Below are 57,130 nucleotides of genomic sequence, written 5' to 3' on the forward strand. Positions count from 1 at the left end.
TTACAGATTAACCAGATCAGACCAATTTACCAGATCAAGCATACATTGTCCTTCACCATCACTCACTCCTCTCCTGCCCCCACAGAATTACTGCACGCCCTCACCAGGCTCCACTACTCAGCTTACATTTCACATAATGTGTAATATTTAAGATATCCGTTTGATTTTGTTTTTGTATTTTTCAAAGACATCAGCCATGGCTAATTTAATTTTCAGCTCATGACTGTAAACTCTTCTCACATTGTTGTGACAGTCTCATTATCAGGAGTTTATTGAAATAGATCAAAGTATCCTCTGCAGGCTTTTTATCCTACAGAGAAATGTGTGCCAGACAGGTGGCAGTGGTGGAGGATTTAGATTAAACTGTGTTTTTATGTCTGAGAATCGTAAAAGCTATCTCTAATTATGGAATCTAAACTAATTAAAAAGTTATAAAACACATGTACTTATTATTAATTATATAATAGAATATCATTACATAATAGACCAGCTTAAGTTCAATGAGAAACCAGCCTCTTCACGCAGACCTAGAAAAACTCAAGTCTGGAGTTTGCTTTATTTTATTGTGACAGGCATTAAATACGTAAAATGATTGAAGTTTAATTTCAGAAAACTTTTAAATGTCTGCTGATGCCTCTTCCTATACATGTTGTTAAACGTTTGCCTGGTAGCTGACTCAACATATATTTTTATTTGCCAGCATTTCGGTGTTATAAAATAAGGTAAAGGCTTAGACATAAGGATGCTTGATGGCCTTAGAGGCGAGGAAATTGAACTGTTGAAGCATGTCAGTCCAGTATAGCCAAGAGAAGATTTTTGCACCAGGAGAAAAAAAGCTTAATGTCAATGTAATTTGAAAAATAACAGAAGCAGTGGAGTGAACCTAAACCTCCATAACCCACGGAACTTGACAGAGTATTCAGACACATATTCTTGAAGATTGCAGTGAAATTAAATGAAAGGCAGAGAGGGAGACTCAGACTGAGAGAAGATTGGGATGAATCTCTGCAGTGCCATGTAATAATCGCCCCTTGAGTCACTGGCAATCACTGATTATTCACTATGAAGAGGACAGCACTCTTTCACCGCCATTAAGTCTTTCACATTTCCTCTTCTTTATTTCTCTTTCCTTCTTCCGTTTTCTGTACAATTTACACACGTTGCCCATTTCTCCTGTTCACTTTTCACCCATCAGTCTCTCTCATTCCCTTTGATTTAGAAGAAGCGTAAAATCCTACACTTGTCTAATGAAAGCAAAATTAGTACCATTATTTAATTACGACACATGGCGTGCTCTCTTTGTCCACAGCCATTGTGAAAAGAAGCTGTACGTGTGAAAGCACTATCCTCAAAGGGACAGTGGGCACTCAAAAAATTGTCAGCGTGGGAAGTCGTTGCTAACATACCACAACTGTGCAGTGAGTTGTTGAGAGGTCAAGTCCATTAGTGCACCAGATAAAGAGGTTTGGAGTAGTTTTATACAAAAACAAGCATAGGCTATTGGTAATGACGGAGGAGGACTCTCCGTACACTTAAATTAAAAAATAAGTTGCGGAATAAAGAAATTATTACTATTATATATTATTATAACTGAATATAGTATAGTATATATTATAGAATATACTATAAATTACACGATTAATTGCATTTCCCCAAATAACACTTTATTTCATCATGTCAGTTTTCATGACAGTGGTGTTGTCACCGTCCTCCAGCCTCTCAACCAATCATGCTGGCCTACTCTTCCTACTCAGCCTACTCGAGTTAAAACAAAACACGGGGAAGCAGCATTTTGTTAGCATGCAACACAAACCTGGAATAACCTCCCATTAATTAGACAAGCCCCAACTCTGACCACTTTTAAATGAGCTCTACTCAACATCCAGAGCATAAATGTAGCAGTAAACAAATATCTGCTCTGTAAAATATACAGTTCAGTAATGGCATCCCAAGCAGAGGAACGAGTCACTCTCCCTCTGTGTGTGTTGTAATCTGAGATTCTCCGTTTGTTGTGATAGACGGTCCGGCCGTCCATGCATGTTAGAAAAATGTTCCACGTATTCAGGAACGACCTGTGAGAGCCGTGCTGAAGCAATCCAAGCCCACTTTTTTTCCCGTATTTTGGATACAGCTCCTTTTACAATGCCTACTCTAACTAGTAATGGCTAAACATGATTCAAATTCTTAGTTTAGCTTTTAAATAGCCTTAATTTCAATAGTTTTTTTTATTGTTTCTAATTTAATTGTGCGTCTAAATGTGGAAGGATGTGCTTTTTAAATTTTGTACCTTGTATCACGTTTTTAAATCGTTTACCTTTGCTGGATTTTTTCATTACCCTGTTAAGCACATTGAATTGTCATCGGGTTTGAAATGTGCTTTACAAATGCCTTGCCTTGCTCCCTGCCTCTTACACTAGCAAGCTCAAAAACTGCTACCAGTTTTAGCCAGTTAGCTGCTGTTAGCTAGAGCGGCAACAATGTCAAAGAACCGTAATTCTGAATCAACCCGATGGGCGGATTGAGAAGGCGGTAACAACACCATAGTAATGAAAAGTGACATTGTTAAATAATTGACATGAAATAAAGGTGAAATTGGAGAATAAATAAATAAATAAAAACTGACTTTTGAGAAAAGGACATCTTGAATAAAAATGTCTAATAAAATCAAAATGCTGATACAGTAAAACTCTGAAATGAATGATGAAATAACGTCACATAATAATGACTTAAGTTTTATTTATATCTTGTTTTATTGATACATTTCACATAAGTTTTCATAATTATTTTATTAGTATATTTATTATTGAACACTTTGGGGTTCCATAAACCATGTTAACCATGCACTGCCATGTACTGTACTCTAGCATGACTTTGGTTGAAAATGTCAACACAAATATTTTAGCACCGTATTCAAACGTTAATGAAGCTTGATGCTGTGAATCTAGCGTCGTGTTACTGGTTTCCGCAAGCTGTTGCTTTTGAAATCTCTGTCAGATTCCTGATGTCTTTAATGTCAAACCAAGAAAACAGTACAGATCCTGACAATTTAGCTTACAGATGGATGGAGCAAAATCTGTTTTCTGAATCATTTAAAATGCAGTATAATGAAACAGCTGAGCATGGAAAAACGCGCTGATTATCCACAGCTCATCTTGTCAAATTAAGAAGCCGGCTGGCTCATTTGCATACAGCCTTTAAAAGCTAATTAAGAACTTTTTCTTACTGTTTTCACCTAGTGTTTTTTAACCCGTCAATGACATTGTGCTCATGATCTTTTTTTTTAGAGAAAACCTAATTATGGCAGCTAAAAAATAAAATATGAGTTTTGCTACTTTTTCACAACTTAAAAGTAAGCAGGTTATTTTTTGAAGAATATATATTTGAAGAACAATATTTTTTCCAAAACATTCTTCAGCATCTGTCTTTCTAGGATCCACATTTTTATGCCTTATTATTGAGCTGTAACCTAGAAATTGTCCTTATTTGAGGTAAGCCACCACAGTGCTTCCCTTCATCGTTATTTCTCCCTCAAACTCACACCTGCTGATCACACTTTTCACTGATACTATTGTTCTGATAATCAGACGTGCCCACCGTGGGTGACCTCTCTGCTCGGCCCACAGATGAAGGTAAAGGTGACTCTTCTCTTCAACTTTTCCTGGACATAATTCCCTAAATGTGACCCCAAACCTGTACCCTACTTTCAGTTCCCACTGGTGTGTTCTCTTTTGTTTCCTCTGGCTAAATCATTACTGACATTTCTAGGGCTCAAGGAATGGGCAGACTACTTAAGAGTCTCTTAGTGGTCCAGCTAATATGCAAATAAATCAAAATATATAAATATCTGCTAGCATCAATGGCGTTTTCATAAAATGACCATGTCACACCCCACCAGTTCAGATAAACATTTAAAGATGCCACTGTGTACCATCTGCAGTCAGCTAAAACAAGATGTACTGGCAACACTTTTTGGTTTTATGTTGGTCCAGCATCTAGCATTGCCAATTTGGTTACTCTGTTTTTAAACATTTTTTTCATCAAGATAAAATATGCTGACTGAAAGAACATTGTGCCATTCGGCAAATGAGATTTTAGGATTTGGGTATAACATCTTTAGCTTTAGCCAGAAGAGTGGCCAATCAGATTCCAGGCGCTATCCCTCCTAGACATGTCCCAACAAACAATGTGGTCCAAATATAGGGGAGACGGGTTGGTTGGCTACAGGGGTCGGTTGGGACACAGCTGTTTTCTGGTCCTTTGGAGGTCACAGAAACAAAAATGGAACAACAAAATGTTTGATTTCTTGACCTGCACTCATCTACTGGTGAGGAAAACTTTTCAGTTGTATGGTATGGAAAGTAAAAAAAAAACCTCTTAAAAATGGAGATACTGAAATTGTTTTACTTTTAGTTAATAAACATAGAGATCAGCAACATTTTTGAAATAACAATTGAAAGTCTGTGATGAGTGATAAAGGCTTCTTCAAAGTTGGGTCAGATGTGAGTGGGGTTGGTTTGAACATGTAAGTATTAATGTATGATAATGTATACATTTGGTTGGGGTATTTTAAGGAATTAATAAACAATTTTGAAGTATTAAAATTAATGTTTATATTGTTAGTTAATTATTATTTTGCATGATCAATGGCGACAATAATTAGACATTCCTACTGATGAAATCCTTAAGATTGTTTGTTTTTTAAAAAAAGTAGATATTTGATCTATTATATAGATATTCTAGTACATGTTTTCATGTTTACATCGTTTCTATTGGTTGTAACAATAGCATTTTTCACACTGTGCCCACTTGCACAAATGCAAATCACCTAAATTTTGAAAACGTTTGTTGTTCATTAAAACATATTTGTTCATAGCTGAGACTTTAACCTTTCATTTTCTGCTGGTTACAATATTTTAACATAAATCATGACAGAGTAAGAAGTATGCCAACCAACCCTGGTTTCCCCTACTTTATCGCTGGAACAAAAAAGTATCATAATGCTCAGGTTGTTTACAGAGCATCAGGTCCTTTTGTTGGTTTAGGGTCTTGATGTTATCTGTGTGTGCTAATTGCGACAGTTAAAATTAACAGAGCCTTTCTGATGGTGCTCTGAGCTGCTGTGTTTAGGCTTCCTGCTCACTGAAGCTTTACTCAGAGGTATTAGAGCAATCCAGGCATGAGATTCCTTCAAATCAATATGCTGGATAAGAGCAGATAGTTCAAAGACACAATTTCTCCCCGTTTGCTTTGGCACAGATCAAGGAGGGCATGACAATGTGAATCACTTTCATGCCGCAAAACCCTATTTCCATTTCCCATTTGGCCTCTTATTACTTGTGGCGGTAAAACAGGTTAGTTAAAGGTGCTGGGCATGAGGTGGAGGGGGGGTGAAGACCTATCCCATGAGGATGTCATTTGGCAGGCAGCTCCAGTGTGCATGAGATGAAGGGCGACTACTCTGCTGCACGCACAGACCAGAATAAATGTGTCGGCCAGGCTTGAGAGGAGTTCCTCGAGCAGAAGGAACAGCCCCGCTCTCTGGGGACGGTTGGCAGCACAGGCCCTGGTGCTGCAACACAGCAGGTGAATGCATCCCAGCAGCGCAGTCTAGACTGGCACACCTGCTCTCCTTTCTTACAGAACTAATCCCCATAATCCTTCAACAAACACCTTTTAAAACTTTCAGAGTCACTGCAAAAACTCTCCTCTTAAGAAAAGCAAAATGTTTCCATCAGATGCATTCATTTTAGCGCTACACGCAAAAGAGAGACAGTATACAGTATGTTGTGACAAATGTGTTACACAAGAGTTTCATAGTGTTGGAACAGTGCCATCTACTGACTTGTTCCAGCATTACATGAAGGGGCTGTATATGTGATGCTGTCTGTCCATCAGTGTATTTTGCATTTTTTAATGGGTAAAAAACATTAAAACATGGCAAAATAAAGGTGGCCAACACCATTCAAATTTCCATTATCACTGACAAAAGGTGTGCTTATCAACGGTTTGGTCATCATGTGTAGATGACAGCCTGTCTCATGGCTTGCACCACACATGCTGATATCAACCCTGAATAACGATCTCCTGTCTTTGTCTCTTGTTCTGTTCTCACCTTTCCCTCACCCTCCCACCCCTTACACATTTCCTCTGACACTTGTTCCTGTGGCCAACCTCACCCACCCCCTGCCACCCTGTGTGAACCTGTGCCGTCCTGCACTACCCCGGGCCTGCCCACCTACTGTACCTGTGACCCTGCAGCAGTGAGCGACCTGTCCGTGTCCAGCCTCTTCAGCTTCCTTCTCCTCCTGTTCACTAAAGAGCTACACACATCCATCCATCCCCTTTACTTTATTAGCTTATTTCTCATCTCCAGTGTTTACCAGTGTGTGTGTGCGTGTGTGCGTGTGTGTGTGTGTGCGTGTGCGTGGGTGTGGTTGGGTGTGTGTGGGTGTGGGTGTGGGTGTGGGTGCATGTGGGTGTGGGTGTGGGTGCGTGTATTAGTGTGTGTTTGTGTGTACAAGCATGCATGCACGGTCATGTCTGACTGTAATGGTAAGGGAAGGTGCTGCAGGGGACAGTGCCTAGCCAATTTAAAGACTTTAATTTTTCATGATTCTCCCTTTGATCTCTGAAAACCTCCACACCTCCCAATCCCCCGCCCCTTTTCTGTGTCCCCGTTCTACCTGAAGGCCTTGGGGACCAACAGCACCAGTGGCAGTATTGAGCCATACCTCTCTGGTATCAAAACCGGGATTTTCTCAGGCCGAGTGCCCTCTCCTGCAGCAGCGTTTGCCCCTGGCCTGAGGAAGTACCCCCAGGAGGGGGCTTTGTCCTCCCTGACAGCCTCCTCCAGCCAAGCGAAGGCCCTGCTTGCAAGCCTGTCTGCCTCCGGCCTCAGCGCTGAGGCCCTGCTCCTCTCATCCACCCTCCATCATCGCCGCCTTCTACGTGAGCAGCGAACCTCCTCCTTGCCCCGGCCCGGCAGCCAGTCCTCCCCCTCTACTCCCACTGCTACCTCCCCCTGCTCTTCCTCTTCACCCACCACCCCGACTCCTTCCCTGTCTCCCTCCTCTCCCACCCCTTTGAGTTCCTTTACCCTCTCTTCTGGGGTTCCCAAGCCCCGTGGTTGTAGCCCCAGCCTCAACGGCTGCAAGGACGGCAGCAGCAAGCATGTGAATAAGGACCTCACCCACAGCAACTCTCGGTAATGAACAGGAGGATGAGGACCTGGAAGAATTCAAGCACCATCACATCATGAACCATAACGAAAAAAAACCAACTGAATTCTAGAAAAAACATTTTTTAGTGTATTTATTTTTTCTCTAAGAACTTTTTGGCTTGTGTTTCCCCTCTACTTTTGGCCTCACTCCAGTATGCAGAGTCTTCATATTTTCATGGCAAGAACTACTGTACTTTAAATTGAGTCACAATCTTCTTCTTGGACAAGTCTCCTACTCTGATCCGGTTCCATAGTTCCTCTGCAGTCTTCCCACTCATTCATACTGCCAGATAGAGAGTGCACAAATGGGCCACCCCTCCTACCAACTGCCTGCTGTAAGCTGATGCCGTCTGGATGGATTTACTGACAGTAGCAGTCTCATATATACCCTCACTCAATGGGGTTGTTAGTGGAGTAGACATCATTTCTAGACTGTGACTTTTACCATAGAAAATAGAGCTGCAATAATCACCAAGTGAGGCCAGTAGTTGTGTGTGTTCAAGATAATATTGCTCTCACGTACATCACCCGGCAGAATGTGCTCAGAAAAAAAAATCAAAAATAGATCAAGGTGATGATTGTGGTTTCAAGCTGTTTTGTGTTAAAAGGGCATTTGTGGCTCTTCTTGCATCACGTGTGTTTTTAAACTCTGAACTGGTGCTATATTTTTTCCTCCGTTTGTACACGTTGTGTAAAGAGTTTACATGATTGTCCTCACTCTCTGATCTTTGACCTGCAGTTAGTTGCAAGTGTACATTCCACTGTCTGACTTTGATTTGATGTCAAACTGTTTGAATATTTACATGCATCCCTACAGGAGTAAATCCTTGCACCGAAAAAATTAGGAACAATATAGGGAATTTGACAGTGTATTCACAAAAGCACATTGTAGGGAGCAGTCTTATAACAGCACATTTCTATTCAAAATAGATCCAGGAGATGCAACGGGAGGGAGGTATGCGAATGGTAAATTGTATAGACCTGTTGAATTTCTGTATGTTTAATAACTAGTTAATTAAGACAATCAGGATGTTTCCACAGTAGCATCTTACAGGTTGCTCTGGCATTTAAGCACCTGACATCGCAAACCTACCCAAAGACTCAAGCACACACACACACACACACACACAGACACACACACACACACACACACACACACACAGAGTGATGAATAATGCACACAATCTGTCACACATTCTGCACTTGTAACACCAAGCTGTTTGCAGTAGCACGTAGACTCTGCTGTTTTTTTTTTTTGTTTCTGCAAATCTTGTGTGATGATTCATTTTGAAGTCACATCTGTTGCACCACTGATAAAGAGCACTCTGGTTAGAATATGCCTCATCGACCAGAACACGATTTCACCCTTTAAGGAATCTGATCTACAGAGCGATGGATGAAGTGGTTTCTTTCGGGACACTCGTCTCTTTTTGAACTTCAAAGTTTTTCTGATGGGAAGCAGCTTCCAAAGTCTCTTAATGTAAAACATAATACTTTCTTTGACCAAGAACAAAATGTACCTTTCTCTGTAGTGAACTGATTGCACTTCAGCATCTATGTTTGAAAGATAAAGAAAATTAATCAGCACTTATATTTAGAGACTTAAGATACAGTTTGACCCCTGAATGGCTTGAGATGAGAATATAGAAATTTAAAGGAAGCACAGTTTCTTCTCAACACTTGACCCTTTCCTCTAATTTTGACCTAAAAATGACAAGCACAAAGCTGCAAATGTTCCTTAAGGGAAGGGGAAAAAACCTGCATATTTAAAACACTGTATGTTAGATTACCAATATTGCTGTTGCCTCATTTAATTTTATTACCTGCATGTTGAAACATTTATGAATGTTCGGCCTTTGGTGTGCCTCAGTGACAGTTGAAGTTATCACTATTTATAGCACATCAAAGGCCTGTCAGTGATCCCCTGAGTGTAAACCCCTGCACAAGAATCCATTTTGAAGCGTCCTATCCTGTGTTATTGCCTTAAGGCTGCCCACTGGGTAGGTGATGAGGTTGAATGGACAGAAAGTGATTTTTTTTTTTTTTTTCACTAGAATGGCTGTGTGAAATCAATTCTTTGTGGCATTGAGATTAAAACATGTGCAGAAGGGGATTGTGTCAAAGAGTAGGCAGCTTGAGGAGAGGGGATTAGTTTGGGGGACATGTGTTTGAAGGCTTCTTTAAAAAGGCCGGCATTGACCCGCCTTGTCTCCTTTGAGAGTGCTTGTGATACAAAAAACCCAAAGAGACGAGAGAAAGGGTCTGACAGTGCTGCTCTTTCCCCGCCCCTCGCACTTTGCTTTGTCTTTGGTGTGAGATAAAAACCACTCAGTTGAGGTCATCCTAGGGCAAAGTTTGATGGGTCTCAATATAAACAGTAACAGTGTGTGCAATATGTAATTAGCACTCTTGCAAGTTTGCCAGTGCAGTGCTCTTTGCCTTTGTGAAATTCCTGCCTGTCTGCCTGCAAGGACCTGTTACCATGTTTCCCCCCCAGTGCCTCTAAGACTTTGTTCTTGCCTGAACTCCCCAGTTGATCTTGTATTACAGTATTAGATCAGCAGCAATGACAGAATAACACTTTTACCCAAAGAAGAAACTGTGAGAATTGGCTTGTTCCCATTTTTCGCAGATAAAAAGAAAACAGCACTTGAAATGCAGAGTGTGACAGGTTGCAGCGGTGGCATTTGACTAAACACTCCCAGCGCTCTAACAGTGTGCAAAACTGCAAGCTCACAGCACAGCGAATTAAGCCTCACCCTGGGTGCACTGTGGCTCTGCCAGGCAGGTTCAAGTCCTGGGTTTCATATTGAGGGAAGTCAAATGAAAGAAATTCACTTACTCATGCTGTTCCGCACTCAAATCCATAACTCTCCGAGTTAAAATCGCCACATTCACGTCTGGTGAGCGTTGGTGAGGAAGTATTCACGCTCGGCCGCTTTAAGTAAAGTCTGAGATGAAACCTCCCAGAATTGCGTGACAGTGCTCTCTGGATTTTTTTTTCAAGACAAGTGTTAGTGGGCTGTGATTTCAACAGGGCTGGAGGCTCAGAGGGCATGTCACAGACACTCACAGTGGATGCCCCTGGCAATCAGAAAAACTCATGCAAACTTGAAATCAAACATAGAAGAAATATACATATATAAATATATCTAAGTGAGATGTTTGTGTATGATATTATAATTGTGAAGAAAAGTGTGATATATATAGGCCTAGATTAAATGATATACTGTAAAATGTCATCATCTCTTCAGTTTTATATATTAGTGACCATTTTGTACAGATTTTTCTTTTTTAATTCATTGAGAGAGATATTACATTTCACACTGAGATTATTTATTCATACGCAGAACATTTTTATATTTGTTTAAGAATATCTGTATAGATAACAGTTAGCCTCTGTAATATACGCTGAAGTTCATTTTTAAATTGTCGGGGTTTTCTTTAAGGACACTGAGTTAGATTTAATGTAATTTTGATTTTTGAAAAGCTCGTCCCTAAAAATGCTCGTCCAGCTCGTCTGCACCCTTGCCTCCTTATGTGAAGGGTCACTATTGAGGTACAAGAGGCTGGACCTGTGCCTGTGCTTAGGGGCTTATTTTGCTACTATCTATCTTGTTTTAGGGGGTTGTTTTCTGTACCTGTGGTCTGTTTTTGTTTGTATTTCACCCCATCCTGTATTTGTGATTCAGCTGGTGTTAGTGAGTGGGAGATGGTCAGAAACACAGATATTGTGGTAACTACTGTGAAAGGTCAGTTTATAGGCCCGAGGGCTTCGTATAGAGCCTTGCTGCTTTGACAAAAGTAAGTGACATGGCTTTAATTGTCCCTTTGTGTCACATTTGCATGTGGACAGGAGTTGTAGCAATGTGAATGTCAGTGCAACAGCATTCAGAGACAAGAGGCTCTTAATCATTACAACAGGTGGACGTACATTTTGTTGCTTATTCAGTTGCACCGAGTGGCTTTAACTAGCAGTTAAGCTAAACAACAGAAGTGGTTAAAAAGGGAATTACGTGGAGTTGTGTGAATTAAAAGTTTTATCTCTTCCTTTGCCATTGTATCTTTTTTTTGTAACAAACCTACATTATAGTATGTATATGAGATTTTTACATGAATGTGTGGATGTTCAAAAATCTTGGCATCAAAAGTAGAAAAACAAAATTGACTTGTAAATAGGCTGAGTCATTCCTAGCGAGTTCAACAAATTGTTATGTCCAAAAGAAGATGTTTTATTAATAAACTATGAAGATGGGTACAAAGGTATATACAAAAATAATGCATGTATAGTCTCAAGCAATCGCACGGTGCAGTCGAAAAAAAATATGTTGTCTACGTGTTTTCTCAAAAAAATGAGAATGAGAGAGGAAGTGAAAGGTGGTTCTATGTTAAGAGGTTTACAAACATGAAGAATGATACATTATTATGGTATCTGTGACACAGGCATGTTCAGTCTTACTGTGATGTTATGTGACGATGAGGAGGACGGTAGTGGCCGAAAGTGTTGGACGTCTAGGATTCAGAATGCTTGAATGCACCCCAACCAGAGAAGTCACCAGTGATGGTGTACTCTTTCCACAGTGATTCTCCCATTTGTAGAGTAGTGTGATATAAGAACAAAAATAATACAGAAAATAGATCTATAATATAATGATATATAAATTTAAAAGCCTACTGATACTGGAGATACTAATTTATCAGTGTGGATGCCATGATATTCTGTGAGAAATGTGTGTGTTTTTCCTGTGAGAAGACAGTAGGCTGCCTTCTTTTGTACATAATTTGCTGTGATTGTGTGTCCAATAAAGTGCAGCTCTCTTGTACAGTGGCGATGTCTGATTTTACTTTATAATAACTTGTTTTCGTTGTTTTGACAGGAATTGAGTGCATTGTTTTTAGCAACACAAAATGTCCAACACATATCTTTTTTTCAAATAAAGTCATGATGTTTTTTTATTGCTTAATAGGATACAACACCCCAAATACAGAGCATTCAAAGACATAATTTCGGGGTTTTTTGCAAGATTTGTAATCAAATTAACGGACCGATGCATAAAAAATATCAAATAGTTCCAGCTTCAAATTCTATTTACACAGCAAATTCACACTAAAGCAATGGCAAAAATACACACTGCCATATGGCTTATTATACATTTTAATATACTGTATATGCAGCACATTTTAAAGCATTTTCTTCTGTCTGCATACTTGAGTGGGAATCCAGTTACATTTGTAAAAAGTCATGGATCAGAAGTGGCTCAAGTGTCCTGGCGCTGGGCTGGCCGCCGAACATCCGTCCGCCTGTAGGGTGTGTTCCTCAAGTCTGAAGAAGACCAAAGACAGATATGTAAACATGCAGCAAACTTGATTAAAATATAACCATGTGACTCCTTCAGAAAGCACCGCTCAGTTACCGTACCTGTGATGATGTCCTCCAGGGCGCCGTCCTTCCCTTCACGTACCTGCGGTTTCACCTGCCTCTTCTTTAGCTCTGCTATCAGATCCATCTGGGGCATCTTAGGCATCATGGGCCCCTAGCAAAAGTCAAAAATAAAGCATTGAATGTATACAAAGTCAATTTAGATTTCTTATCCTCTAAGAGTTTGAGTGTCATGGGTTTTAGTCACATATTTGTTTTCAATGATTGTTTAGTTTGCATAGTTGCAAAGTATCTCCAGGAAAATAGCACCTTTAGGGCATGCCCTATCTCACAATGTTATTTCAGTGTAGCATTTTCCAATTATCCCAACGCCACATGAATACAGCACAAATGCCCTATCTCATAATGTGAATGAAAAAAAATGATTGTGTCTATCCGCCCCATTAATCTTGGGGGAGTTTTTCCGTGGCCCAGGCTACACCCTTCCAGGAAGTTTCGTGAAAATCAACAAACAAACAAACCAACAGACAAACCGAGCTGAAAACATGACCTCCTTGGCAGAGGTAATAATAAAACATAATCCATTAAACAAGCCACGGCAGTTAATAAATCTGATGTGTATTGTTTTATGTATTTTTAAGACTTGACCTCAATACGTTACCTTTTGTACACCAGCCTTGTTCGGAGAAGATGAGGGCAATTTTTCCTCACTGCTCTGACTCTCCATTTTCTTTTTCTGCTCAATCTCTTGCTGTGCTGTCTGTGTTCAATTACATGCAAATGGCTTAGCAAGCAATGCATCAATTGTAATGGATGAAAATCAGAAACCCACCACTCTTCCTCACCTTATAGGCCTTTATCAAGCGTCCAAACGTTGGGAAAAACATGGAAGGCTGTGTGGTTTTGGGGTTTTCTCCAAAATACTCCACCACAGATCCATATGCCTCCTGGAGGAGTCAAGATAACAACATAAAACATCTTAAAGCATGTTATAACTTGTTGTGGAGTTGTGTGTACGTTTGATATGAATTGAAGGCTAACCTGTGCTGTCTTGCTGTCTTTGATCAAAGTTTCCAGCTGCTCGCTGTTGGTTTTGATGAATTCCTTCAACACCGGACTGTCATCCTGCACCAGGAATTCCTTTTTGGTCATTTCCATTCCCCGTTCTAACGTCCGGATATCCTGAAGAATACCATCCAGTGATACTGGCAAAGAAACAGAAATAAGTTTAGTACCACTCCAAATTAAAATCACAAGCAACAAAACTGGAAAGCTTGATTGTCTATGTGAACGTACCAAGCGCTGCCTTGTCCACAAAGTGTAGCTCGGTGTGAAAGTTGGCCAGGTCTGCGTATTTTTCCTGGATGATATTGGTGATGAAATGAAGTAGCGTCTGTGAGCGGTCTGTGGACTTGGTCTCCAACAGCTGAAAAGTGAAGATGTTGAAAAATTTGATTTGTTTATTAGTTTTCTTATAAGATGAGTAACTTTTGCTTAACAGCAGCCGCTATGACCACTAGTGACGATTATAGGATAATGGTAACTGGATGGTCGAACTTCTCGCCCTATCTCAAAGGGAGACTCCAGCCACCCCTTGAGAAACCCATTTCAGACACTTGTACCTGCAACCTCGTTCTTTCTGACATTAGCTATTGTTGCCATTTTGCTGCTGGCCATACCAGACCAAGTGAGGCTGTAATAGTGAAAGGCATGAGTCTATTGAATTGAGCACATGTAAAAGGCAGAATTTGTGATTTATTGTCTCATTATATACAAGAAAAGGCTACTTACGAGGTCCAGACTCTGCAGCCGAAAACCGTATGCTGCACCCCTCTTACTGCTGTTCATATAGTTGCCAAAGGCGAGAACAATCTGAGGAGAAATACATGAAACTTTTGTCACACAAAAACCCACATTTGGAAGCTATATCAGAATGTTGTATTCTCTTTTACTTACTTCTAAGATCTTTTTCAGTTTGGTTGAAGACTTGATGGACATGGACGCAGCAATGATGGAGTTCAGTTGCTGTGGATGAAGTGAAAACAAAATCAGGACATCTGTTTAAGTGCAAATCTCTTTCAGTCCAAGTTGCAATGCATTTGACAGACTGACCGGCTGCAGGCGTTTGACAGTGTCCGGGAAGTTGCCCATGAAAGTGAGAGTGTTTATCCGCTGCTTCAGACGAGGAATCTTCCCAAAGTGTAAAATAAATTGATCCTCGTCCGTCAGCTCCTCCAGTGGACGGCCATCCTTCTCATAGTTAACCAGCAGCTTCATCTCAAAATCGGATGGAATAAAAGGGTTGAGTAATTCCAGGAAGTCTATGGACAAAGACTTCTGGTCGTACCTGTGCAAAAGAGTTGTGAAAGTCACACCAGTTAGTGTATGAGAGAGGGAATGGATAGCTCAGAATTGTAAGAAATACAACAGGTTCTCTATGAAGCACATACGTCTCTATGGCAGTGCAGATGCTAGATGGGCTCATCCCCCCCTTGCGTAAAGTGATGGCCAGATTCTTGGCCTTGTTGGGGTCAATCAAGGACGTCTTGCTGGGAGCCTTTTGGACCACCTTCTTCTTGATAGCGGACAGGTCTGTTGGATTACCCTGCGCCTTAGTTTTAAAATGTTCCTCAAACATATCCATGTTCAACTCCTGATGTAGACAGAATAGGAGGCAGAGAAAGAAAGTGGAGAGGGTCATTATTTTAAAAAAGTATTTTTACACTGGCGTTTTATGACAGTGCAAGTGAGGCTGCAGCTTCTTACCTCTAAGACCTGCTCGTCATCCAGTTCGTTGAAGACGGTGCCTGTCACCTGGTTTGGTTTTAAGGCCTGCCAGTTAAACAATGGCATCCTGAACTTGGTCTGAATGGGCTTCTTGCTCTTAAACGCTAAGGGAACAAAAATAAGAGGAATTATCAAACAAATAAGATCTTTACTCTTCCTTTGCTACCAACAGTTTTCAGTACTTTTCAGATACTTCCATCAATCTCCTTACCAGGAGTGTTTGGCGCTCCTGGAGGGGGTGGAGGTCCAGCACCAGGCGGTGGAGGCGATCCAGCACAAGGTGGGGGAGGCGGTGGTGGGGGCCCAACACCAGGTGGGGGAGGAGGGGGTGGGGGTCCAGCACCGGGCAGAGGAGGTGGGGGTGGTGGACCTCCTCCAGGAGGAGGTGGAGGAGGAGGTGGGGGCACAGCACCACAAAATCCTGGTGGAGGTGGAGGTGGAGGAGGAGGAGGAGGCGAGGCAACCCCCCCTGGAGGAGGAGGGGGAGGTGGAGGGGTTGGCGCAGGAGCAGAGGAAGGAAGACTTGATGGTGGGGAAGCAGAATCAGGGACAGAGCATGGCGCACTGGACTGGGCGGCTGAGGCTGGGGCTTGGACATATTCAACTACCGTGACAGGCACGACCTGGATGTCCAGACCTCCGGAGGCACTGCGTCCCAATCGGATCAGCCCCTTATCCTGCAGCTCCTGGATCTTCTGCTCCAGCTCTGAAGACGTTGGAGCTGCGGAGGTGCTCATACGCTCCCTGTCCTTCTCCCTCTCTCTGTCCAGCTCACGCTCCCGTTCCCTCTGCTGCAGGCCACTAACCTGGGAACAGGATTCTCGCAGGCTTTCCTTTTCGACACAAACACAAATATAGAAACAAAGCATATAACACACAATATATCTTCAAGCTTTAGAAGAGATGTAGATTTATTTGACAAGTGTTAAAAGTGCTTGCCACTGGGAGAATGGCACATCTTGCGTGGCTAATTAATCATATCAATTAAACATTGTACATGTCTTGGAGTGGCACTTACTTTGAGCAGCTCGGTCTCCTTGGTGGACTGCATGAGCTGAGTCTCAAGTTCAGATATTCTCTCTGTAGCTTGATCCTCAATCACCTGAAGCCGGGCACTCAGCTGCAACACAGAGAACAGTGCTTTAACATCACAAATTCAAAGGCTCCTTTTTGTTTACTGAGATTCCTATTTTTTATTCTATTTTTAATTTGTGGCTGACCTGTACATTGTGTTCTTGCAGTTCATCCACATGCTCCAGCACCCCTCCTCTGTTCTCAGCATCCTCCAGCAGGGCTCCTACATCTAACACATTGTCCAGGTAGGCCTGAATCTGCACCTGCAGCTTCTCGCTCTCTGTTTGCTTCAGATGCTAACACACAAACACACATAATAATGTTCTATTAAAGTATGACATAGAATAATATGAGGCATGTTTAATGTTATAATTATTTTATGGCATAGAGATTGATTCAGATTAACTTTTGAATGAAGATTTATGGAAGATATTTAAATTAAAGCAGTGTCAGCAAAAGTCTGATGAACAAAAAATGTATTCACCTTATGTTTTAACATTAAATATGGTTGTGAATTGTGTAAAATGTCTATCTCAGTTTCCCAGAGCTCAAGGTAACATTTTCAAATATCTTTTTGTTCGATCAACAGTCCAAAACCCAAAGATATTTAATTTACATATTATATTACAGAGAAAAAGCAGCATTTAAGGAGTCAGCACAACCATTTTTTTTTTGCATTTCTACTTGGAAAGTAAATTTAATGATTATCTCAAAATAGTTGCCAATCATTTTTCTGTTGATCCGCTTATTGATTCATGTCTAATAATTTAATACTACAGTATAATATTAGATGTTTTAAAATATATGGAGAGAATTTCTATTGTCATTGTACAACAAGATTATGATTGCAACCTCCGTATTGATGCTATGAAAATAATTCAAGTTAATGAGGTAGGTAAAAGTAGTAGTAGTAAACAGGTAAAAAATAGCAATAAAGTGACAGTAAAGTTATTACATAAACAGTACACAGTATCCAGCAGTATTCTATGAAAGTAGTGCAAATAATAATAAAGTCAAAAAAAGGCATTAAAGTGACAGTAGTATACATTAATGTGAATTGCAATGGAGAGATATTTCATATATTTATATATTTAATAACTATCAGTGGGAAGCAGATACACAGTTAGAAGACCTTTGAGTTGATATGACAAACTTGCAACTCCAGGAGTTATGGAGCAACATTAGCAGTCGTGCTTCCAATACTGACTCCTTTGAGTTCTGTTTTTGGTCTCTATCAACTCATGAGGAAAATACCTGTTTTTTAGCTGCTAAACTGAGATTTGTATGCATACTAACCTCTAGATACTTGTCTAACCCGTGGTGAGTGAACTCGAACTGGAGATGAACACGGAAGTTCATGTTCTCCACTGAATGGACCACAATGTTGATGAACTGCATGCAAGCCACCTGGAGACAGACACAGTGACTCAAATTAAATGAAATACAATTCGAAAGCCCCGTTATTTGTTCAGCCAGTCAGCCAGTATTTTTGGACCTACCATGAAGTCAATGTTGCTGTCATCATTGATGAAGTACTCCATCAACTTCTCAAAACGGTTCTTTTCTCTGCTCACCTGAGAAAAAAAGTGAATATGCATTTTAATTATTGCCCACATGGGGGCATAAGGGGGGCATCGACGCAAAATTTGTATTTTTCTGATAAGTTCTATTAATTACATGTATTAGCTGATCTCAGCTATACAAACAAGGAATACCGTATGCCTGACCCTTGCACTGTGCTTGCATGTAGAATTACACACATGATTTATCTACATGTGCTAAAAGTATGACCATAGTGCATGTGAGGGGATGGATTGTGTCAGTCACAAGATGAGTAAGCAAAGAGGGGAAGTCTGCAACAGTAGTATGACTTGAACGAGCAATGTCAAATGACACCATGGCAAAACTTATTTTACCTCTTTGAAGTTGTCAAAAGCAGACAGGATGATGTCATGTCCTCCTCTGACAAGACACACCGCAGCCAGCAACTCCAACACAAGGGCTTTGGTCCTGGTGCGGCAGAGAAGGGGTTAGATAAGGATACAGACGGACAGACAGATAGCAAACACTTTGTCTCACACACACTGATGCACTCACCTGGGATTCCTGCTGTTGAGACTGAGGGTGATCTCGTTCACACAGCGTGGGTGAGTCATCACTAAGTTAAATCCAGACTGAAAGCAGAAGAAAGGCATAAACAGCTGGTGTGTAATAAGATGCAATTAAAGAGTTTGTAGCTTTTTCCATAACATTTTAAATCAAACATCTAGTTTGTTTGCAAGTAAAACACAAGTGGAAAAAAATGTTTGATTTATGTCAGCCCACTCGCAAAAAAACTCACTTTCTTTAGAAGTATGGTGTATGACAGCATGTGAAATAAGTGACATTTTACACCATATTTTAAGGCTCTACCTGGTAGTTCATGATGGCTCGCAGGCACATTATGCACACATGTACATCATCTCTCTGGTTGGATGAATGGGACTTCTTATTCATCTTGCTCCCCAGAGTGGAGCTTATTCTGTGGAGGGATAACAAGAGAAGTTACTCTATGTGCAAATGGTTTGTAGTCGAGGCCCAGAACCGCACGGTTGGCCAATTATAACAAGACTTCCAGCACTGTTTTGGACATCCACTGTGTCTGTCTGACAGATGAGATGTGGAATCGGGTGGAAAGGAAAATAAATGTATTCTTTATTTTTCCTCAACAAATGAGCAGTGAAGGATATTAATGAATGACAGTGTGAGAAATGAAGGTATTTCATATAGTTGTTATGTCTCAGATTCAAGAGGAACTGCCGTCGCAATAAAAAGGCCAAAAAAGCAAAGGGAACCACGGTAATACTAACATCCAGGTTGGCCTGCAAAAATATGCCAACCCTATTCACTGCAGCACTGTATTAATAACACAAATGATGATGATTTCGACTTGAATTGCATAAAGAAACAGCACCAGTCTGACCCCAATTCAGCTAAGAAAATGACATGGTGTCTGGTCACCTCTGTGGTAACACCATCACACCACTTCTGTCTTGCGAGATTTTCTATACTATAGTGACTATATGTGCAACTGTATCAACTGAAAGTTCCTCTTTAATAAGAGGTCATGATGAAGGATGCACTTTATGCATATAATCATATTCGTAAAAGATCTCTGGGTCTGGAACTCTGTCTCTCATAGCTGCTGCACCTCAAAATCGTTCACGTCTGGTGCTTCTTACCTTACAGTCAGTGCACGAGCAGCTCTGGTCATCCCATGTGACTGAGAGCCACTGGAGCTTTTGGTCAAGTCTTCCATCGACCTCTCTGCTGGCTTTCCTCTTTCGGACAGGGTGCCACCATTTTCAACACTCTCCACATCAAACCTAAATAGTTTATACAAAATAAACATCTATGGTGTTCAATAGCTCTGTTGTAAGTATGTACAGTTGTCAGTTTCTGAGAGTGTTCACACCCTGCTGGTACTCACGAGGCGTCACTTTGTGCATGGGACAGGTATTCCACGAGAACATCCAAACCTTTGTTCTGCTCGTTGAGAAACTCTTGAGCCCATCTGCAAAATGACCCAGAAATAAAGAACGAGGAATGAAACACTAAAAGAAGAATATTTTGTCATTATAGATTCTGCGCTCAGATTAGCCTTCGTAACTTTAGTAAGAAGAAATAACATAATCTTGCTCTTACATAGAAATGCGAATTCATAAGCACTAAACTGCACTCTGCTTCAATAGTTCTTTAATACACTCAACCTTACTTGGTCAGGTGGCTAATGCTGGCAAGCCTTAGATAGTTATTGTTACTACACTTCAAAATTAATTGTGGCTTGTGGATCCAGTGACTGGTGTTCAGCAAAGGGTTAATTGTTGACTGAAACGGACCGTTAATTATAATAATGACAAAAATAATTGGAAACATTTCTTCAGCATCTATCTTAAATGTACCCTGTGGAGTTCTTCCATATACCAAATTGCTCCACTAGTAGTACTGGAGCAATGTATTTTTGGGTTGTTGTTTTATTTGTAACATCAGGACAGCCTGAGCACATTGAAAACCTAAAAGTGTATGTAAACATAATCTCATCTTACCCTTTTCCCACCACGTATGTACGTGTTTAAATAAAGTGGGAAAACCTGCTAAAAATGGGCGATAGACTATTTTCCCATTGCCAGTAGACCATGCAAGTATCTATTTCTGTTAAGATTTAGGGGCTGTTGTGGCTCAGAGGTAGTGCAGGTCATCCTCCCTTTGAGAGACTGGTGGTTCGATCCCCGGCTCCTCCAGTCCGCGTGTCGAAGTGTCCTTGGGCGAGACACTGAACCCCAAGTTGCGCATGGGTGTGTGAATGTGGTGTGAATGGTTACATTAGATTAGATGGTATGCAGATGTCCACTGCCATCAGTGTGGATGTCTGTGTGAATGGGTGAATTTGACAAGTAGTGTGTAAAAGCGCCTGGAGTAGTCAGAAGACTAGAAAGGCTCAATATAAGTAAGTACATTATCAATTTCCTGCTGTGTCACGTTGAATGTCAAAAAATGCGCCAGGAAACAGGGATATTAAAGAGTATAAAACAGGTGGTTACTTAATCTTTATATCTGTTATTTATTCAATCTCTTTTTCAAACTTGTTGCTGACTAATTTGGAACACTGTTCGAGTGCTGCTTGGGTGGAGACCGAGGGGGTTTGTGACTGAGATGATAGTTACATAGTTGCAGGAGTTACAGGCGGATGTGAAGCCTGTCACTGTATGATGCCGGAAAAGGGGGGGTAACTGGCTGCCGATTGGAGCTGGGGTCAATACACCTGTGCAACTGCAGAGTCATTTGTTTTGGAAATGAATGCCCATTGTAACCTTTCCCACTAAAATATTTTGAAGTTAGTGGGTGTTGGTTTTTTTTGGTTGTCCAGTGGGAAAGTGGCTTTAGTTAATGCTCACCCAATGTGATTGGTGCGAAGGGATATCTCCAAATCTTTAAGGACTTGGGTGGCATCTTGAATCCTTTTCTTCAGCTAAAGAAGCAGAAAATGTGAGATTCAAGAAAACATTGAACAAGGTAGAGAATTAAAGACGAGTCAAATATGAAAGGAAAATGCTTTTACACTGACCCTGCGAGGCACCCCTATTTGATCCTGGTAGAAGCTCTTGATCTTAGTCAGGTAAGTAGACGGTGGGCTCTTCACCTGGAAACGCTCCTGGGGAAGAAGGATTCACTCGTTTTTTTAATAAACCTGAACGATGACTGGACTGGAGACACACTTACCAGTGCACAGCATTTGAAAATCTATTATTGCCTGTGCTAGTTAACACAGTAGACACAAACCGCTCTCTGTTTCCATGCCGACGCCATCAGTTGCCACCACAGAAACTGTGTTGCACGGTTTTCACACTGCACTCTGCTCTTTACCACATATCCCTATTTATGTAGCTCCTTTGTATCAACTCTGTCCCAGTGAAGACACGGGAGGTGTAAAACAGGCTCACCATCAATGAAATAAAAAGTTCTCACCTGGTCACAGACTAATTCCCACTTCTTTTCATTGTCATACTGACTCAACAGCTTCAGTTTGTCTGGAGGCAAGTTCATGTAACTCTGAGAGAGAGAGAGAGAGAGAGAGAGAGAGAGAGAGAGAGAGAGAGAGAGAGAGAGAGAGAGAGAGAGAGAGAGAGAGAGAGAGAGAGAGAGAGAGAGAGAGAGAGAGCATAAGAGAGGTTGCTTCAATTTAGAGAATATAAGAATATGACTCTGGGTAAAAAGAAACCATAATTTCATATTTGTCACTATCTGTTCTTCATTTTAAATGTTGTAATTTCTTAAACTTTCCTGCTTATGCAACAATATTCAAATCAACCAAACCACAAACGCATTTTCTGAAGCTCCTGCCTCCCTGCCGGAAGCCCAGATGACTCAGTGGTTAGGTGTAGGCTTATGTATTGATGGTTGTCAGTGGTTACCATGTACCTCAAAATAAATGTTTTGGTCATAACAAAGAAATTATTGAGCTATCTTAGAGCCTTTGAGGCTTACAATACAACCTTTAAGGACAAAGATGGTGAACCAAGGTACGTATAACATTAAGAAAACGCATACATAGTTTTATTTAATTGTTGGTTTCTTTACTTTTTTTATTTATATGATTATGACCGAAGTCTAAATGAAGACAATAGCTATACAGACTTTCTAACAACACTCAATTGAGCAACAATTGGGATGACTGTGGCTCAGCGGGAGAGTGGGTTGTCCTACATTCAAGAGATTGGCGGTTTGATTCCCACCCCCCTCTGTCCACATGTCAAAGTGTCCTTGAGCAAGACACTGAACCCCGAATTGCTCCCCATGCTGCGCATGGGTGTGTGAATGTGGTGTGAGTGGTTAGATTAGATGGTATGTAGAGGACCACCGCCATCTGTGTGAATGTCTGTGTGAATGGGTGAATCTGAAAAACACTGTGAAAAGCGCCTTGAGTGGTCAGAAGACTAGAAAGGCGCTATATAAGTACAAGTCCATTTACTTAATTTTTTTTATCTTACCACATACTTTTCCTTTACATAACATCACATTTCTATAATCCTCTCAACTGTGTGGAGAATTGTATACACATCAAGGATACCCCACCTCCACAACTCTTTCATGCAAAAGAGTCGACTCGTCCAGCATCTTAGGAGTTAACATGCTGCCCAGAAAGGTGCAGTTTCCCTTTGGGTTAATGCCCTCAACCTACAGTGAAATGTTTGACTCTTGATAAAGTTTCCCCATTCAAATGCCGTAAGAACTGAATGATTTAATGGACCCAAATTTAGTCTCATGAATGATTCACAGCCTAATTGGGGAGTTTGAGTGGGAAAAAAAAGAAATAAATGTTATTAAAGGGCAATTAATTCGAGCAAGAATGGTCTTCAATCACTGTTGTTAAATGCAAATTAAAATAAAAGCATTTAATTACAGTTCAAGTGCTTTCTCTGGTCACCGGTTGAGTGAATGAACATACATTTTTCTTTATGTATTAAGTTCAAGTTTATTTTAAATAAAATTTCCCCTCACATTCACAGCCCTGCTGCAATCTTCAACAGCCCTATAACTGCTTGGGCACATGATCCAAGATGGCGGTGATGAACCGACAGGACTAATCATCTCAGTTGACTGGGTGTTCCTCTTGAATCTTTCAGTATGCACATTAAAACATTGGTTTGAGATTTCTTTTGAGCACCTTGAAAATCCCCAACAAGAAGTGGAAACAGACGGTTGCTTGGCATGGCTTCGTCTTTGCTGGGGTAAGGGAGGGGTCTCATTGTGGTTTTTGCGGTAAAACAAGACTCGCACAAGTGTTTGGGTGTGTGTCCATTTGCATGAACATAAGCGTAAAGTCCTTGAGTTCAGAAATAATACAGTGCACTTCTCATTTCTTTGTTTAGCTAATTATGAAAATATTGCATCCTGAACTCTCATAATAAAGGAAGGTACAGCATTTTGCTGAAAGAGGAAGTGAGGTCATACTTTAATGTAACCCCTGCGAGGGAGGTGTTGGCATGAAACGGCCCAGCCACCGTTTCTGAGCGAGATATGTCACAGGCATTATGAAATGGTTAACAGTGATTGAAGACACACTACATTTTCATGTGTCCTTTGTCAGAAGACGTTTTGTAAACTTACATATAGTCATGCATGAATTTTAACATAAGGTATTTATGTATAATGTATAGAGGCTAAACTATTGTCACTTCTGAACAATACTGAGTCTTGATAAGGCTTTAAAAAATCATAAACTTTGAACTTTTCAGTACTTTTTAGCTAAGTTGGGTCATTTTATGTGATTATTTGGATGAGGTTGGCATCATATGTTTGTTATAATTGTTTAGGCATTAGCAGAGAAAATTTAAAAAGTCTTCAAAACATATTTGACACTTTTTCACAACAAATGCCGCAATTGTCAAAATAATTGCTTTCCTCCATCCTACATTAATAAAGTTTAATTAAACCAATTACAAACAACTAACTCCAAAAGTAAAAAAGATCACTTATGTTCTTTTTTTTCTCTCATTCCTGTGTTTTTTTTCTCGAGTTTTATTGATGGACTTAGTCTCTGTCATAGAAATTTAAAGACAGGATAAATGTTATTATATATATATATATATATATATATATATATAACTATGGGGAAGCCTTAGCTGTAAGCCCTGAGACAAAGTGTTAAGAAGGTTGACAAAGTCTTCAGGAAATGACAAGTGTCAGAATGACATCATAGATTATAGTCTTGATGTCTTCAGTTCACTTTTTATGCTCATTATCATGATTTAGACTAGCCTAAGCAACCAGAATCAGATCTTTGTCTTTTTTTAATAGATTCTATTTTTGTTGTTTTCAATAGCAAAAAGAATCAACAACTTAAGTGCTTAAACTTAATATTATACAATAGATTTTGATGTGTTATTCTTTATGGCGTCTCAAATGCTTCTAGTATTCCTCATGAGGTTTCATGTGTTTGTAAAACTGTTGAAAGAGTTGAGGAACAGTTGCTTTCCGGTCTCTCTCATGTAAATATGTTGCTCAACTTCCCCTTGGGGCCAGTCGCCTAAGCATGCACTAATCACCCTGTTCCTATTCTGAAATTAAAGAAGCACTGGAAACTTATAGATAACATAGTCATTATAAAGCTGACATATCCAGTCTGTATCTAATTAAAATTGTTTTTTGGCAGCATAAATCTGACGCACAGATTACATTTTAAAACAGAACTTGTTTTTTCTTCTTCTGTGACTCTGAATCATATGCACCTGTTTAATTCTCCCAGCCTTTACAGCCTCTTCTATAAAAGCGTCGCTGCCATTGGTAATACACCAAGTGCATAGTCTCTGATTTCTTTCGCAGTGACGGTGTGTGCCGCCGTGTCTCCTGTGTAGCCACTCACCAGCACCATATTGAAGCGCTCCTCCAGCTCTTCCTCTGGGGGCATGGGCAGTTTGGGGGGAGCCGGCTGCTTCTTCTGCAAGGTTGGAGTGGGGTCACTCATTCCTGAAGCTCCTCCGACTGAGTTCCTGGCCTCTCGGCCCTCAGACGGTTCCTGCTCCAAGCTCCCTGCAGCCGCATTCCCCATCACTAATCTCCACAAGTAATCCAGGAGGAAAGCTGTACACAAACTCTTTCTACTGAGAATTCAGTGTATTCCAAAACAGATGGACAAGAACAAGCAGACCTAAATCAAACCAAGTCTTTGGGCCTTCAGGTAGATGAACATTAAGTCTCTGGTCTATTGAATCCGCCTTGGTCCTGAGGACAGGGTGGGAGATGCAAGAAGGTAGTTTGTCCTCATGTCTGTCCTCTCATCAACCTGTCGCTCTCTGTCTAGTACCTTTGAGAATAAGGTAACAAGCCTTTTTGAGGCCTGTTGTGCTCTAAGGAATGACCCACCCCAGTGTCACTCGCTATTTTCTACACTTGTTGACTGAGAACTCCTCTAGTGAAGTAAGTACAGAGGGCTGCGTGTGAGAGGAAGGAGAGGCGAGTGTGACACACGCTGTAACACAGACAGAAACCACAGAAGCTCAAAAGCAGAAGAGCAACTTCCTGTGCATGACAGCAACAGAAGCTGGGTAGGAGGTCAGAGTGGAAGATGAATATGGTAACTGTTAGGCATGTCGTGCTAACAGTAGGCGAATGATGAGTTAGATAAGGTAGCAAAAATGAAATGAAAGTAAGCATGAATATTGTCCCCAAGGTTATGGTAACAAATTCTAATCAAGCAGGTGTAGATTTAAAAAAAAATAAAACACGCAATGGAAACTTTATTTACTTTACTATGAACCTACTTTCATTACACTGAAGCCAATCAATCGTTTGACACTAACATAACTTGCATGGGGTTACATTTGTTTTGGTCATTTTCTTTCACGTGGGGCCAGGTTGATGGAGAAGGCCCTGGCCGCGAAACCCGCAGACTCCTCCCACGTTGAGCTCCTCCCCGGTCTGCGGGTCTGCAATCAAGGGTACATGGGTTGATGTGGAAGTCAGGCTAGAGTGGTCTTGAGTGTGAGTGACAATGTAAAGATGGTTGTTGTCCAACAGCGCCACCCTGTGTTTAAAGCCAACCACTGCATGTATGATTGATGCCTTCTCGGCCTCCTCGGAAATTATTACTTCTAATCCTCGACATCAGAACAATAACGCTTCATAACATTCAATGTTTTAAGTGAGTGCAGCGGACATGGACTCTGAAAAGTAACAAGATCAACAAATAGACCTAGTGCTAAAATTATGTGTTTTTGTTCATTCGCGGACATAAATTAGGTGGCTTAAGGGAAATTACTTCGAAATTAGCCGTAATTCACGGGCACACGAATTATCAACACTTTAAATCGACTAACTGATACAATTGGATATGCGAGAAGTTGTTTTGTATTCATTATTATATTTGGATATTTTGAAAATAGCAGAACAGTTTGGGTTAACCGTTTTTTTAAGAAGAAGAATTAAGAATTACGAGACGCACGCAAAGGCAGCAGAGCTATTGGTTATTTCACGTTCCAAAATGACGGACCCAACAACGTCGCCAGAGGATCACTGGAAAGTAAGTAACTAATGTTAGTTGACCTCAACTTTCTTGATAAACCGACTCGAACACCTGTCGTGTGACAGCAGTGACAAGTAGCAAACATTGTTATGTCTATATGTTGAAGTTTTGCTAATGTTGTTGTGGAGGAGCAGGGCTTTGTTAGCTCAACTGCTAACGTTAGCTGGGTGACGTCAGAGCTAACTGCTAGGTAAGTAAACATAACGTCCCGAAAGGGCTGTTAGTGTTCCTCGTTTGTGCTTAAAATAGATTGGCACCGACCTTAAGTGACATTTCTCTTTTTGCTTTTATTATTTAGTTTTTTTTAAAGCATATATATATATGAAAGTGGCGTGCCTTTCTTTTGAATAACCTGCCTGAATGGTGCAGGAAATATACCAAGTTTGCAGCTCCACCACATATAAATGCAACCTGTCCGATACACTGGTGTGGTATCAGAAAGGTACTCCTAAGTAAAGCTGATCTAACAATAACAAAGTATTACAGAGAGCAACGTCAGTTTTATTCGTGAATCCTCTTTTAATTTGATTCTGTTGTAGGTAGAGTGAAAACTTTATTTTTTTGATTTTAATTGGGATCCCTATTAGTTCTTCCGGGGATCCACACAAATGACAACACAAACCAAACATTAAACATTACATAAACACTATCGTATTGCACATACAATAAATGTATACTATAAAGTAAATAATTTCACATTGTCAATAAAATATATTCCTACTAATACATTCACATTTCCTTCATACCAAACGTTTGAAACAAGTGAACAATGGACTTGTACCAGTGCTAGATACTAGTATCCATAAATTCACAAACACAAATTCATTTTTCATTCATATACCCACTATCATATGCAGCGTATATACTTTTGGTCGGAGTTGTAATGGTGAAACACTCCAAACATGTAGCAAAGCTTAGTGTTTAAATTGAACACATTTTCAGGGATTTGCCCCCTGTAATTATTGGATAGAAACTAGACCCGATTTTGGGAACTGCAGCAAAGTAACTATTGTGTTGTGTTGCCCTAGATCAAACAGTGGATCTGTGATTGCAGTTGTGATTGGGGGCAGCTCTTTACCCTCATGAATACTTGAATTGGATAAATCAGGGCAATGCTCAGTGGGGGGTTAGACTGTCTATCAGGCAGGCTACCTATTGGTCCTTTGTCACCGTATTTAGGGCAGCACGATTTTTGCCCTTTTTATTCCAGCATCTGAGCTTCTATTTTCTCCTTTTTCATCTTCTGTTGTCTGGTGATGGCTTGGCAGACAGACGGTGCTTTCAGCGACAGTGGCTTTGACCCCAGTGAGTATTCAGTCTGTTCACATCCAGTTGTTTGTCCCATCGTTTGATATTTTTAGACTATGTGATGGGGACCGTGTGGAACTGTGTCAGTTTATTTTATGGCCTTGCGTTAAACAAATCTTCCATTTCTGCTGTCTTGCTCTGTAGGTTTCTTTGCTGAAACTGGCAGGAAGGGTTCGATTGTGTCCAGGGCCAACAGCATCGGCTCGACAAGTGCCTCTTCAGTACCAAATACAGGTATTCTGTTTCTAACACAGGGGAACTGACATTGTTGACAGTTTAAAGTGAGTTTGCATAACATTTAGATTGTGATGTGAATGTTTGCTTCGTTGACTGTGAGGCCACTTTGAATGACTTAACCCTAATGCATAAACTTGTAGTCTAAATTCTGTCACATGAACAGTTGGCCTAATTTGTATATTACCTTTCATTCAAAGTAAAAGCTCATTGTTAAAAAAAAAAGTCATTGCCTTTTGCTTTCCGCTTCTTTAAAAATGGAAAAACCTGTCCTGGCACTCAGTGCGACATAGACGGTGAGGACTGAGGTACTCTTAATATGCCATAAAAAACAGTAAGAGGAGTACAACTTATTAATACATGATTTATTCTGAAATGTTGTTATTCTTTACTGTTCAGAATTTAATAGAATATCAGCCGTAGCTCCAGTATACCACTGCTGTACTAGCATGTTTTTCAAAAAATAATCAAGGCACACAAAAAAAAAACAGTGAGCAAAATTAGAGAACACTTTTCTGATACCTCCCCGTTATTGGTGTTAATCTGGCACCTTCCTATTCATTGTTTAATGCTATAGCCCTGAGAAAACATTGTTGAAATCTTCTTCTGGCACAATGGTTACTGTTCTCTGATTTTGCTCACTGTTTTTACACAAAATAAAGGTTTTTGTTGCAGTGCCGTGGTCATTTAAAAAACATGCTAGTACAGTAGGGGTATAGCCACAGCGGATATTCTATCAAATTCTGAACAATAAATATAAATAAATCAAGTATTCATTATTTGTCCTCTAATTTTGATCTCCAGTGTATATGCTGTTTAATTATTTGTAATACAATGGAGATCTGTGTCTTTACATCTTTTGTTCAGATTCTGTCAGCAGAGTTTTATGAGTTGGGTTTGTTGACTGTCAGTTTAAAGTCCATTACAATCATCTACGGCACTTGAATGAAAAATAGTCCAGCAGCTCCAGAATATGCATATTAAGTAAATCTATCAATTCATTTTCCTTTCACAGAAAATAAACAAAGGTTGTTATGACTGTAAACCAACTTAAATTAGCCTAATATCCATTATGTGTCTGAAAAGTTATATTTAACAACAAAATTTGTCTGAATGCCAACTGGTATTCAACTGTCACAGTCAGAGGCATGCTTTTTAATCCAAGAGTTAATACAATATATTCCTGAACAGATGACGAGGACAGTGACTACAGACATGAGGCCTCATATAAGGATTCATATAAAGATCGACGGAGACAAGCGCACACACAGGCTGAGCAGAAGCGTAGGGATGCTATCAAGGTAAGGCTGCAAAAAAACTGCTAATAGGATGTAAGTCTCTGTGACTTACCACAGACACACCACACATACCTTTGAGACATTTGAGAGTTGTATGTTTTAATTTGGGAAGTATTGAGTTATTTCCTATTTATTATGTTGTAACTTTAGAAAGGCTATGAAGACCTCCAGTCCATAGTACCAACCTGCCAGCAGCAGTCTGAATTTACAGTGGGAGCACAGAAGATCAGCAAGGCTACTGTGCTACAAAAAAGTAAGATGGGATCTTTTTGGAAGATGTGATGTTATTGGATGAAGCAGCAGCATTTGGGTACATGGTCAATGGTTATGGAGAGACAACACCTCTTGGAAAATGAAACTTAAATGAGTGGAAAAATCCTTGACTGATACATTTCTGTATTTTCTTGCAGCAATCGACTACATCCACTTTCTTCATAAAGAAAAGAAGAAGCAAGAGGAGGAAGTTTCTGTACTCAGGAAAGAAGTGATGGCGCTGAAAATAATGAAAACGTAAGTTATTGATTCTCAGACTTTCTCAACCATTTGTTTTTGTTTTTTTTTCCTTTAATTTATTCTCCAGTCAGGGTTGTTGGCAAACTAAGACCTCTCTATTTATTCTGAATCCCGATAGATGAAAAGATGGATTTATATAGAAATGCTGATCTTGCACGTAGATATAAAACTCTTGAGTAGAAATGCTTTGATTGCACTGCGGAAACCGTATATAGTGCAACAAAATATCTTAAAATGCTGTGTGTGGATTATTAACTGTGAAGTTTGCTCTGGATGCAAATTAACTAGCTCAAGCATTTAGTCATGAATTAGTTGTGGCCTTTCATTAAATTGCATATTTTGTGATGCCAGTGAGTGTGCCTTTTTCATAACTAAAGGAACTATGAGCACATAGTGAAGGCCCACCAAAACAACCCACAGCAGGGAGAGGACCAGGTGTCTGACCAGGTCAAGTTCAACATCTTTCAGAGCATCATGGACTCCCTGTTCGAGTCGTTCAGCAATTCTGTTTCAGTGAGCAGCTTTCAAGAACTCTCCGCCTGTGTTTTCAGCTGGATTGAGGAGCACTGCAAGCCACAGGTAAGGGACGTTTTTGACCCATAGTGGACAGCAGAGCACTTAGTAAAATCAGCAGTGTTTCTTTGTTAACGTTAAGAAGATACGTTTGTGTGCTTCTTCTGTTCTTTCCTAGACGCTGAGGGAGTTTGTGGTCGGAGTGCTCCGGCAGCTCAATGGTCAGCTTTATTGATTGAGTGAAACGTCTGGACTTAACCCCCAGAAAATTGACTTTGGGCTTGCTCTGGCCTCTCAGGGTGAAGTAAAAACTGCAATCAGCCACAGGCCACACAACAGTATTTACACTCACTTCAGCTCTGTAGCGACTCCCTAGCTGTAATTGGTTTACCTCAACCTCACAGAGGTGAGCAGAGATGACAAGGTGCATTGGATTGAACAGTTGCATGTGTAAGACGGATCACTTTCTGATTGTAAGTGTACATACATGCAGAGAGTTGAGTATATTTCAGCCTCAGCTGACTGATCATATTTCTTACTGTTGCTCTGCAGGGGAAACACAAGAGTTTAGAAGTAAAAAAAAAAATTGCAAATGAATGTATATGTTAAAACAAAACAGTGCAGTGTGCATTGAGTTGTAGTAACTAGTAGTACTCTGAAGTAACTGGAGTTGCGCTTAAATTAATTAAAACAGACTCCTTACAGAATGACTTTATTGATGTATTGCTTCTGCAATCTATCAACCTAAATAACAGAAATCCCCCTGTTACATCAAGCACATATTTCCAACCGTAAAGCTGATCCAAAGGTCTCATATCAGCTTCAGTGCTCAAACATTTTGAGTCAGCCATACTACTCCTGCAACAGAGCAGACAATATTTAATACTACTATACTACTGCAGGGCACCTGTATTTTCTCCAAACTGTGCAATCAGCAACAAGCTCAATGGCGCTTCAGCATTTTACCACTAAGGTTTAAAATAAGGATGCAGGTTATGGATTTGTTTTTAAGACGATACTGATGAGAAAACATAACCTGTAGTTCATACACACCTGAGGGTAAGAAAGGCTCGGATGCATTAAGCAAAGATGGATTTACATTCATGTGCTCTAACCTAACCAAATCTGACATCACTATTTTAACCCAACAAAACCAATGAACAGTTCTGACTCCCCAAGTGTTCGTGTATTTTTCTAGTAAAGTGTATAAAAAAAACGTAACAAACCGGCTTTAGCTTTTATAGAGCATCATGCCTAAGAATTCTAATTCAATTCAATTTAAGTGCTTTGACATGATCTGTCAAATCAGACATGTCAATGTAATCTGATTACATGTTTATTGGCGAGTCGCACACCAACTTTAAAGGTGCATACTGCCCCCTGCCGTACCGGAGGATGTAGATGCTGCACTTGCTGAGTCAAAGAACAGTTTGGCCATAATTTATTGGTTCTAATTTAATTATCCAATAATACATAATACCTTTACCTTACCTTTTTATTGTGACAAAATGGGAGTTTTGCATTAACACAGCTGATAAAATGATAAACATGCTTAAAATCTCATTGGCGACAGGTGTGCAAAGAAGCCAGCATTGAGATTTATCAATCATTGTTTATATATACATCATATAGACATTGTGTTTAAATACAGTTTCTGTTATAAATGTTTAGTTGGGATGTTAAATGTAAAATGTTGATGAATCTCTCAGATTGCTGTTTACAATAAGCATTTTAAGTATAATTTCAGTGCTTTTTATACCAACAGATACTTTTTACTTTGGTTGTTGGTGGCTTTTCTGATCACTAACAGTTCATTCCAAACAGTGAGTTAGTAAGTAACCCAATGGAAACTGTTCAGGGCGGATCCTTTTTGGGAACCACTGTGCCCTCCACCAGGCACAGGTTCATGGTGAGAAATTTAGTCTGTTATTAATTTAAAAGGGAGTTAACTCAGGATGAAAAGCTCATTTTCATGATGGCCTTGATAGTTTTGTTTTCAGTATCTGAATAAGTCAAATCCCTCCTACACATGGCTGATGTGTTTCGTAACTAAGAGTTGTTTACTGTTGCTGCTTTAATCACAGGGACATGTTCAATTTCCATGTTCAGTTGCTTTAAGTTTTGTCTTTTGGTAGTTCTTTTAGAAAAAGCCATCTACTGTATATCACCATCCAAAGAGTGACGTGAACCTGTGAAGAAATATGTTGAATGCCTGTTCTGTTGTATACCCACAGTAAACTTGAAATTAAGTGCAGCAGCAGAAAAGGACAAATCATATAACCGGTCAATGGCAAATTTCGAGAAAGTTGAGTTTGAATCTTTTATTGAAGAAATTCTGTTCAGTGTCAAAAGAAACTCATGAACATTTAATATCTTAAAATACTGAGTGAAAGAACAGTACAGAAGATTATTAACAAAGGAGAGGAAAATACATGTCAACCCTGCATAATACCTGCAGGTCACGAATAACCGCCCATGCTTTATACATTGTGGTTCTTTTATGTACAGTCTTCAAGAACATGGCAATATGGACTTTAATATATGAACAGAAAACGTACAACTCTCCCAGCTACAATAACTTATTTGTTGACATTTTCATCATCAAGCTTAGGATTGTTTTTGTGGCTTTAAAAGGGAGAAAAAAATAAACCAATGTTGCCTACGAGGTGACAAGCATCCCACAGTGCTGTGTAATGTTGTGATGTAGTTTTTGTACAAATATACTTTCAATTACAGTGGAAGTTGTTTTTATTCCATTCAACTTTTATTAAAGGTGTACTATTTGTTCAGATTGCACTGATGTATATTTTGTATTCACTGCACAGGCTTACATTGATAAAAGTGGATTAAAAAGCGTTTTCCGGTTCTTTCAAGTACTCGGAACAACCACCTTACAGTCCTCATCAGTCTCCACTCCAACTTCCTCCTGGGAGCGAAACACCATGTATATTATTCATTAGTAGTATTGTGAACAAGAACACAAAGTAAAGTTTTAGAAAGTGGATTTCATGACCTTGTTTTACTCACCAGGAACTGCTTTTTGCTCTTAGGATACCCTTCCAGGATTGAATTCATCATGTCTGAAGCCTGAAAGAAACAAAGCACAGCAAAGTTTAAGAGTTCAGTGGCACCAGCTTGTCTTTGTATGTAAAATTCCTTTCTTCTATCTTTGTCCATCTACTGCTTGTAATAGTATCGCTGATGGGAGGAACAAAATGCTTTATTTAATATTTAGTAACGAATATTTAAAATGTGGCCCTCATTAAAGGTTTTATTCAAAATATACATTAACCATTTTCTTTATCGATTAATCTGCAATTTCCTCATGTAGATTAATCATTTTCTCTAAAACGTTCGCAAAAAGTGAAAACATGGTATTCAGTAAACGTGATGTCTTCATAGTATAGTATGTTGAAAAAGTCAAAATATAATATGTCCAAAAAAATGCTTAAATCAGTCATAGGTTAGCCTGTCTAAAGCAGTCATGGCATCATTTTTGGGAAAAAGTCGTAGAAAAGTGTCCAAAAATAAGCCAAAAAAAGTCATAGTATAGTATGTCGAAAAAGAAATTTTTTTAAAGAAAAAAGTCAAAATATTTGTCCAACAAAGCTTAAATCAGTCATAGCATAGCCTAAACCATAGTCTAAACCATGGCATGATGAGTAGCTGGAACCAAAAATGTTGACATTTTTTACTTTAAAAAAGACGAAAAATCTAAAAATTGTTGCAGATTAATTTTCTGTCAGTGGACTTATCTATTAATCAACTAGTCACAGCAGCAGCTCTATATACGTACCAATCTCTTCCTCTTTTTCCACTCTTTCACATAAACATCCCGCTCTTTGTAAACCTGTAAATCAAAATGTTATGAGCATTGTACCACCATTCTATACAGCAAACTGAAAAAACTACAATAGCAGTGACTTCAATAGGTTACTAAGATAATTTGCTGTAATTAGAAAAGCAATATCAATATATTGTCTACCTTCTCTTTTTCTTCTGGTGTGACGTGATTTGTGGCTGACTTTATCTTCTCCACACGCGCTCTGTACCCTGAACACTCCGCTTTCAGCTCTTTGATCTCCGACATCATTTCCTCGGTTGTCAAGGAGCTGTTAAGCTCCTTCAGCTCTGTTAGTGGAGATTTCACACAAATGTAGAAAACATCCCCTTTCATATTCCAATACAACAATAACACGATCCCTTAAGCATCGAGGAGTCTCACAGACCATTTACTGTGTCTGAAATCTGTGCAAATGAAACATATCTTGGTACTGTGTAGGCTCTGTGGAAACATAAACCATGCTCGCTGGTTTACTACACCTGCATCGAGCTGTCTGCAGCTCTGGGTGAGGGACTGCACCTCTGCACTGAGCTGTGAGATCTGGGAGTCCATGGCCTTCAGGTCTGCATCATTCACGTCTTTGAACTGAGACTGTAGGGAGGATTAACAGCATGAGTATTATGAAATCCCGGTTCTGGTATGAATTACTTTGAGTGCCTACTTCCCACAGCAATACTGCTTAATGTCAGATGAACACACTAACCTGATCAGCAAAATAAATCTTTTGCTTCCCGTACGTCTTCTCCTTTATCTTGCCCTCCAAAGCCAGCAGCTCCATGGCTTTGACCACCGCCTGGTGAATAAAAAAAAATGCAAATCAATCATTAAGTGTAGCCTACACACCACAGCATCTTACAGGTAAATATTAATCTCACCGTTTTGCCAAATCCATGCTGCTTTTGCAAATTACAGAAGACATCCTGGGCACTGTAGGGTCTGTTCTTCTCATTCAGATATGCAAGAATGAGGGTCGCGCCTGTGGGGGACAGCAGAGTATCTGATCATGTGTGCTGACACGTACATTCCTAAAAGACTGTGCATGTTCTCATATGTCCAGGTCATCCTTTCACCTCTCATCCAAGAGGCTTCATCAGTTCATGTACGCATCTGACCAGGACGGTCAGAAGCCTCTTGGATGAGAGGTGAAACGTCTTCCTAGACAAATAACCAAGTCCAGTTGCTTTTGACTGAAATTGCTTTGAGGATAACATTCCTAAATTGTGCTTATATTTTATTTTATTTTAAACGACACTTGATAAACCTCAAACATAGCTACATTTGCCTGGTGTTTTTGCATTGACACACGTTGATGTTTCCATAGCACTTAATATTGTTTTGTTTATATTTTATTGTAATCATTCATTTGAGATATACGCAAAGGGACATTTAAAATAGAAATCGGATAATATAATAACAATAAACGTTATTTATATAGCATCCTTGATGACATAAAATGCAGCTCAGTGTTTTACAGTGGAAAAAATCAGGTTGATTGATTGATTGATTACTGTGCAGGAGGATCTGCTGCTCAAGCGCCTCTGGGTGTTTCCTGTTAAAAGTTTATTTATTTATTTGTCGCACATATAGTCTTTTCAGGTCCGGTCTTGGTGAGCTTAGACACTGGTAAGCACACACATATCGTGCTGTAAAGGTGGTCATACGTAGTAACGTGAAGCTAACGAACACACAGTGTTCAGAGCTAGCTTATGTTGTGGGCGACGTAGCTAACGTTAGCTGGCTGTCCGTGAAATCGAACGAGCGCCGTCGGCTCGATCCAAGTGTGAGAATATCAGCTACCTTACTACAGTGGGAAACACGCTGAAGCTAACTCTTACCGTTGTCCTTTTTACTCATTTCAAACTTGGCCGCTTCCCCTTCACAGCTTCCCGAACCGAGTTTCGCGCGAAAAATGCGTCACGGAAAAGATCGTGTGTGCTTCAAGAAGATGCAACACACTGGTAGAAACACGTCTTTTGCTCTGAGATAGTGGTGTCTCAATAATATGATGAGCTCTTTTCCGTTGATTTGATCTAAATCACTTTGGACTGAATATAAACTGCGCTCATTAAGCCTTATTCACGTGCTCCAACATATTTACTTTGTTAATAACTTTGGTTCTGTTAAAATATATTTATTTTATTAAGTTTGTGATATCCATAAAAAAAGCGGAGTGAAAGCTGTCATTTGGCTGGGTTCATACCAGTTTATTCAATTTAATTCATTTATTCTTCAAAATAGGCCTACCATACTATGACCTTTAATTGAACTTTTTCCGACATAATATACTATTACTTTTTTTCAAATTCCTACTATGACCCTTACGTGACCTTTTTATGACTTTCCAAAAACATACTATACTATGATCTTATATGATTTGTGGAAAAAAAATCATATTATAGTATGTCGAAAATAGTTATTTTGAAAAATATCATTGTGTAGTATGTCAAAGTTATTTTATAGTGTGTTAAAAAAGTTGTTTTTTTTTTAAATCATTGTGTAGTATGTCAAAGTCATATTATAGTATGTCGAAAAAACGTAAAAACTCAGTATACAGTATACAATGTCATAAATATAAAATACATTTCTTGCGTGTTTGAAGAAGTCCTCTGAGATTGCTGTACACCTTTCACCTCCTGTCACATTAAATAATACAAAAGACAGACTTAATTGCAAACATTTTATTCAATACGATTTGCACATCAAAACATATCAAAACCAGTTACAGCGAAGAGAATACACTACTATCCACGTTACATTGTCAAACTGACTACAGATCACTCATACTGAGGAACTGACTCTTCATGGAGCAGCAATGAGCAACATTCTGGTTCACTGAAGTGGCCAAACCGAGTCAAACTACTGAGACTAACTTCTCCTTGTCTTTGTTCAGCCTAAAGATCCCAGCAATTTTCTATCAGTGCACATTTTTAATACTTCACCTCCATGAATGTGGATCCAGCAGTAAAATCTTTTGCAGCTACAATTTTCCTCTCAAAATAAAACAATTAAAAGAAAGCGGTTTTCCTCTATTATTAACCCAGCATGTTTAGACTCTTCGATATATTTCATTTCAATAAATCTCAACTGTGGCTTAAAGTTTTAAGTGCTATTTCCACAGTAAGTTTGACATACTGACATGGTTTGTCCATCAGAAGGGAATCAGTCTGACCAGTCACTTCAAACCTTTACATACGAACACTTTAATAAAAAAAAAAAAGGATAAGTTTCTATACCCAATTTTTATGTAAACATGTTTTGAAAAATAGTAAAATATCTATGAATTGAAGAATATTTGATTTATCTCTTAAAAACTTCAGAATGACAGTAAACTACATGAAATACAAGGGTGATAAAAGATAATTGTAACTGTTGAAAAAGAAAAAAAAAACACAAAGCTGAAGGCTCAAGGTATGAAACAGATTGGGACTAAAGGACAGGAAAATGAAAAAGATATTCTTAACTGGCTCACACAGAAAAAGACACGGGGCACACGTTCATAAATACAATGAACAACATCACATCAAGTGTTCCTCCAGGTCAGATATCTTAAAACTTTAACGGGACGATTGTTTAAAGGAAAGGAAAATAAGCTTGCAGAAACGCACGGAGATGTCTTCATATGTTAGACAGCAGAAAACAGAAAAAATAACAGATCTGAGAGTCTTTTTATCCAAATATTATGTGTCATAGAAGAGACTTGCTGTCCGTAAACCTGTCACATTAAATAAATCAGCTAACACACCAATTCTCAAACTGTGGTACTTGTAGCACTGGTGGTACCCAAGCTCTCTCCCTCACCTATACCGATGAACATGTACCAATGTTCAATAATGGCATTATTAAAGTAACATGGCTCAGCCCAACCAACAGGAATGTCATATTTGGTCCCATGTTAAATAGCCCTGTATGCCCCGACCTCCAGGTAGAAAAAATATTATGGGCGCAGTTGCTCGTTATTCTTAAACAAGTACCCTTTAAGTAACTTTTGGGGCACATTACAAGACCGCAACAAGACTCAATAATGCTGGTTTATTTTAGGTCTGAATGTGTTGCGTTTCCTATTGCTCAGCCTACAAAGTAAAAGTTTTCTGGATGATCAGGGTTTAAAAGTAAGGGAGATGAGTTTGAAAAGATAGAAAAAGTTAAAGTTCTTCACAGTGATAAACTGATACCAAATCAGAAGGAGGGCTGCTGGAACCTAAAATCATCTTTCACACACACACACACACACACACTCGCAGCTCATCAACATGAATGCTGCACATGAAGTTGCACTCATGCACTCAGGCGTACAGACACACACGCTCACACACACGCTCACACACACAAACTCATCAACACACACACTCTATTGTGGTTTACCTAGCAAGCTAGACAAGAAGTTAGACCCCTGGCTCTCTCCTCGTCTAGTACCTCCTCCTCCTCCAAGGGGATCCATCTGGTTCAGTTCAGACTGATCCAGCATTTCAAAGTCCTCTCCATCCATGTCGGTGTCCAGCTCGGAGCTGGACTGCTTGCGGTAGCTGCGGTGGACCCCGGCCCTGGGAGGGCCTTCTCTGCGCTGAGGAGGAGGCCGAGGTTGCAGCGCCCCAGCAATCGCCGCCTGGATCATGTTGCTGGCGATGACTCCGGCCAAGTCTCCAGCAAAATCAGAGGCAGGCGGCAGGCCGCTGAGGGAAAGTTCTGCATCCAGATCCTCCTGATCTGAGTCCAGATGAGCATCTACATCCAGCACTGAAGCCCGGTGACTTGCTAGTCCAGACAGAGCGAGACTAGGCAGACCTATACTCGTGTCATCGTCGTCATCCATCAGAGTGGCATCTGGGTTTATGGAGGGGAAGTCTGGGAGGTCTTGAGCGAAGGATTCCTCAGCGTCACTGTGTCTGTCAAGATCTGATTAAAATACAGACATGGACATGGTGAGAGAAAAGAAGAAATCGGAGAATAAAAGAAGGGAATATCTGAAATGCCTGTGTACTTACCCTCAGAGCCCTCTGTGAGCGGAGTCTGGCCACGGGATAGGTTAAATGTTCCATTATCAGTGTAGGACACCTCAGCATCCGAGTGCTCAGAGTCGGTCAGTGCAAGTTCCTTAGCAACAACAGCATCATCAAACTACAAGAGACAGCAGATTGAAAAGGTTCAATATTTTCCAAGTTGTATTTTTATTTTTTTCACATTTGCAACCTTTTCTACTGTTTACTGTTATATTATTTTCCCTCAACATCAATGTCAACAGAATTAAAGACAGGTGGATTAAAATATCGAGAATTTTTGGGAGTTAAACAGACTTACCGTTGGGCAGAAAGCAGCCAACTCCTCCTCGCTATCACTGTCTTCACCTGAGGCTGCACCACGGAGAGGCCTCCGCAGGACTGCAGAGAAGAACGACAAACATTTTTACATTTACAGTGCATTATATTGGTTTAACAAGTGACACAAACATCATGTGCCTTTGTGCCACCTGAGGGCACAAAAGCATTAAAAATATGTCATTTCAGCCAAAGTTGCTGCTTACAAATGAGCAGTCGGATGACATTCACGTATAATTCAGCAAAAACAAGTGCCATGTTGAAGTGTTATTTGAACACTGATCCCCAGAAGAATAACACTGAAAGTTTTTCACGCTACATTTATTTCAATTGTGGCTTTGACTTTATTTTCATTTCACTTGCAGTGTCAGATCAGCATGCAGAAAGTTTTAATTATCAAAAGTAATACAATAAACAAAATGTGATGTGCTACTTACATTGATTATCAATAGGCTTTGACATCATGTATCCATAAACACTGAAGTCCAGCCGCTGCAGGACCGGATCCAGCTTCACACACACATGCTGAAAAAGCCTGTGATAGGCTCCCAGAGGAGCCAGGAGCGTGGCCCACACTATGGGAGAGGGAAATATTACTAGTCATTATAAGGAAGGAGGGAATGATACACACAGTAAGACAGATTCACTTTCTACATTTCTCTCATCATTGTAAGCACACACAAGCCTGTTCAGTAGCGATGCAGACAAGGTGAGGCAGAGGGAGGAGCAGAGAGTTAACATGTAGAGCTGCTGTGGATTGTTTCAGACGTCAGAGTAGAGGGCCTTAGCAGCTCTTGCCTCCCAGACTCTCCAGCCCACACTGGTTGGAGGTTGGGAGATTAGCCCGGTCTCAGTTTGACCTCCTTAGCTTTCAGCCTGGCTCCCTTCCCTCCCTCACTCACTCCTTCCTTCCTTGTGTCTCATCCCAGCTTTAATCACCTCACAGGGCCCCATAGATCTGGTTTCACCCCCCCCATGTATTTTTAATAGGACCCGTCAGGCTGTTTTTCCTTTCCAATGATATTCTGTGAAGGAGCCTGGATCTGTAGTTAGGACTGATTCAACTGCTGGGACTCACCAGCAGAGTAGGAGAGCACCAATCCAGGAATGCAGCGTCCAACCATAGCCAGGCAAGTGAACACTCCACAGGTTAGGATGCAGAACTGAGACAGAGCAACAACACACAGGACATTCACTCATCCATTCACTATTATTATAATAATAATTATTATAATTATATGACAGTAATTGGTAATGGTGCTTAGTTTGAGACCAATGAGACTGGAAAACGTGAAAAAGTCAGATTTTTCGTTAATAATATTGTATAATTATGAATCAGCTGTGACAGACCTTAAATACACAAGAGATTCTGTGATATATATGGAATGAGGTTTACCTTGCCAGGGTTATGTTGTTTGTACTGCACCACACTGGATGCGAGGACTGCTCCACTGACCCAGGCCTCAGCGATGTGGTGGCACAGTTCAGGCACACTGAGGATGCCAGGCTGCACCAGACCCCAGCTAGACAAACAGAGAATATAATAATTTGATTTGCTTTCTACTCATGATATTATTATTGTTGTTGGCATTGTTGGAATACTGACTGGTGGTTACAGTAACAAACCTCTCGTTTTCTGATTCGTCCAGGTTTCTGACTGTGGAGGAAGAGACATTCATCACTTTAAAAAACATACAGTGTAAAAGTAGGCTGCGAGTTGTGCACTTAAGCTGATCTCCACTCTTTGACCTTGTACACTTGGTATGTTAACACAGCTTCAAAAACAGGTTTGTTAGAGTAACTGTTCCAGATGCAATACAAATAACTTGTTAAATCCAGAGTGCAGGGCTGCTGACTAATGACAAAGTACATTTGACTGCAACCACAGCAACTAGAGGAAGAATCTATGGTACAATGAATGCAAGAAAGAAGGAAAGTTAAATAATAAGTACATTGCAAAGTCTCAGAGATATATAAAGCAAATTGCAGCACCTCTAAGTTCTGGCCAGATCTTATTTCTCCAGGTGTCAACGCAGACAATCACAGCCAGGCCAGAAGCCAGCAGGAAGAGCAGGCGCAGTGAGGTCAGGGCAAAGAACCTGGAAGGGAACAAAAACAGAGCAAACACATGAACACACACTACTTCTAATGACTGTTACCCCATGAGTAAATGTTAAAAGTTATAACATGTACCAATTCTGTAACCTGACTCTCGCCAGATGACTTTCGCTCCACCTGGCTTCCGTCTTGACTCTGCAAAGCTCCACTCAACCATATGGATTCGCTCCATAGGAAAGTGATTTCAGGGTCCGCAAAAAATGGTCAGGCCAATCAGGACTGCCGGGCGGGGTTTTATAGATGTGACATAGCAGAGAAATGACCATGACGGCTCGCATCGAGGAAGCAGGCGTCAACATCGATGCTGCTATTTCATCCGTGTTGTCCAATCTAGCAAATATTTCTTTTTTAAAAGAACACCAGAGAACGGCTCTGAAGGCTTTGGTTGGTGGAAACCATGTCGGCTGTTCTATTTGGCTTTTCCCTGCATACCTCTCATTAGCGTCACAGATTGGTTTGATGTGAGTGGTTGAGGTAGCACGTCAATAAAGATGGCGGACAGGTGGTTTATCCAATCATATTCAACGATTTTTGATAAGGCCCAGCTTCCTGAAATCACTTTACTATGGAGCGATCCCAGATGTGTGAGTGAAGCGAGGCGGACGAAATTCCTCTGGCGAGAGTCAGGTCACCAATTCTGTACATCTTTCATGAAACCCCAAAACCCTTGAGTGATGATCTGCTGTCAGAACTAAATAAAGAGGAAATTATCCCACTGTCTAGTGTGTGTTACACCCACAGACATTAACCAGGAGAGGTGATACTAAAATGTAATGTTTCTACTAGAAAACTGATGGCACTGCTGTAATATAAATAACATGAAGTAGTTACAAATAAGGAAAGTGCTGATAAATTAAATTCACTAACAATGCAAAACTTACATCTAAAATAGTGTTGTTTGTGTGAGTTTGTCCACTTTCACACAAATCGATATCACATCCTTGGGAACAATTAAAGTCCCACAGTGTTGCTCCACTTTCAGATCACAAGACCTCAAAATTTGTTGACCACAACAATGTTACGGGATTCTTCCAATCAGCAGTTAGAGATTAACCTAACAAAGAGTGTGTTGGCAGAGCGAGGTGTGCTGGTATTTGGGGTAGCAGTGTAATTAGCAGCTACAGTCAGTTAAAAACATAAAATCCAAAACATCTAAGTAAACGTAGCCCTATAGGAACAACAAAACTTATTCTGCATATTAATGCAAAACAATAAAAATGGACCTGTTGATAAAGGCTTTAAAAGCACTATTTGAAGATGCATGTCATTGTGTTGTGGTAATGGACTTTGTTATTTTAAGATACATCCGTTTTCCATTCGGTCCTTTAAAAACAAGACCATGTATGGGGGATTCTTGAAATGTTGACCATCTCTGTGTGACTTGCTTCATGATCATGAGTGCATATCTTTGGGCAGATCTGAGTGTGGGCTGAAACACAAGTAAAAGGGAGACAGGACAGGATGGCCTAACATGCCCAGTGGTCTAATCGAATAAAAGCCTGAACTTCATAAGCAGGTTGCCGAGACCAGCTCTTCCTCTCTATTGCTGCCATATAACAATACCAAGGTCACCTAATTTAGCCAAAACTTGACTCGGTCCTACATTTTCTCCTAATCACTCTTCCTTCTTTACTTTCTTCTTGCTTTTCTTCTGGATTAAAGGCAGAGTGAATATAATCACAACAAAAATGGCTCTATATGTTGTTCTACCACATTAAAAATAAATTTAATAAAACTTTTAGGTGCCTTAGGAATCCTTGTATGTGCGCAAATATACATGCACCCAAGTACAGACTTCATATTCATATAAATCACAGGAAATAGAGAACCATAGGTACGATGCTGTACAATTTCTTGTTTTTCCTTTTCTAATTTCAATCATTTCTGATCAGTTCGTGAATTTATACACATTAGAACATCCAAATATCAATTAGGAGTATTCATCTGTTTTCTTTCTCTATATTGAAATATAGTTTATTTTTTATTATTATTATTTCTGATTGAAGTTTTTTTTTTCTCTTACTTTTGCAAAAACTATTGTCAAATGCATGAATGGAACCTGACACGTTGTTTGAACTGCAATCATGCTGCAATTAGAGAGTCTGTTAATGAAACCAAATATTTTGCAAAATATAAATAATAAATAAAATGCAGATTTAACCCACATTTACAGCCAACAATCAAACTGGTAAAGAGGATAATCCACAGCATCACGTTGTTGTCAAGATTAAGCAAACAGGTCGGTTAGGGGCAACATCAGATTTAAGGTAGAAGTGTTTGTAGAGAGAGTCTATAAATAGTGCCACTAGCCAGCCATCTGTCTCGTCTCAAATTGACAGGTGAAACATTTGCATTGTGTAAAAAGCTACAGCTGTTGGCGTCACACTAGCTTTCAGCCAACGACCAAACAGCCTCTGTACTGTGTGACCGCAGGCTGCTATAATAACACTGGCACAAACAGACCGTGGAAACACAGCAAGCTTGTCATCAAAATGTACTAACGTTTAAGCTAAAACTCACCAGAACACAACGTTGACCACAGTGTAGAGCAGCACACACTGTAAGGGTCTTTGCCACACTAGGACGGACTGCAGGTAGGTCAGGGCGGGCTCGTAGGGCCCCAACCTGGACTGAAGAGCAGCTTTGACAGCCCGTACCTGACCGTCTCTCTCGCTGGAGCATGGTCGATTTCGCAGGCATACACTACTAGACCCCTGCTGGCCAGAGCAATCACCCACGGGTGCGTCTTCCATTGCCCCAATGTGCGCCATATTCGCATGTACAGTGGACAAAGTCAGTCTGCAAAATAAAGACACAAGTGGGAACAGGTACATGAGGAGAACCACAGCGCCACGGAGCAGCTCCACTCACAACATCGGCTAAAATATCTGTGCTAATGGTTTTCTAAGCTAACAACTAGCCACGCCAGCTGAATCTTCGTGTTAACGTCTTACACTAAACACCTCATGATTTTACAAGAAAGCATGTTATCAAATACAATGTTAAATGTTTTAAAAATAAGATGACACCTACTATTTTGACATTTTTCGCAGGAATGAAGCGCCCTCTCTTCAGAAACTGGCAATATGGCGTAACCTGTTTTTCCGAGTCCTCAGCGGACCAATCAGGTTCTGCACGGAGCGCCTGCGTCATGCTGCGTTCAGGTGAAATAGGACATTTTAAAGTTTGTTTACTTTAAAGCACAACATTGACAACTTGAAATAAGTCATCAGCAAGAAACCATCACGAAGACCTATTTTAACATCCATGTATCCCTTTTTGTTCTTGTTTATCCTTCTTGGTTTTGTATGCAATGGAAACAAATATCATTTTTTAAATTCATTTGTTAAGAAGCTCCTTTCCTTTTGCATATGTAGAAGTTTATTTTGGATCAGTTTAAACAGATTCAATATAAACATTCATTTTCTTACAATGCCTAGAGTTATACACAATCTCATCTCATCTCATCTCATCTCATCTTCATCCGCTTATCCGGGGTCGGGTCGCGGGGGCAGCAGCTTTAGCAGGGGACCCCAAACTTCCCTTTCCCGGGCCACATTAACCAGCTCTAACTGGGGGATCCTGAGGTGTTCCCAGGCCAGTGTGGAGATATAATCTCTCCACCTGGTCCTGGGTCTTCCCCGAGGCCTCCTCCCAGCTGGACGTGCCTGGAACACCTCCCTAGGGAGGCGCCCAGGGGGCATCCTAACTAGATGCCCGAACCACCTCAACTGGTTCCTTTCAACGCAAAGGAGTTATACACAATGCCAAATTAAAATGTATAAAACATAGGAATGATGAATAACAACAACAGAAACCTGTGGGGTCTGCTGCTAAACTAAGGGAGTACATTTGAAATGCCTAAATAATCGAATAGTTTTTGCCAATTTATTACTTTGGAGTTTTAAGTGTTCAATAGGGGTAAAATTTGATTTAAAAAAAATTAAAACTATAAAAGGAAGATATTTTGTTATGCTACAAGGGCTAACTGATTAGTGGAGTTCAGTTGTCTTTAGTGTTTGTCACCACGAGGGGGCGGGAAACTCATGACTATAAATGCTGAATTAGCTTATGTTAAAGTTTAAGTTTTATTTTCTGTTGTCTTATAAGATGTATCATCATAAACGTGAAATGCTTTAACTTGAATTAGTTTGCTCATATTTATTAACTGTGACCACGGGTTTGTTACATGTGCATCCCCTCTATCTCCACTAATATTTGTATTTATATTTATTTAGGGAGAGACAATGCACTTGAGTCCATCGTGTAAAACAGCAAGATTTAGTCATACAGCTAGTTTCGATCTGCAGTCCCTGGCAGGTTGGTGGCAGGTTTATTTTTGTATTGCACAATTAGTTATATAGTTATATACAATATAAACAACCGAGCAAGTGACATATTTAACATATAAAGAAAATACAAATAAATAAAATACTAGACAAAGCTAAAAAAAAAAAAAGTTTAAATGAAATACTAAAATATAATGAAATAAAAATCAGACAGTCGGAAAATAAGGTACAAAGATATTCATAGAGATGTAGGGCTTTTGCAATTTTACATCACTTTACATATTTGTGATAGTTTCATCTCTTTTCTTTAAATATATGAAATATACATTAAAAGAAGATATTCAAGAGCAAAAGTGTCCGCTCAAATTATAGAGGTGTAGTTACGCAGTGTGGCCACTGGATGGTGCAAATGTCAAGATGAAACAATAGCATACTGATACTTCCGGGCAAGAAATTAGTTATAAAACATTCAAATTGCCACGGGCAGCGAACTCAAACCAGAGGAGGGACGTATAGAAGTAAGGAAAGAGAAATCCTTACCCTTTTCCCGAATATTCTGCTTCGAATGTGTCGAAAAGTTTGCGTTACAGTCCAGGTTCATGGCTCAACACAGTCCGGTGCAGTAGGTGGCGGTAAACACGTTTAATGTCTGTTTGCAATCCTCCAGTGAAGAAGAAGAAGAGGAAGTCCGCTTTGGGGCGTCACATCAGCACCAAGCAAGGCTCATGGAAAGAGGCTAGGACACCAAAAAAATTTAATAAAAACTAATAAATTATGGCTGCGCTTTGGGGCATGACCATGGGTATGACAAATGCGCAGTAACATCTGGTATGCAATTACCGATGCTCCGTAGCTGGCACACTATCATAGAACAAAACGGTATTAAGAGTTGTGGCCTTGTTCTGAAAGTAATCATACTCGATTTGTACAACATCGATTTTGTCACTGCACTTAACTTCATTTGTGTTATTCAAAAATATGTTAAGGGCCATTGAGCTGGGTCTGTCCGACGTTCCTGCCTGTTATAGGGAAGGTTTTCGTTGCCACAGTTCTCTACGGGGGAATTGTTGGGTCTATGTTAATCATAAATAAGTCATAGAGTGTGGTCTATATATTCTGTAAAGTGTCCTGAGATAACTTTTGTTATGATTTGGCACTGTAAATAAAATTGCATTGAATTGAATTAAACAGACATATGTGCTGTAACCCTCCAACCACCACAGTTCCAATTACATTGCGCATGGGTAGTACCCCGAAGCTCAGACATTTTGCCCTATCCTCCTTCTATTAGCCTTGGCACCAAGCGGGAAGGAGCGGGCTGGTTGTCCTGCAGCGGTTTGAGCAGCGGTCTACTTGTACAGTGTTATTTAGCTAGCGAGCAGCTACAGCGGGCTAGCTAAATAAATAAGGAGCACTTGGAAGACCGAACATGCCGCGGGAAATCATAACGCTTCAGCTTGGGCAATGTGGAAATCAAAGTATGTAAAAGTTGATGCTAAGTGAAGATTGGTATCCCTCTTGCTCGCGTGCGTTTAAGTTAGCTCGTGAACAGGATCTGTCATGTAATGGCGTTAGCTATGTGCTAAGTGTAGCGAAGATCAAAATATAACACAAACAGCGACAGTAGAAGCTAGCTTAGTTAGCTGACTTCTGGCCAATGGGGGTCTCTACCACAGTCTATGGTCTCTACAAAGCACATGTAATGTAATACAAGTTAACGTTGCAGTGTCATCCAGTGCAGAGATCTTCAACAGGGGGTCCTCAGAGCCAAATTGGGTGATAAGACAACCCTTTCCAGCGTTTCTTTCTTTCTTTCTTTCATAACATGTCTGGAAATATGCATTAGTATTATAAGAAAAGATACATTTGTGAAAAAATAAATACATTTACAGAACATTGATGATAGGCTCACTGGCTTACTTGCCTGTAGCACTAAGGATTCAATGTGCTTTCCAGTGTATGTTCAACATAAACATTGTGTATAAATATATGGATTTGTGAATAACGATCATTGTTATATCTTAGTATTGTGTGCACCAAAAACTGTGTATATAGGCTCCAAGCTGCCCTGCCTGTTAGACCCAATTTTAAATTTGCAATTCAATTTAATACAATATTTGTAGTAGTGGGTCCCTGCTTCATCTCTTTCAGCTAAGGGGACCAAGGTCAATATGTTGAAGACCCCAGACCTAACTGTGCATGCTATGGGACTTTAATTGTAACGACAATGTCTAATAATAAGCTTGTAGGGTTGCAACTAGTTGATTATCGTGACTTAACATCAACGTTTTTGCTAACCTGTTCCTCTTGTCCGTTCTGCAGTTGGTTTTGAGTTTTGGAAGCAGCTGTGTGCAGAGCATGGCATCAGTCCAGAGGGGATTGTTGAGGAGTTTGCAACGGAAGGGACCGACAGAAAGGACGTGTTCTTCTATCAAGTAACTGACTGCTTCACTTCTTTATCTCACACACACCGTGATCATATATGCATTAGTCTTTATTTAGGTGACGCTTCAAGTGCAGCAACAGTTTGTACCACTAGATGGAGTGCTTGCAGTGTAAACTAAATTAACTCTGACCCCTACAAGCACACACAGCAACTAACAGACTGTGCATCATCACTATCACCAGCTAACTCCTGGTTATTTATGAAACCCCCCAGGCTGACGATGAGCACTACATCCCCCGCGCAGTCCTCCTGGATCTGGAGCCAAGGGTGATCCACACCATCCTCAACTCTCCTTACGCAAACCTTTACAACCCGGAGAACATTTACCTGTCTGAGCATGGCGGAGGTGCTGGGAACAACTGGGCCAGTGGATATTCACAGGTGATCGCTGGAAATTACACTTTTCTGCTCTTACTCCTAAGAAATAAATCTAGAAATGACATTCTGCTTTCTTTTCCCTCTAGGGCAAAAAAATCCAAGAAGACATATTTGACATCATTGACCGGGAGGCAGATGGCAGTGACAGTCTGGAGGCAAGTCTGCCGTTTATCAGATACCAACTGTCCCTGGGAGTGATCAGTGCTCTGGCTGTGTGGAATTTTAAAAACATATTTAAAAGTAATGTGATATTGCTGTGTGTGTAGAAATATCCCATAGCATAGACTACTACCACGCTCAAGAGCAACTCACAACCGAAGAAAATAGGTGTTGTTTGTAGTTAATGGGGTGAGTTCATTTCAGACTGAACCTGTAGAAACAGCAGTCATTTTGTCATAATAATGGACGGAAGGCCCCTTACTCTTCCTACATAGGAGCAAGATAACCAGATAATGGCAACCAATGACACCGCCATGTCTTGTGTCTGTTTGTCGTCGTTTTGTGACTCCTTCAGTGACATTTTGCAGGTGAAGCTCAGGTGTCCTGTGTCCGTAGGCCTGCTCAGTAATAGTATCAGGGAATACTTAGTTGACTTCTCTTAGTCTTTCTTTCATACTCTTGCATCTTTGTTGGGATAAAATGCATGTGGAATTGAAATATTTGATTGAAACTATGTTAAAACGGTGCCAGTGCTTGACATCGTCAAACTAGCAAAGCCTCAGCCATGCCTCACTATTATTCTTAGCTTCTTTTTTTTTTTTTGGTGAACTTTCTTCAGCTGCCAGCCTCCCATAAAATAACACTCGCATTTCCCCTCTAAGGTCTGCAATTTCTGTAACTCATTCACATCATGGCCCCACATTATTATTTAGTGTGTGCACTCATGTGTGCATTGGATAAGAAGGTGGGCCGAGCTGCCGTGAGCATGTGTATATTGGCAGGGTGTGGCGTGTAGAATGTCTGGTGATAATAGCTGGGCGAGTGTAGAAGGCAGGTATTACAGGGCTGTGCTGCGGGGGGGCACTATTTGTGAGGTGGGGCTGCACTCCCATTTATATAACTGCCTAGGAAGAGAGGCTTTTGCTCACCCACACACTTTCTGCATCAGTAGAGTTTACAGTAAGCTTTATATACACGTGGCACACGCTGTCTCTGTAAATGTGAACTGTGAGTAATGAGTAACTCTTTGTCTCTGTAGGGATTCGTTTTGTGTCATTCCATTGCTGGGGGGACGGGCTCGGGGCTGGGATCCTATCTGCTGGAGAAACTCAACGACAGGTCAACAAACACACATGCAATTTGTTGGAAAACACAATTTTTTTTTTTAGCCAAAACATTTCTTTCCTCATTACCTGGTGTGTGTGAATAATACATACATGTTGCGATCCATCTTCAGGTACCCAAAAAAGCTGGTGCAGACTTACTCTGTTTTCCCAAACCAGGATGAGATGAGTGATGTGGTCGTTCAGCCGTACAACTCGCTGCTCACGCTGAAGAGGCTCACTCAGAACGCAGACTGCGTGGTGAGCAGCAGCCTGAATAGATGTTGATTAATCCCTGTGCTCTCTTTGCTGCACAAAGCAGCCTCGGCTCACTAGATGGCTTAATACACAGTATTATACAAACCCTGGTGAACTTGGAATCGTGCCAGAAATAAAAGTCAAAATAAAACATGGTAGCTGAACCGTTTCACTATCAACGAGCTGAAATAGGAAACAAATAATAATTCAGTCAAAAAGTCAGGCAAAATGCCTGAAGATTAGGATATTTGTCAGACTGTTAAATAAATTTGGCCTTGTGTGTTCTGACGTAAATGTTACCAGTCAAAATGCAACGAGTAACTGTTACAGTACACATCAAGCTGTTAAGACATATTGATTAAAAAACTTTATTTTATTAACGGAGAAGGAGATCCACTGCACCAGACTACTTCTGGCAGGGTTTGTTTAATGTTTTTTTCAAGTGACTAAAGAAATCCTCAATTCAATTATCACAAATATAAATATAGAATGTTACTTCAGTTCTCTTAAGTGTGTGCGTTTGTTATTTGAATACAGTTGTCACTAGTCTTTTAAATAATGTGTCTGACATTGTGTTACGCTTTGTCTGTTTTCACTCTTGTTGAAAATAGGGCCTGGCCGATGTGTTTTTTTTAGGCCATTTCTGATTTTAGAGGAGAGAAATTAGAAAAGATCTTTTATACACATCGATTACTCACCGTTTTTGAACTGATATGACTCTGTAAAGGTATTCAGAGGGCTGCTTTATTAAGTAAATAACTTTATTAAGGAATATTTAACATTATTATACATTAAATATACTATGTAATCCATGTCAACCAATTCTAGAAATAGACACAGAGAAAATGATTAATTAATAAATACAAATAATGTGCCGTATCCGTCAAATTTCTGGTCATTTAAACAAAGAATAAATAAAAAATAAAATAACTAGCAATATGACACCATTTCTAAATCACCCAAGCATCGTATTCTGCATGATATGTTAGTTTTCACATCAGTGCATATCAGAAAACGTATGCGGTGATTCCCATAAATACCGCTATTTCTGGCTCTAGTTGAAAATCTCACTTTTTAGCTGCCTCAGTGCTCGTGGAGCAGACTAATAAAGACGTAAACTGCTGTGCAGCAATCAAACTTAATAAGACCCAGTCTTACGTTGGTGATTGTATTAGTCTGAGATGCTCCAACAGTCTAATGGTGTTTCCTCTCTAATACCTACTTCCTCCAGGGTCTTGCATGAGGCCCTTATGTTGATTAAATTAGCCAGAGAGCTAATAGAATCTGCCCAAGAATTGGTCCTCCTGTTGCAACTGTACAGTGTGTCTTTTATGGTCAACTCTGCTAACAACAGCACACTGTGTTGTTCCTTGAGAGGTTTTTGACTGCGTCATTACTCTGATTCCCTCTTGCTCTTTCTTTAACTTTGCAGCAGTGTATTGACATTCACTGTGTTGTGCTGGAGGGGATCTCCTCTTTTCCCTTTCTCTTCACTTGTCTAATAATTGCCCTCTTTATATGTGTGTTGTGTATCAGGTGGTGTTGGATAACACAGCTCTAAATCGTATCGCCACAGACAGGCTGCATATCCAGAACCCCTCGTTCTCCCAGATCAATCAGCTGGTGAGTGAGAGACGTCACTCACTTTTACAACCTCCTTCTAGTTGTTTTTAAAGCTCATCAATCAGCAGGTTTCATTTATACGTATGTGCAGTCTACCTGACTGTATTTGAACAAAGCCAACTGCCACATGGGCTGTACTAGACGCTAGATGTTGCTCACTTAAAAAATGAGAAGATTCAGAAACTAGTTTGGCGAGTCGGTCACACGTCAGACCAGATTTCAGCTTTCTTGGAAATGAGCTGCACAAGGCTGGGCTTCTCAAACGGTATGTCAGAGATTTCAAATTTAAGCTGCGGTCCTTTTTAGGGCTGGTCGACATCACCAAGAAATAAAATCCCCAAAATGTTTCATCTGAGGGTGTATTCACGATTTCAGTCCTCGTTTTTGCAGGAATCATTTTCAAAATAATTTGATATATCATCCAGTCCTAACTCCTTATAACTTATTCAGCTTGTTGTTCATGTTAAGCTCTGTATCTAACTGAACTTTCATACAAACAGGTGTCCACCATCATGTCTGCAAGCACAACCACCCTGCGCTACCCGGGCTACATGAACAACGACCTCATTGGCCTGATTGCATCCCTCATCCCCACACCCCGCCTCCACTTCCTTATGACTGGGTACACGCCACTGACTACGGACCAGTCGGTGAGTTTAACCCGTTAAAAGAAATTAAGTCAAATTCAGAAACATTTCAATCTGCTCAGGGGGAAAAACTACAAATGGTCACATCTTTTTTTCATGCAGTTTTTATTAGCAGTTAATATTTAAAATACTGAATGTCCTTAAGATGTGCTAATCCGTAAACACACTGTGTTTTCAGGTTGCTAGTGTGAGAAAAACCACGGTGCTGGATGTGATGAGGAGGCTTCTGCAACCCAAGAACGTGATGGTGTCAACAGGAAGAGAGAGGCAGCCGAGCCACTGCTACATCGCCATCCTTAACATCATCCAGGGAGAGGTCGACCCCACGCAGGTACGAGTGCACAGTATGAGGTGTCAATCTACGTTCTGTCTACATGTTTGGAGAGTATTCAGACTTATTATCCTCTACTGTAGGTGCATAAAAGCCTCCAAAGGATCCGGGAGCGTAAACTGGCCAGCTTCATTCCCTGGGGTCCCGCCAGCATCCAGGTAGCTTTGTCAAGGAAGTCCCCGTACCTGCCCTCGGCCCACCGAGTCAGCGGCCTGATGATGGCCAATCACACGAGTATCTCCAATGTAAGTTCTCATCTTAAGAGACACCTCAGCCTGTTGAGTTACATTCTCCTCCCGTGTCTCTATACAAGTCTACTGTATAAACACCCATGAGCTGTGCCTGTTTGCTCTGAGTCAATACTTGAGGACATGCATTGTTAAAACTGAAGTTGAGCAGCAGCTAGAGGGGAATTCCACAAAAATTAGGTTTTGGATTGTCATCCTGTCAAATTCCTTGAAATAGTTTTTTTTCCCCCTGGAAAATGTAGTCCTGTGACGTCATTACATTACTTAACCTGAAATATTCAGAGAGCCAATGTCCAAATGTAACCGTTTTTCTCATTATTGCAGTAGTATGGGGGAATTCCAAGCATCCAACGAAGTTTCAGTTTAGTCATGCATTTCGTTTTCCTTTCCTTTCTTAATTTAACAAGAAAACAGAAAGTGTGCAAGTTTTAAAGATAATCACGATAAGGACCTAAAAACGTATCCCCTTTCCTCTCTGTTGCTGTCCCACAGCTGTTTGAGCGGACGTGCCGGCAGTACGACAAACTGCGCAAACGCGAAGCCTTCCTGGAGCAGTTCCGCAAAGAGGACATATTCAAGGACAACTTTGACGAGCTGGACAACTCCCGCGAAGTGGTCCAGCAGCTGGTAGACGAGTACATCGCAGCCACGCGGCCGGACTACATCTCCTGGGGCACGCAAGAACAATGAACTGAATTTTTGTCTCTCTGTAGCTCAACTACAACTCAGTCAGCACACATGCTTCGTTAGTTTATTCTAAAAAATATTTTCTCCTACCTATGTGTCAAAATATTTGGCTATAGCTGCTTCTCCGAAAAAAATATTTATTTGCTTGTTATAGCATTTAATAGTAAAGTATGTCTGTGTCTCGAGAGACTTGAGTGTTAACACCTACTGTTATTATATTCAACAAAAAGTCGACTGGATTCATCACATCCTGAAGAATCTCAAACCCAGTTTAAATAAAACAATCCTTACCTTTCACAGTCCAGCGAAGTGAAAGTACTTGTTTCTTCTTTCTGCAAAAAAAATAATCAGAAATTCAGAAAGCATCGATATATCTTGTACAGAACAATATAAATGTCTGTTAATAGCCCCCACCCCCTTTTTTCCTAAACACAGCATTCACACCTTGTATTCATTTTGTTTTCAGCAATGTTAGACATCCTGTTGCCTTGTTTTGGTCTATTTTTATAGAGTGCAGTACTTGTGCAGTTGATTTAAAGTAAAAACACCCAGCGCCTACAGAAACGATTGCCTTGAATAATGGGAGTAGGTTTGACAGAATGTGTTGCATGATGCTTAATGCTGCATCTCGCAAACCAGACATTTCTGTCACCGTGCTTTGTACCGTCTGTCTGCTGCTGATACACATTGTTCATTTGTTACCACTGTACACGACCAACAAGAATGTCAAGTTGAAGTTGGGCTCGAGCCAAAAATGTTAAAATACCTGCTATATAAACAGCATTGACATTTTAACGGCATGTTGCGTACAGAAGAGAAAGTAACAGTTTGCACAGATGAACATGGTGTACAAGGATGGATCTCATGTTGACTTTTCATCTCTATGCCTGTAAATATACTTTCAAGGAGGTGGTTCACTGGCATTCCCTGTATCTAACATGGAGATACCGTCTGTTGCTTTGCTTATTGGACCTGTTTGAAATGATGAATAAACACATTTTCTATTATTTAGTTTTCAAAATGTTTCTGGTGTTATCTGCAGGCACACTTGTTAGGTTGTAAAGGTCATTCTACTTCCCATTAATTAAACTAATTCAAACACAAAAAAAAAAAACACTTTTTCCCTTACCTGGAGCTGCAGTGTACTGGTGGCCCTTCATCTAACTCAGTGAAGGCTCATTACCACAGGGGAATGTAAGGGCACTTCGCAACGCTTGCTCAACCGGCTATTGTCTTAAACCAGAAAAGCTTCAGGGGGAGGCAGCTCCCGGCGCCAAACTCCAGCCTTTTATAAAATGTCTGGGGGTAAACAATAGTCTTACACATTGATTCACTAGTCGAGGCAAAACAAAGCACATTTTCTGCAAATGAAACAAAGGAAATGAGTACTTAACGCTAATTATGGTAAAACGGTGCTGTTTTTTATTAATTACATACAGTATTTATAGTTTTTATTGCACTTCCAAGTTAGTTGAAAACAAACAATAGTGCAAGTAACTATACACACATTACATATAAAAAGGTACCATGCAGCGTACAAACAGGCTTAATACAAAGCAACAACATCGGCAGTTTGATTTATTTTATTTTCATACTTGTAGCTCAGAGCTGCCTGCAGCTGCAGCAGCAGTAGAAAAAGCAAAGACCTGCTTCTGTGCAGGAGACGGGGCTGACTGTGCAATGACTCGTCAAGGCCTTTCATGGTGACAAGATCTAAGTCTTGAGGCTGGTTATCACATGAGGTTGTGTAGAAGACAGTACTCTAAAATGATATTGACAAAGCCTACCTATGGTCTTAGATTCCTACTACATTAAAATAAGGTGTACATGTATACAACAGGATGTCTTCATATTTGTCTGACATTCAAATTTCAAGAAAAATGAGTATGTGAAAACAGTCAAATGTAAATTTGGGGATCTGTCTGCTTTGGGAGGATTTCTCGCTATTAAAGCTTTTTTAACAAAAACATCTTTGGTCCAGGCTCAAACCCATGACTTGGCGAAACTTTGGCTTCACAAGGATACTCAAACAATGAACACAAAGACGGAGCTACACAGGATTTACACATCTGAACTGCTTTAAAAGGAGCAGAACCAAAAGCATTTATGGCTTTTAGTTATATCAAAACATCTGGGTCTGCATTTAAAGACATAAAGAAGAGTAAAGAAAATAGCAAAGTTTGCATAAATAATACTACAAAAGCATCCATGGACTGATTAAAAAGATTTGTTTAAATAGCAGGGAACGGGAACTGCATGGCAAATATGGCGTCACTTCTTAAATGATCCAGATCTCTGACTAGGGGGTTTTATGTGTAAGTTTAATTACTTCCGTTATATATATGTATATATATATATACTGTATATACACATTGTGAAAATAACAACAAACAGAGAAGCACCTGTTATTTTCAGCATAGTAGAGCTGCATTAGGAAAGTAACTGACATAAGCAAAATTATCCAATCAGTCAAGTGTTAACCAAGTTTTCGTGTCGAGGATTATAGCCAAGACAAGCAGCACGACAAAGGACACGAGAGCATTTGGTGGTAACGGACATAGAAATAGCTCCAAAATCCTTTGGTTTTCTGTGAGACACAATTAACTCAGATCCTGAATGTGTAATCCAGGAAATAAGTTTTCTTGATCAAATAGACAACACGCACACACACAAAGAGTCTATATGGCAATGGCAGTGACTTACAGAGTTCAACATCTGTTTCCAGTTCCAAGTTCACATGGCTCACTGCATCAACAGTTCCAGGTAATGCAAACCCGGCCGGGACCTTATGAAAACTGAC

The 57,130-nt window shown here is 40.2% G+C and overlaps 5 protein-coding genes across 5 annotated transcripts; 2 read left to right on the forward strand and 3 right to left on the reverse strand.

Annotated features, from left to right (window-relative positions):
• Positions 1-12,178: 12,178 nt before the first annotated feature.
• fmnl1a (formin-like 1a) lies at positions 12,179-25,886 on the reverse strand. The gene is made up of 25 exons (XM_083930787.1): positions 25,363-25,886; positions 21,966-22,049; positions 21,565-21,651; positions 21,395-21,468; positions 19,930-20,013; positions 19,682-19,825; positions 18,873-18,981; positions 18,558-18,634; positions 18,377-18,470; positions 17,960-18,034; positions 17,757-17,867; positions 16,607-16,756; positions 16,405-16,506; positions 15,598-16,219; positions 15,366-15,490; positions 15,050-15,252; positions 14,712-14,946; positions 14,556-14,624; positions 14,391-14,471; positions 13,896-14,025; positions 13,641-13,804; positions 13,445-13,546; positions 13,261-13,359; positions 12,639-12,753; positions 12,179-12,542 (listed from the first exon to the last, which is right to left on the reverse strand). The coding sequence occupies exons 1-25, from the start codon at positions 25,546-25,548 to the stop codon at positions 12,478-12,480; spliced, it is 3,387 nt and encodes a 1,128-aa protein (XP_083786913.1). The 5' UTR covers positions 25,549-25,886; the 3' UTR covers positions 12,179-12,477.
• A 1,092-nt stretch (positions 25,887-26,978) lies between these two features.
• mlx (MAX dimerization protein MLX) lies at positions 26,979-33,669 on the forward strand. Its single transcript, XM_083931816.1, has 8 exons — positions 26,979-27,018; positions 28,290-28,326; positions 28,474-28,563; positions 29,755-29,864; positions 30,012-30,114; positions 30,272-30,371; positions 30,752-30,953; positions 31,066-33,669. Exons 1-8 carry the CDS (start codon positions 26,980-26,982, stop codon positions 31,120-31,122), a joined length of 738 nt encoding a protein of 245 aa, XP_083787942.1. The 5' UTR covers position 26,979; the 3' UTR covers positions 31,123-33,669.
• An 87-nt stretch (positions 33,670-33,756) lies between these two features.
• Positions 33,757-36,612, reverse strand: psmc3ip (PSMC3 interacting protein; the record flags this gene model as incomplete). Its single annotated transcript, XM_083930868.1, has 8 exons — positions 36,567-36,612; positions 35,607-35,707; positions 35,435-35,524; positions 35,211-35,322; positions 34,873-35,018; positions 34,684-34,737; positions 33,915-33,974; positions 33,757-33,813 (listed from the first exon to the last, which is right to left on the reverse strand). The coding sequence occupies exons 1-8, from the start codon at positions 36,583-36,585 to the stop codon at positions 33,757-33,759; spliced, it is 639 nt and encodes a 212-aa protein (XP_083786994.1). The 5' UTR covers positions 36,586-36,612.
• Positions 36,613-37,328: 716 nt separating this feature from the next.
• Positions 37,329-45,273, reverse strand: retreg3 (reticulophagy regulator family member 3). The gene is made up of 10 exons (XM_083931737.1): positions 45,195-45,273; positions 44,682-44,960; positions 42,036-42,142; positions 41,670-41,700; positions 41,440-41,566; positions 41,122-41,206; positions 40,481-40,618; positions 40,027-40,106; positions 39,714-39,846; positions 37,329-39,624 (listed from the first exon to the last, which is right to left on the reverse strand). Exons 2-10 carry the CDS (start codon positions 44,930-44,932, stop codon positions 39,080-39,082), a joined length of 1,497 nt encoding a protein of 498 aa, XP_083787863.1. The 5' UTR covers positions 44,933-44,960; positions 45,195-45,273; the 3' UTR covers positions 37,329-39,079.
• Positions 45,274-47,791: 2,518 nt separating this feature from the next.
• Positions 47,792-55,310, forward strand: tubg1 (tubulin, gamma 1). The gene is made up of 11 exons (XM_083931993.1): positions 47,792-47,928; positions 48,773-48,885; positions 49,110-49,277; positions 49,361-49,429; positions 50,473-50,552; positions 50,671-50,797; positions 52,331-52,417; positions 52,918-53,067; positions 53,243-53,395; positions 53,479-53,640; positions 54,136-55,310. The coding sequence occupies exons 1-11, from the start codon at positions 47,880-47,882 to the stop codon at positions 54,331-54,333; spliced, it is 1,356 nt and encodes a 451-aa protein (XP_083788119.1). The 5' UTR covers positions 47,792-47,879; the 3' UTR covers positions 54,334-55,310.
• Positions 55,311-57,130: the final 1,820 nt, after the last annotated feature.

Source organism: Echiichthys vipera (genome assembly GCF_963691815.1).
Source record: "Echiichthys vipera genome assembly, chromosome: 17".
Taxonomy (NCBI): domain Eukaryota; kingdom Metazoa; phylum Chordata; class Actinopteri; order Perciformes; family Trachinidae; genus Echiichthys; species Echiichthys vipera.

Bases quoted from the DNA above. Each gene is read 5' to 3' on its own strand.
- mlx (XM_083931816.1), top strand. From the start codon at position 26,980: ATGACGGACCCAACAACGTCGCCAGAGGATCACTGGAAA. The intron at 30,372-30,751 runs GTAAGTTATTGA...TCATAACTAAAG, and splicing joins GCGCTGAAAATAATGAAAAC to GAACTATGAGCACATAGTGA. The intron at 30,954-31,065 runs GTAAGGGACGTT...GTTCTTTCCTAG, and splicing joins AGGAGCACTGCAAGCCACAG to ACGCTGAGGGAGTTTGTGGT.
- fmnl1a (XM_083930787.1), bottom strand. From the start codon at position 25,548: ATGGGGAATGCGGCTGCAGGGAGCTTGGAGCAGGAACCGTCTGAGGGC. The intron at 16,757-17,756 runs GTTAGTATGCAT...TTTGTGTGTTAG, and splicing joins GGTTAGACAAGTATCTAGAG to CATCTGAAGCAAACAGAGAG. The intron at 15,253-15,365 runs GTAAGAAGCTGC...TGTCTACATCAG, and splicing joins ATGACGAGCAGGTCTTAGAG to GAGTTGAACATGGATATGTT.
- tubg1 (XM_083931993.1), top strand. From the start codon at position 47,880: ATGCCGCGGGAAATCATAACGCTTCAGCTTGGGCAATGTGGAAATCAA. The intron at 47,929-48,772 runs GTATGTAAAAGT...TCCGTTCTGCAG, and splicing joins TGGGCAATGTGGAAATCAAA to TTGGTTTTGAGTTTTGGAAG. The intron at 48,886-49,109 runs GTAACTGACTGC...GAAACCCCCCAG, and splicing joins AGGACGTGTTCTTCTATCAA to GCTGACGATGAGCACTACAT.
- retreg3 (XM_083931737.1), bottom strand. From the start codon at position 44,932: ATGGCGCACATTGGGGCAATGGAAGACGCACCCGTGGGTGATTGCTCT. The intron at 41,701-42,035 runs GTGCTGCAATTT...CTTCCTCCACAG, and splicing joins GATCTGGCCAGAACTTAGAG to TCAGAAACCTGGACGAATCA. The intron at 41,567-41,669 runs GTTTGTTACTGT...CTGTTTGTCTAG, and splicing joins GACGAATCAGAAAACGAGAG to CTGGGGTCTGGTGCAGCCTG.